The following is a 72,089-nucleotide window of genomic DNA, read 5'->3' on the forward strand; positions in this document are numbered from 1 at the left end:
AGGGGTTAAAGGGGAATTGTGAATAAGTCTGTCGTGACGCCACCTGTGGTGTTCGGTCAATAGGGGAACTGATGCTGCTTTAAAGGGGTCCTCTGGGAGATGTTGTTGCCTCAATGAAAAATCAAAAGTTTAGACACACCTTCTTATTTTAAGATTTTTCTGTATTTTCATGACTATGAAAATTGTACATTCACACTGAAGGTATCAAAACTATGGATTAACACATGTGGAATTATATACTTAACAAAAAAGTGTGAAACAACTGAAAATATGTCTTATATTTGACATTGACATACAAAGCCATCCACAACCTTTCTCCTCCATACATCTGTGACATGGTCTCCCGGTACCTACCTACACGCAACCTCCGATCCTCTCAAGACCTCCTTCTCTACTCCCCTCTCATCTCTTCTTCCCACAACCGCATCCAAGACTTCTCCCGTGCTTGCCCCATACTCTGGAACTCTCTACCCCAACACATCAGACTCTCGCCTACCATAGAAACCTTCAAAAAGAACCTGAAGACCCACCTCTTCCGATAAGCCTACAACCTGCAGCGATCCTGAAGTTACTGAACCGCCGCGCAACCTGCCCTACCCTCTCCTAGTGTTTCATCACCCATCCCCTGCAGACTGTGAGCCCTCGCGGGCAGGGTCCTCCCTCCTTATGTACCCGTGTGCCTGTTATCTGCTCATGTTTAATGTATTTGTCTATATTTGCCTCGTATTCACATGTAAAGCGCCATGGAATAAATGGCGCTATAAAAATGTATAATAATAATAATAATAATAATAATATTCTAGGTTCTTCAAAGTAGCCACCTTTTGATTTGATGACTGCTTAGCACACTCTTGGCATTCTCTTGATGAGCTTCAAGAGGTAGTCACCGGGAATGGTCTTCCAACAATCTTGAAGGAGTTCCCAGAGATGCTTAGCAATTGTTGGCCCTTTTGCCTTCACTCTGCGGTCCAGCTCACCCCAAACAATCCTGATTGGGTTCAGGTCTGGTGACTGTGGAGGTCAGGTCATCTGGCGTAGCACCCCATCACTCTCCTTCTTGGTCAAATAGCCCTTACACAGCCTGGAGGTGTGTTTGGGGTCATTGTCCTGTGGAAAAATAAATGATGGTCCAACTAATCGCAAACCGGATGGAATAGCATGCTGCTGCAAGATGCTGTGGTAGCCATGCTGGTTCAGTATGCCATCAATTTTGAATAAATCCCCAACAGTGTCACCAGAAAAGCACCCCCACACCATCACACCTCCTCCTCCATGCTTCACGGTGGGAACCAGGCATGTAGAGGCCATCCGTTCACCTTTTCTGCGTCGCACAAAGACACGGTGGTTGGAACCAAAGATCTCAAATTTGGACTCATCAGACCAAAGCACAGATTTCCACTGGTTTAATGTCTATTCCTTGTGTTCTTTAGCCCAAACAAGTCTCTTCTGCTTGTTGCCTGTCCTTAGCAGTGGTTTCCTAGCAGCTATTTTACCATGAAGGCCTGCTGCACAAAGTCTCCTCTTAACAGTTGTTGTAGATGCAGCGCCCCAGAGTCCTGGTCGTTGCAGTAATGTTATTCTTCCACCAGGTGGATGTTACGTCTGAAGGCAATGAAGGAGATCATCTGTCCAGGTATCACAACCACAAAACACATTTCACACTCCAGGCCGCCAGGGGGAGCCATGCTTCTATCTACTAGCGCACTCCTCACACTTGGGTAAAACTGGTGGGTTGGTTAGGAAGTTAGTCAGTCAGTCCCGACCAAGTTTGGCAGAGGCTGGTTGGAGTGGGTTCCAGCCAGCTCCAAACTGCGGCCTGCGGAAGGCGAGGGTACACGGAGCTGCGCCTGCATCCCATGCGGCAGCATCCCAAGAAAGAGACATTGAAAAGAATTGTGTTGCAGTGAGTGAGAAACGAAGTCATAGCAAAAGGAGAGAAATATCAGAGGGAGACCAGCTAGAAGCAGGCTGCCTCCTTCTGAAGCGCAGTACCAGTAACCAGAACACCGAGGGAGTAAGGATCTCTATGCTTTACTTCAGAGACTGACAGGACAGTTGATTCCACGTTGGCTGCCCGACCATATACCCAGGAGGCACGGAGGCAACTTGTGGGGGCCGGGGCGTCTCTAGGGTCCCTATAAAAAGCCTCAGGCCACCAGTCATACGGGTTTGTCCTATCCGTCAGGGGGACAGAGAGGAAGAGATTTAACACCTGCAATAGTTCTGAGGACCTCACCGAGTTGCTCACCAGGGAGGAACTACAACACTCAGGCGCTAGAGGAAGGCTACTGATTTCCACCTGGATAAGAGGACTCTGGAATTGCCTTCAGACCGGCCGGACTCTGCCTACCCTGTGGTCCCTACCCTGGACTGTGGATGCTGAAGCCTTCAGTAAAGGTAAAGAGACTGCAACCTTGTGTCCTCGTTATTCACTGCGCCTTACATCATTCACCATCTCCACTCTGGGAAGCCCTGGGGACATACTTCACCTGTGGGAAGGTATACCATCTAGCTGCCATAACATCACCCCAGCGGACCCCTAAGCAGCGTCGGTCACCCTGACCGAATACCACAGGTGGCGTCACGAACATTATCCCTTTAAAGACCTTTCCCCAATTTATCAACGGACGTCCCTTAGGGCCACGGACCGGGTCAGCCACTGTGACATCCCTGACGAGAACCGAAGGGCCCGGATCCGAGTAACCCCTAGCCCTTGGGGGCGATCCATAGAGATGTGTCTGCTGCTAGAACTGTGTGTGGCATTGACCTGGTCTCTAATGTGAGCTGCTGCTAACCTGCGATTTCTGAGGCTGGTGACTCGGATAAACTTATCCTCAGAAGCAGAGGTGACTCTTGGTCTTCCTTTCCTGGGGCGGTCCTCATGTGAGCCAGTTTCTTTGTAGCGCTTGATGGTTTTTGCCACTGCACTTGGGGACACTTTCAAAGTTTTCCCAATTTTTCAGACTGACTGACCTTCATTTCTTAAAGTAATGATGGCCACTCATTTTTCTTTACTTAGCTGTTTTTTTCTTGCCATAATACAAATTCTAACAGTCTATTCAGTAGGACTATCAGCTGTGTATCCACCAGACTTCTGAACAACACAACTGATGGTCCCAACCCCATTTATAAGGCAAGAAATCCCACTTATTAAACCTGACAGGGCACACCTGTGAAGTGAAAACCATTCCCGGTGGCTACCTCTTGAAGCTCATCAAGAGAATGCCAAGAGTGTGCAAAGCAGTCATCAAAGCAAAACGTGGCTACTTTGAAGAACCTAGAATATAAGACATACTTTCAGTTGTTTCACACTTTTTTGTTAAGTATATAATTCCACATGTGTTAATTCATAGTTTTGATGCCTTCAGTGTCAATGTACAATTTTCATAGTCATGAAAATACAGAAAAATCTTTAAATAAGAAGGTGTGTCCAAACTTTTGGTCTGTACTGTATATATATACATCAGTTCTCCTATTGATATATATATATTGATTTGGCTAATTGTATTGTGTACCGAAAAGTGGAACATCTTTGCAGCCCTATGTAAAATCATACATAATGCGACTCATGTGCCAAGTTATAATCTCGGCTCTGCTACATCTGTATATATTGGTATGCTCTCGCCTTCTCAGAATGCCATGCTTGATGATGGAGCTCCCGCTGTCTGTTTCACATTGAAGCAAAATAGATGATTGTCTTTTCCAGGTCACCTATCTGTGCCAGAATGTCATCTTAATATCATGAGTGAACATAATCTCCAACCTCTCGCCTTTATCCCCCTGATAATATAATATATCCTGTCACTATGACAACATCTGAAGTCCATATAAGTCATACTATAAGGCCATGCCTGTCCTGCAGAGCTTACAGTCATCGCTGTAATTAGTAATTAAAGGACTTTAGAAAGCCTTCGTTAACAGAGGGGTTCCTTCATTTATGACCCAGAAAAGAGCTACAAAAATTATTTTTGATCTGGATGACCCAGAATGTCCATATATTACACAGAGAGTACATTGATTTCAAGGGACCTATGTAATGCTTCATTTTCCCTGTGGGGGCGTTGCAGGGAAACTGAACACTTGCCATTTGTCTTGTGACTAGATACCCCTTTTATGATTTTTATCAATATGAAGCAACCAATTGTAATTACTTGTACTTGCTAATTTGCCATTACTCCCAGCACCATCAAAGGCATCTGTAATAAGGGACAAACTCCCCCACTCCGGGGACAGTTGGCAGATCACCATGGTACTGCCAAAACCTTGCGTAAAGTAGTGTTTTTATCAGTAGGATCCTCAGTATCCAAATGCACATTTAGGAGGAAGTTAAGGTCTGTGAATGGTTTGTGTATGGGAATGACCTTGAAAAGGGGGAATGGTAAAAAGGAATTGTTCACTGATGTCCTAAAAACTTGACAAGTATGGATACTCTTAGGCAGGGATGGGCATATAATTAGTGTAACAGCCGCACACGGGCCCGAGAGGAAAGGGGGCTGACTTCTGCTTCCTACAGAACTCCTTGACTATAAAGGGCCCATATACTGTTCTTGACCAGGGACCCATTTCTGTCTGTGTCCGCCACTGCTCCTAGGGCAGTCCACCAAGGCAGTCATGTATAATACAACCTCAGCTATTAGGTTATCATCTGTATGTGATTATACATACTGTACAGTATGTGCGGCTGTTCTCACACAATATGACCAATAACCCCAGCCGCTAATAATAACAGTTACTAAAGGCATAATGTACATGATGCACAAAGAGGGACAATACATTTTTCCTCCAGATGGCAAATTCACTGTATAGGATACTAGAAGCATTGTAAATGAGAAAATCTGCAGAAAAAAAATCCAAGAACTGACCATCGTGGATACAAAATGCAAATTTATACTTCTGATTCCAATGTGTTTCTTACAGTTCACCATGAAAATATATATAAAATGAGTGAATGAGTGGCATGCCTGCCGCTCTTCAGCAACTCTTATGTGACATTCAAAAACAGTATCAGAATATATATATATATATATGTGACGCCCAGGAGACCGGGATACCCAGCACCGGACCAATGGAGTCTGTCTCTTGAGGGGGATGTCACGGGTGGCTTGACCCGGTGCTGTGGCCTCAGGCAATGCACAATGTAAGGGGTATCGTGAGGGGACAGGCACTTACTTGATCAGCAGCAGGTTCTCCCAGCGGTGACGATCCCGATCCTGGATAGATGGCTATTGTCCAAATGAAAGACTGAAGCACTGAAACGTTTAACCAGTTTACTTTAACAAAGGGATTTACAACCAGTCCTGTCACCGGAGTCTGTATGGGAACTCTGAGTTACTTTGACCCTGCCGGGGTCTTCGCCCCTTATTGTGCGCAATTTCTGTGTGGCCCTGCTGCTGTATGTGAACTGGCTGCCGGCCCAATCTGTCCCCTCCGGGTCCTGGTTCGACGGGCAACCCGAGTCCTTTTATCGGCTTACCCCCTCTGGGAGTACCGCTGAACTCTGTATCTGTTGCTGCGTCCGGCCCTAGTGAAGCTGATATCACCTCACGTTTTTCCGGTTGCTGTATTATATATAATGAATACAGCCACGGATCCGGTATCCGTCTTTGCGCCTGTTCTGGGTAGTGATTAATGCTACCCGGTTCTCACAATGTCCTTTTTCTCTAACCCTCTTCTCCTCAGGCCGGTGATTTAGGCCTGGTAACAGTCACAGGGCTGTTAGATATTCAACTGTATGACCTCTCACTTTCAGCTCCTTGGCCCAACTGCCAGTTCTTCTCTCAGACCAGAATGGATCAAGGGGAGTCTCTGGAGCTCCCCCTTCTGGCCGGAGGTGGTAGTGCAGTTTTGCTATCCTAATATTTGTGTTTAGTGTCAGTAACTATTTTTGTGGCAAATACCCCTAGGGGTGCCACATATATATATATATATATATATATATATATATATATATATATCCAGACCAGAAAAAGAAAAAAAGTAAGCGGCACAGTTTGACTTTGCAGAGATTATAAACTCAATGTGGAGAGTTTCCCAACAAAAGGTAGTCCGATCAGGTGAAAGGCGGTGCTTGCGTGAAACAAAGTGTCCATGTAAATAAAAAAATAGAAAAAACGCAATAGCACTCACCAATCAGTGGCAATTCAAACGTCCTTTATTAGAACATGCAGCAAATCATCTTCACGGTTCAAGGGAGGGAGTGAAAATAGGAGTGCGACAGGCAAGACGACGACGATCGTTTCGCGCTAATACCAAGCGCTTCCAAGCGCTTGGTATTAGCGCGAAACGATCGTCGTCGTCTTGCCTGTCGCACTCCTACTTTCACTCCCTCCCTTGAACCGTGAAGATGATTTGCTGCATGTTCTAATAAAGGACGTTTGAATTGCCACTGATTGGTGAGTGCTATTGCGTTTTTTCTATTTTTTATATATATATATATATATATATATATATATATATATATATATATATAATGAGCATATATATATAAATATATATATATATATAATAAAAGTATAAAACAGCATATGTAGGTAGTAGTTTACTCACAGAGCATGAGCTTTATATGTATGTCCTCTCTCTATAAATATAGATATACGTGTGTGTTATAATTACACTCATGTGAATATATATATATATATATATATAGTGTGTGTGTGTATATATATACGTATATATATTTATATATATATATATTGCATCTCTTTTATGTTTTTATGTATATATTAAAAAAGGCAGTATACATAAAAAATACATGTGTGTGTGTATATATATATATATATATATATATATACAGTATATATACTGTATACATATATATGTACCCACATATATTTGTGCATGTGTAAACGTATGTGTATCTACTTACATACAACTATGCTTGTGCGCCTTCAACTATTCATTATCTTTCTTTAGTCATTTAATACATTTTGACAGATGGATCACTCTTTTTTTCTGTAATCCCTTCCTCCCTTTCTGTTTTTGTTCAGATCTAGTAATCCTCCTCTCTATAGGACCCTGCAGGAACCCCTTCAGATTGCAGAAGGCAGGAAAAAAGGGAGAGCGCAAGAGAGGGGGAGTGATACACAGAGAGGAGGGGGGGTTACAGAGAGAAAGGAGGAAGGAGGATGTTGCTTTTCGTGATGCTAGTTTAGGCCAGGATGCATCATCTACAGTGATATGGTGGGTGACTGTGTTTTTCATAGCTCCGCTTCATAGCTACGCTGCATAATCCCACTGCTCCGCTGTATAGAAGAGAAGATGCTTTACTCAGCTTGATGTGACAGACACAAAACGGAGGAGGTTGGAGGAGGAGGAGAGAAGAGAAGAGGACTATGAGATCTGGGTACCCACGTCCTACATCCCAAAAATGATGAAGACGGAGGGTAAGACCCCAGGTGGGGGGCCCAGGAGTTCTTCTCCACATAGAAATGCATATGAGGTTGGGGTGCAAACGCTACGGGGAAATAAAGATGGGGCACCCGAGGCAGAGTCTGAGGAAGCGCGCAAATCAAGGTGCAAATATGGTTCCAATGTTCACCGTATCAAGAACATGTTTCTGCAGATGGGTACAGGTCCAGCAGGTAGCGAGAATGACACTGGTAAGGCCAAGGAGAAGCCATCTCGACTGACTTTGCCGCGGGCCGGCAGCCTGAATGAAAATGTCAACCATAGCGCCCTACTAAAGCTGGGCACCAGCGTATCGGAGCGGGTAAGCCATTTCGATACAAATGTGGATAGACCACCTTCCAAACTACAGGAAGCTCGCCGAGTGTTCGAGAGAAACCTCCAAGAAAAGGAGACTACCAACAGAATCTTCCTCCGTAAGGAAAGAGGTGGGTTTCAAGACAGGAAACTGGATGTTGTAGTGAGGTTCGGTGGGAGCACAGAATCACTTGACAAACTAGACACTGATGCCGTCTCGCCCACTGTTAGCCAATTGAGTGCAGTTTTTGAGAATGCAGATCTCCGCAATAACATTCACAAGGTTCCCGTTAAAGGTTCAACTGGCCGGCGAACAAGACTTTTTCAACCAGAAGCAGCTAAGGCCACAGAAGACAAAAAATGTGTTGGAAAGGTTACGGATGCTGTTCCGAAGCCAAACTCAATCCAGGAGATATGTAAAATCAAACCAGTGGAAGTAGAAGAAAGTGGAGAATCAGAAACGGATGTGGTTAAGGAGACAGAGGCATCAAAGGACGAGGGTACGACCAATGTTGCAACCGAAAATGGAGGCTCAGAAGCAAAAGGAGTAACAGCTCGGGAATCAGAACTTGAGGAAGAGGTGGAGGTGGCAGAAGAAGACTACAAAAGGGAAGACTGGTCCGAGGTAGAGGTTATAGAACTCAGTGCCTATAGTGGACTAGGGGAGGACTCGGGGGGAAGTGGTTTGGATGAAGACGAGGATGGATTTTATGAAGCAGTCAACAGTTGTCAAGAAATAGAGGGTCTCTCTGAAGAAGAAGAACAAGCTCCTACACGAAAAATCCGCTTCAGCACAGCACCCATCAAGGTAAGACCAATAGGGTTTTAAGCCCTACACACTTATTTTTGTAATTTGAATATATAGTCCATTAACATGATGGACACCATTGCATATTCCCCATTGCCCAAAGAAGGCCATGCATTCCCACAGTCCTTTGCAAAAGATTTCAGGAGTGGTGCTATGTATGTTAAGGCATGTAGAGTTTCCATGCCACCAGTAAGGATATAATACCACGGTCAACAGAGACCAGCTCGTATCTGCTCTTCATCTGCACTATGTACATTGCTATTGGCTTAGCTAGTCTGTCTATATGCATTTGTGTCTACAGAATCATATTCTCAGAGGGTAGGGGTTTCTCTCCTGTACTACACATTCAGCTGTTTGAATGGAGGAAGTGTGTGTGCTGTATGACACTTCCTGCTGCGGGGACAGTGGCAGGCTGGCAGGGTGTGTGGGGGGAAGGGAGTCCCCACGCTTCCTGTTATTGGGGCTATTGAGATATGTAGAGGTTCCTGAACGCTGACCCAGCTGAACTATCACAGCAGCTTAGATGGAGTCTAACATTTCTTATTATATCCAACATGTAAAGTGGCTGGTGTCAAGTTTCTATCCTGATGGGTTGCAATCATACAGAGAAGATGTTGTCATACTAGAGAACATGGTGGCCACTCTAGTTTTACTAAGCACGAGTAATATCATGATCGAGGGGTTAACTATGGCAACTCTAGTTCCACCAACCATGGTAAATGCCATGATCCATGAGCTGACTATGGCACCTCTAGTTCTAACAAGCATGGTTAAAGCCATGATCTAGGGGTTAACTAAGGCACCTATAGTTCCACCAAGCATGGCTAATTCTATGATCCGAGTGTTAACTATGGCACCCCTAGTTCTGCCATGCATGGTCCAGGAGTTAACTATTGTACTACTAGTTTCAATAAGTATGGTTAATGCCATGACCTAGAGATTAACTATGGCATCTTTAGCTCCACCTAGCATGGGTAATTCCATGATCCAGGGATTAATCATAGCACCAGGTACGGACTGGGGCTGAAATTCAGCCCTGGCATTTGAAATCACACATGCCCATGTTGTCCTCGTCCCCATGAACCAGATGGGATGTATTACTAATATTACCCTGGATGGAGATTTTTTACAAGACAAATATGTCTAATGATACCCATGGCCCACGGGGTAAGTGACAGAGTCAGCAACTTTGTGCTCCATCACAGCTCTTAACAGTATGGGTATCTTGAGAACACCAATTCTGTTAACAACGTAACAGACAAGGCAGCCCATGATCAGACAGGCCCTTCTGGCATTTGCCAGAATTGCCAGATGGCCAGTCCGGCCCTGCATAGCACCTATAGATCCACCAAACATGGGTAATGCAATGATCCAGGGGTCAACTGTGGCCCCTCTAGTTCCACCAGTTATGGTTAATTCCATCATCCATGGGTTATCTATGGTTATCTATGGCACTTCCAGTTCTACCAGCACTTTTAATTCCATGATCCAAAGGATAACTGCAGACCTATATGTAGATGTCTGCAGTCATTGTGTCTGAGTTTTCTGCTATTAAACAATCCTCCATGTAGGACAAAGAAGTATATTTTTTAAATGCCAGCGGCACCAATTCTGCAGTGCTTACATGTTAACAGCAATGACCAGATCACATGCAAAAAGCTATTTGATTATGCAAAAAAGTGTGCTCCACTGAGAATTGCAGACTGACAGATGTAGCCAAGCTGCATTTCATTCTTCATGGTAGCACTGAATGTGATATTTCAGTCCAATGTAAAACCACAGCAAACACAATAAGATTTCACTATGCGATATAACAAACACACCTCTGCTACACCTCTGTAGCATATTACCTCCCTCCTGGTAACACCAGGTTTATAAAATAAAGGCATACTAATATCCATATTACCGTATATTTTGGTATCAAGGGAGCATTTTTACGCTATATATTTTGGTAATCAACAGGTTGTCTGAAAAGTTCTTTTAGTGCTCAGAGGAATCTCCTGTAGGGTTCATGTCTAGAAAGAATTCCTCCGCTGTGGTTGGGTTAATGTTGATTCTGATGTCGCTGAGTAAGCAGAAGACCTACACAAACCTATACAGCAAATTAACCCAAGGCTGGTCAGCGGCACCTTCTTTTGGTCTTTAGGAAGCTCTCAAAATGTTGTCTAGTCACAATGCAATCTAATGAATTTCTGCAAGAATGAAGGGAGAAACCATAGATTTATGGTAAAGGCCATGTACATTGTAGGAGGTGTGTAAGTGTAGAAAAGAAGCGTAAGATCATATACTTGAAATTTCTGCAGAGATATAGTGAAACTCAACCAGGAACAGCTTTCTGTAGGATAACATCCAAAAAAAAACCTAAAGGAGTTTAGGTTGTTAAAAATAATATATGGTTATTCTGGCCTTTTAGTGATTTGCTTTCAAATTCCCAATGCCCCTTCTTTTCTACCTTTTCATCATCCCTGAGTTGAGAATGACTATCTTGACCGATGACCCTCATAAGAATTAAGTTGGTGCTAAGTTCAAGAGCTCTTCTCCTTTTGCAGCCATGAGAAGTCACAAAAGACAATTGGCCAATAGATTAGCCGAGACTGATGGCAGTGGCTCTCTGATGTGCCTTGATATAATATTGGAGCACCAGATAAAAACTATTCTGATGGTTCGTTCTCAAGTAAGCTCATCATAACCTCTAGTTTATTGTACACAGAGGGCATATTATCAATAAAGTCTAAAAAGACAAGAAAGTCAACAAATAATCAAAAACTGTGTAGTCCTCTGTTCATCTATTCAGATCTGGTTGAGCCTCATTGTTCCTTCAGAATCTTGTGATCCTTACTTTGTCCAGACCAACCCTAATTACACGCTCAATATCACATAATGGCTGAATATAATTATGATTCAATTGTATTATGCTATACTACTGCCAACACTGACCGACAACTATAAATGATCAAGAGACAATTCTTTTATTCTCTATGTATACCCAATTCACTCTTTAACAGGAAAATATATTGTGATAGGGCATTTCTCTGAACATTATGTTGTGCCATAGAAATAAAAAATACCCCATTGTTTAAGAAGGAATATCCTTGGGAATAAAAACGTATTGTCTGCATATTCATTTATTAAAGCTGGTCATACACAGCAGATAGTGGTCAACTAAATTCTGATTAAATATGGAAGTTTCTGCTATTACAAATTTTGGAAATTATTCTCTAGGCCTATTCAAAGTTTGTGAAAACCCCTGAGAAAATATGGGGCCCTGTCACTATATATGGTAATTTCAGGGCTCTCTTAAGGAGAAGATTAGTGATGAGAGAGTGCGCTCGTTACTCGAGATTTCCGAGCATGCTCGGGTGTTCTCCGAGTATTTTCGGCGTGCTCGTAGATTATGTTTGTGTCCCCGCAGCTGCATGATTTATGGCTGCTAGACAAACTGAACACATGAAGGGATTGCCTGTTTGTTAGGGAATTCCCACATGTATTCAGGTTGTCTAGCAGCTGTTAATCATGCAACTGCGGGGATTCAAACATAATCTACGAGCATGCCCAAGATACTTGGAGATCACCTGAGCATGCTCAGAAAACTCGAGTAACAAGCACACTCACTCATCACTAGAGAAGATCACATAACTCCTTATTTGTTCCATGGGAAAAGCATGCAAATTAATGCTCGGTAGGAAGGGAAGAAAATTATCATGCAGTAAAAGTAGCTACTCTGTAAGTCAATGTGCGACCCTTTAAAGAACCTTGCAACATGATTAGTGATATTAGCCATGCAAGACACTGATCTTTAGATGCTTCTAACGGCCATGAACATTGACTTACAGGGTTGCAACCTCACCTAAGTGTCACTAACAATATAGATTTTTTTTTCATCCACAAGATGCTAATTTGCACACATGTTTTTAATATAAGCATTGATAGTGAGATCCCGTACTCAGCTGGACTCCTTAAAGGGCATCTGTCAGTAAGATCAACCCTCCTTAGCTGTCTATATTGGTACACTGGTCATAGAAAGCGGAAAAAATTCATTCCTTGATATCTGCGATCCAATGTCTAATTCCAGAGATATCCACATTTTTCTTATGTGTAAATGTGCTGTTCAGGACTATGGGCTATTACTACGGTATCCACATCCTCGGAAAGCAGATACTGGTGAAGATAATGATGGAACAAAGAGCCATCAACTAGTTTTTCTACCATTGAGACTGTGCGATTGATAGTGCAGCAGGCGCAATGTCATTACTACATTGCGCAAACTGTGTTGAGCCTCAATATACTGCATAGACTGGAGCAGTGAGAGAAAGGGGTTAAGTGAGTAATTTTATTTTTAAATTGTCAATACTTGTGGGAAATAGTGGGGACTCATACTGTGTGGGAACACCATACTGCATGAGCTGCTGAGTGATAACATCACACTGCGTGGAGGGATGTGTGGGTGTGGGAACATCATACTGCATGAGAGGGTGTGTGGGGACAACATCTGTATGGGGGTCTGTGTGGCAACATCATGCTGCACGAGGGGCTGAATGACAATATCATACTACATGGGGAATGTGTAAGTGTAAAATTGGGGTATGTGTAGAAACATTGTACTGTATAGGGGGCTGTGTGAGGACATCATACTGTGTGAGGAGCTGTACATGGGTATTATATTGCATGGGGGGGCTGTTTGGGGAAGTATGTGGTGAGATATGCTGTGTAATGGTGTATGTGTGGTCATCATATGAGGTGGGCTGAGCGGAGACATCATACTGTGTGGGCAGCTTTGTGAGGATATACTGCTTGAGGAGTTGTGTGGGGACATCATACTGTTTGAGGGGCTGTATTGGGACATCATACAGTAGGGGACTATGTGAAGACATCATATTTAATTTTTTTTATGTATGGCGCACTATACAGGGCCATTATTCTGTATGGAATATTACATGGGGCCCATTATGCTGTATGGAGCTTTATGTGGGGCCCATTTTACTGTAGGGAGCATTATATGGGGCCCATTATACTGTATGGAGCATTATATGGGGCCATTATATACTATATGGAGCAATATATTGGGCCATTATATACTATATGGAGCAATATATGGGGCCCATTATACTATTTGGAGCATTATATGGTGCCCATTATTCTATGTGGAGCATTATACGGGGCCCATTATACGGTATGGAGCAAAAAACGGGGCGCATTATTCTGTATGGAGCACTATATTAGGCCAATATACTGTATGGAGCATTATATGGGGCCCATTATACTGTAGGGAGCAATATATGGGGCCCATAATAATGTGAGGGGTTTTGTGGGGACATCATGCTATGTGGAGAGCTTAGTGCAGACATTATATTGTGTGTCAATGGACATCATACTGAGTGAAGGGCTTTGTGACGACATTTTACTGAATTCGATGATATCATACCTTGTGGGGGCTTTGTATGGACTGTAACACCACTGCCCGCATCTTCCCATCCTCCATCATGCAGGATCACAAACATACTCACCCCCCCAGGCCGTGCAGTGAGCGCCTTGTCCTCTGCTTGCTGTGTGCAGTGAGCTCTGGTCCTCTGCTTGCTGCATGCTTAAGGCGCATGCGCCGGAACTTCCTGATTGTTATATAGACAGTGCGCTCATTCCTAATGTGTCCCCAACTTCTTGCGGAGAGGCACTTGATACTTAAGGCACCTCCATATGTTTGTACAACTGCTGAGTTGCCAGGTCCTTTTTTGTTCCTGCCACCCTGGGGGCTGCATACCGAGGCCTGAACCCTGAAGCTGTACCTGTATCTGATCTTCCCTGTTTTTGTCACCCTGGGGGTTGAATACCCAGGACTCATCCCTGAACCTGTATATGTGTGTCTATACTTGTATGACTTAGGACCAATCCTTGAACCCGTTTGTATTTAACCCTGGATCTTTTCCTAAATTCCCTGTCTCTGAATCTGTACCTGTCCCTAAAACCTGCAGTGTCTGCACCTGTCCCTATCTCTTAAACTTGCAGTGTCTGAACCAGAACCTATCGCTAATCTGTTGCCACTGTGCAACTTTATTGTTTGCGTGTACTCTTGATGCTTCATTGTAAGTACCTTGTGTGAGTCTGGCTCTGACTGTCCTGTGTGTACCTGTCCAAGTATTGGGTCTTGTGTGAACTTGCTCCTGTCTGTCCTGTGGGAAAATATGGTTCCCTGCTTGTCTGCATCTGCGGATCCCTGTCTGTCTGCACTTGCGGTCCAGTACCCCCTTACCAGAGGACCAGTTATTCCTGAAGCTGTTCCTGCCTGTTTAGTCTGAACATGGTCCTACATCGGCCTGCCTGTAAAGAGTCGTGTACACCAGCACCTTCATATCTCGTTGAGGGCTCAACTGCAGTGTGACCGAGGTCAGTCCTGGTGTAGCATCTGGTCACGCTTTCCCGGGCTCTCCTCGGATGGAAGCACCATTAATTGCCGTGTATCCGGGGTCAGTCTTGGGGAGGTACTTAGTCATGCCACTACAGACTCTCCTCAGTCCACAGCACAGTAGGACCACGATCTATGCTTACGCCAAACAGTCCGGGAGTGAGCGTAGCATAGACATTATATTGGGTGAAGGGTTTTGTGCGAACATTATAGTTTGTTTGGGGGTCTAGAAAACAGGAAAAAGCAAAGATACTTAGCGCATAAATATGCCAATTCATATTTGCCTAGCAGCCACGACAAGGCAATTTTCTTTGCTGGGAACCTAACCTAATGTGTTTTCTCTCTTGGGCTTCTAGCGTTCATTTATATGTGTATAGTGCCTTGCAAAAGTATTCGGCCACCTGGAACTTTTCAACCTTTTCCCACATATCATGCTTCAAACATAAAGATACCAAATGTAAATTTTTGTTGAAGAATCAACAACAAGTGGAACACAATTGTGAAGTTGAACAAAATTTATTGGTTATTTTAAATTTTTGTGGAAATTCAAAAACTGAAAAGTGGGGCGTGCAATATTATTCGGCCCCTTTACTTTCAGTGCAGCAAACTTACTCCAGAAGTTCATTGTGGATCTCTACATGATCCAATGTTGTCCTAAATGCCTAATGATGATAAATATAATCCACCTGTGTGTAATCAAGTCTCCGTATAAATGCACCTGCTCTGTGATAGTGTCAGAGTTTTGTTTGAAGCACTGAGAGCATCATGAAGACCAAGGAACACAACAGGCAGGTCCTTGATGCTGTTGTGAAGAAGTTTAACCCCTTTACCCCCAAGGGTGGTTTGCACATTAATGACCAGGCCATTTTTTACAATTCTGACCACTGTCCCTTTATGAGGTTATAACTCTGGAACGCTTCAACGGATCTTGGCACTTCTGACATTGTTTTCTCTTGACATATTGTACTTCATGATAGTGGTAAAATTTATTTGATATTACCTGCGTTTATTTGTGAAAAAAATGGAAATTTGGCAAAAATTTTGAAAATTTAGCAATTTTCCAACTTTGAATTTTTATGCAATTAAATCACAGAGATATGTCACAAAAAAACCTTAATAAGTAACATTTCCCACATGCCTACTTTACATCAGCACAATTTTGGAACCAAATTTTTTTTAGTTGGGGAGTTATAAGGGTTAAAAGTTGACCAGCAATTTCTCATTTTTACAACACCATTTTTTTTAAGGACCACATCTCATTTGAAGTCATTTTGAGGGGTCTATTTGATAGAAAATATCCAAGTGTGACACCATTCTTAAAACTACACCACTCAAGGTGCTCAAAACCAAATTCAAGAAGTTTAAAAACCCTTCAAGTATTTCACAGGAATTTTTTGAATGTTTAAATAAAAATGAACATTCAACTTTTTTTCACAAAAAATTTACTTCAGCTCCAATTTGTTTTATTTTACCAAGGGTAACAAAACAAAAGTTGTTGTACAATTTGTCCTGAGTACACCAATACCCCATATGTGGGGGTAAACCACTGTTTGGGCGCATGGCAGAGCTCGGAAGCGAAGGAGCGCTGTCTGACTTTTCAATGCAAATTTGACAGGAATTGAGATGGGACGCCATGTTGCGTTTGGAGAGCCACTGATGTGCCTAAACATTGAAACCCCCCACAAGTGACACCATTTTGGAAAGTAGACCCCCCTAAGGAACTTATCTAGATGTGTGGTGAGCACTTTGACCCACCTAGGGCTTCACAGAAGTTTATAATGCAGAGCCATAAAAATAAAAAATAAAAATTTTCCCACAAAAATAATTTTTTAGCCCCCAGTTTTGTATTTTCCCAAGGGTAACAGGAGAAATTGGACCCCAAAAGTTGTTGTCCAATTTGTCCTGAGTACGCTGATATCCCATATGTGGGGGGAAACCACCGTTTGGGCGCATGGGAGGACTCAGAAGGGAAGGAGCACCATTTGGAATGCAGACTTAGATGGAATGGTCTGCAGGCGTCACATTGCGTTTGCAGAGCCCCTAATGTACCTAAACAGTGGAAACCCCCCACAAGTGACACCATTTTGGAAAGTAGACCCCCTAAGGAACTCAACTAGACGTGTTGTGAGAGCTTTGAACCCCCAAGTGTTTCACTACAGTTTATAACGCAGAGCCGTGCAAATAAAAAATATTTTTTTTTCCACAAAAATAATTTTTTAGCCCCCAGTTTTGCATTTTTCCAAAGGTAACAGGAGAAATTGGACCTCAAAAGTTGTTGTCCAATTTGTCCTGAGTACGCTGATACCCCAAATGTTGGGGTAAACCCCTGTTTGGGCATACGGGGGAGCTCGGAAGGAGCACTGTTTTACTTTTTCAACGCAGAATTGGCTGGAATTGAGATCGGACGCCATGTCGCATTTGGAGAGCCCCTGATGTGCCTAAACAGTGGAAACCCCACAATCATAACTGAAACCCTAATCCAAACACACCCCTAAACCTAATCCCAATGGTAACCCTAACCACACCTCAAACCCTGACACACCCCTAACCCTAATCCCAACCCTATTCCCAACCGTAAATGTAGCCCCAACCCTAACCCTAACTTTAGCCCCAACCCTAACCCTAACTTTGGCCCCAACCCTAACTGTAGCCTTAACCTTAGCCCCAACCCTAACCCTAGCCCTAACCCTAGCCCTATCCCTAACCCTAGCCCTAATCCTAGCCCTAACCCAACCCTAGCCCTAACCTTAACCCTAACCCTAATGGGAAGATGGAAATAAATACATTTTTTTAATTTTTTAATTTTTCCCTAACTAAGGGGGTGATGAAGGGGGGTTTGATTTACTATTTATAGCAAATTTTTTTGCGGATTTTTATGATTGGCAGCCGTCACACACTGAAAGACGCTTTTTATTGCAAAACATATTTTTTGTGTTACCACATTTTGAGAGCTATAATTTTTCCATATTTGGGTCCACAGAGTCATGTGAGGTCTTGTTTTTTGCTGGACGAGTTGACGTTGTTATTGGTAACATTTTCGGGCACGTGACATTTTTTGATCGCTTTTTATTCCGATTTTTGTGAGGCAGAATGACCAAAAACCAGCTATTCATGAATTTCTTTTGGGGGAGGCGTTTATACCGTTCCGCGTTTGGTAAAATGGATCAAGCAGTTTTATTCTTCGGGTCAGTACGATTACAGCGATACCTCATTTATATCTTTTTTTATGTTTGGCGCTTTTATACGATAAAATCTATTTTATAGAAAAAATAATTATTTTTGCATCGCTTTATTCTGAGGACTATAATTTTTTTATTTTATCGCTGATGATGCTGTATCACAGCTCGTTTTTTGCGGGACAAGATGACGTTTTCAGTGGTACCATGGTTATTTATATCAGTCTTTTTGATCGCGTGTTATTCCACTTTTTGTTTGGCGGTATGAGAATAAAGCGTTGTCTTTTGCCTCGTTTTTTTTTTTTTTTACAGTGTTCACTGAAGGGGTTAACAAGTGATATAGTTTTATTGGTGGGGTCATTACGGACGCGGCGATACTAAATATGTGTACTTTTATTTTTTTTATTATTTAGATAAATAAATGTATTTATAGGAAGAATTTTTTTGGGGGGGATTTCTCTTTGGAATTTTTAAAAAAATTTTTTTACACAAGTGAATATTTTTTTTTTACACTATAACATTGCCCCGGGGGGGGGGGAGAGGGCATCATGTTATAGTGTAAGATCGCTGATCTGACACTTTGCTGCGCACTGTGTCAGATCAGCGATCTGACGTGCACTTCTCCTGGCTTCCCGGCGCCTGCTCTGAGCAGGCGCAGTGAAACCAACTCCCTGCAGGACCCGGATGCCGCGGCCATCTTGCATCCGGGCCTGCAAGGAGGAGGAGGAGGTAAGAGATCCTCGCAGCAACGCGATCACATTGCATTGCTCCGGGGTCTAAGGGAAGCCCGCAGGGAGCCCCCTCCCTGCGCGATGCTTCCCTATACCGCCAGCACACCGCGATCATGTTTGATCGCGGTGTGCCGGGGGTTAATGTGCCGGGGGTGGTCCGTGACCGGATAGTCAGCTGACACCCGGCCCCGATGACGTACTATCCCATCGGTGGTCATACGGGCCCACCCCACCTCGACGGGATAGTACGTCATATGTAAAAAAGGGGTTAAAGCCAGATTTGGATACAAAATGATTTCCAAAACTTTAAACATCCCAAGGAGCACTGTGCAAGCGATCATATTGAAATGGAAGGAGTATCATACCACTGCAAATTTCCAAAGACCCGGCCGTCACTCTAAACTTTCATCTCAAACAAGCAGAAGACTGATCAGAGATGCAGCCAAGAGGCCCATGATCACTCTGGATGAACTGTAGAGATCTGCAGCTGAGGTGGGACATTCTGTCCATATAACAACAATCAGTTGTACACTGCACAAATCTGGCCTTTATGGAAGAGTGGCAAGAAGAAAGCCATTTCTCAAAGATATCCATAAAAAGTGTCGTTTAAAATTTGCAACAAGCCATCTGGAAGACACACCAAAGATGTGGAAGAAGGTGGCCTGGTCGAATGAAACCAAAATCGAACTTTTTGGCAACAATGCCAAACGATATGTTTGGCATAAAGGCAACACATCTTATCACCCTGAACACACCATCCCCACTGTCAAACATGGTGGTGGCAGCATCATGCTTTGGGCCTGCTCTTTTTCAGCAGGGACAGGGAAGATGGTTAAAATTGATGGGAGAATGGATGGAGCCAAATACAGGACCATTCTTAAAGAAAACCTGTTGGAGTCTGCAAAAGACCTGAGACTGGGACGCAGATTTGTCTTCCAACAAGACAATGATCCCAAACATAAAGCAAAATCTACAATGGAATGGTTCATAAATTAACGTATTCAGGTGTTAGAATGACCAAGTCAAAGTCCAGACCTCAATCCAATTGAGAATCTGTGGAAAGAGCTGAAAACTGCTGTTCACAAACGATCTCCATCAAACCTCACTGAGCTCAAGCTGTTTGCCAAGGAAGAATGGGCAAGAAATTCAGTCTCTCCATGTACAAAACTGATAGAGACATACCCCAAGCGACTGGCAGCTGTAATCGCAGCAAAAGGAGGTGCAACAAAGTATTAAGTTAAAGGGGCCGAATAATATTGCACGCCCCACTTTTCAGTTTTTGTATTTCCACAAAAATTTAAAATATCCAATAAATTTTGTTCAATTTCACAATTGTGTTCCACTTGTTGTTGATTCATCAACAAAAATTTACATTTGGTATCTTTATGTTTGAAGCATGATATGTGGGAATAGGTTGAAAAATTCCAAGGGGCCGAATACTTTCGCAAGGCACTGTATGTAGAATCCTGCTGTAATTAAAACCACCATAGACTGATGGGTAGAGTGCTCGTTCAGAGAGCAAAATTGAATGTTACTTCCAAAAAGGTTGTTTTGAAGTGACGTTCAGTCTTTTGGCATTTGTATATATGGTCACTCATGTGGCACCTTGGGAAAATTAATTGCCCACCCATGACTTAGTGGGCAGGTACCTATTGCATTTATGGGAAAATTATTTGCCTGAAGTAGAGAACTTGTCAGCATGAATATGTTTTCTAAGCTGCAGGCAGCATGTTATAGAGAAGGAGGAGCTGAGCAAATTTATCTATAGCATCTGGCTATCAGTGTTTGACAGCTTTCTTTGCATAAGTGTATATACAAAAATAGCTGTCAGTCATTGGTAGGACCACCCACTGGACCAAAAATCCCAGAAGGGCAGAAGATTAAATGCTGAAAAAATAAGTAACGGTATACTGAATCTTTTCTCACAAAACTATGTGTTAATCAACTCAGCTCCCTCTACTCTATAACATACTACATACATATTGGACTGCATTTTCATGGTGACTGGTTACCGTTAAATATGGCAGATTTTACTGCTATACAGTGAATACATAATAGTGCGATAATAAATGGTGCAGTTCTGTGCCCAAACACAGTAAAAACTAGGTATAGTTCCTAAATAAGGTAATACATATAACCTTTATATTACTAATAGTAAAATATAACAATATCAGGATGTAGAAATGAAGACCTACAAAATTCAGAGGCCCCAATTCTTTAGACTAGGCCCCAATTGATTCCTTTTTGGCCAAACTTAGGAGAGGTCACCACAGATACACATGGGCCTCTCTGCTTAGAACTTCAGGACAGAGAGGCCGCGCCCAATAGACTTCTGTGCCCACTGGCCAGCGGCACCCTCGTTCCATACACTTGTATGAAGTGAGGCCGTGGCCACTAGACGGCTTCTGCCCCTGAGTATGCCTATCACATACATCACCGACGTTCACCCGCTCATGAATTCAGCCAGGACTCGTCTCTGCAGGAAATAACACAGTTATCTCGAACTCCGCTTGTAGAACACATTACTTAAGTTTTCCCAACTTCTACATTATACCACTTGAAGAAAAAGAGGCGACACAGTAACAGGACTGCTCCCCCCCCCCATTTAAAACAGTGTCCTCAAAAAAATAAAATAAATGCAACACTGCAATAATAATATCCTTTAATTAGCCCCTATGGTAATAATAATATCCGCCATCCTGGCCCCGTGTATCTCATTCCTGGCTCCAGCCATATGTTCTCCCATCCTGCCCTCATGAGTATCCATCCTGTCCCATATGATCTCCCCATCCTGCCCATCTGTCTCCATTGTATCCATCCTGCCCCATGATCCTGCATGATCTGTCTCCAATCCTACCCTATGTCTTTCATTCTGCCCTGTGTCTCCAATCATGCCCCGTATCTAATTCTGCCCATGTCTCCAGTCCTGTCCCCAGTGTTTCCAGCATCTCTGCCCCCAGCGTCCAGCATCTCTGCCCCCAGCATCCAGCATCTTTGCCCCAAATGTCCAGCATCTCTGCCCCAATGTCCAGCATCCTGCCCCAGTGTGTCCAGCATATTGCCCCCAGTGTGTCCAGCATATTGCCCCAGTGTGTCCAGCAATCTGCCCCAGTGTCTCCAGCATATTGCCACCAATGTGTCCAGCAATCTGCCCCAGTGTCTCCAGCATATTTCCCCCAGTGTGTCCAGCATTCTGCCCCAGTGTTTCCAGCATATTGCCCCCAGTTTGTCCAGCATCCTTCCCCCAGTGTCTCCAGCATATTGACCCCAGTGTGTCCAGCAATCTGCCCCAGTGTCCCCAGCATATTGCCCCCAGTGTGTCCAGCAATCTGCTCCAGTGTCTCCAGGATATTGCCCCCAGTGTGTCCAGCAATCTGCCCCAGTGTCTCCAGCATATTGCCCCCAGTGTGTCCAGAATTCTGCCATAGTGTGTCCAGCAATCTTCCCCAGTGTCTCCAGCATATTGCCCCCAGTGTCTCCAGCATCCTGCCCCCAGTGTGTCCAGCATATTGCCCCCAGTGTGTCCAGCATTCTGCCACAGTGTGTCCAGCAATCTTCCCCAGTGTCTCCAGCATATTGCCCCCAGTATCTCCAGCATCCTGCCCCAGTGTGTCCAGCATATTACCCCCAGTGTGTCCAGCATATTGGCCCCAGTTTGTACAGCATACTGCCCCCAGTTCATCCAGCATATTTCCCCCAGTGTGTCCAGCAATCTGCTCCAGTGTCTCCAGCATATTGCCCCCAGTATGTCCAGCACCCTGCCCCAGTGTGTCCAGCATATCGCCCCGTTTGTCCAGCATATTGCCTCCAGTGTGTCCAGCATATTACCCCCAGAGTGTCCAGCATATTGCCCCCAGTGTGTCCAGCATTCTGCCCCAGTGTGTCCAGCATATTGCCCCCAGTTTGTCCAGCATTCTGCCCCAGTGTCTCCAGCATATTGCCCCCAGTGTGTCCAGCAATCTGCCCCAGTGTGTCCAGCATAGCATATTGCCCCTAGTGTGTCCAGCATATTGCCCCCAGTGTGTCCAGCATTCTGGCCCGGGCCCCTCGGATTGCCGTTCGCAATAAAAAAAAAAAGTTCTCCTCACCTGTCCGGGCTCCTTCGGCGAAGCTCTCTCCTCGCAGCTGAAGCGCGCACTTGCCGGTGACTGACAATGCCATCAGACGCCGGCGACGTGCACGCTGCGGCTGATGTCAGCTGCCAGCCTCCGATTGGCTTGTGGCTGTTAACTATTGACGTGTGGGCGCGCGCCCGCACATCAATAGCGTTTAACTGCTGCAGCGCCGGTAGGGGCCCGGTGAGCAGATGAGACGATGCGGGCCCCCCCTGCCCACACACCAGTCAGGACAGTAATGCCCTGATGGCGGCGGGCAATCTGAGCGGTAGCCCAGGGCCCCCCACACCACTGGGCCCTGGGCTACCGCCCAGATTGACCCTATTATAATCCACCCATGGCTGGGGGGACTCAAGAGCCTGTCATTACACAGTGCCAGCAGACTTTTCATTTTAGACCGGACAACCCCTTTAAGCCTAGCTCAAAGGCTGCCGTCACACTATCAGTATTTGGTCAGTGTTTTACATCAGTATTTGTAAGCCAAAACCAGGAGTGGGTGATAAATGCAGAAGTGGTGCATATGTTTCTATTATACTTTTCCTCTAATTGGTCCACTCCTGGTTTTGGCTTACAGATACTGATGTAAAATACTGACCAAATAATGCTAATGTGACGGCAGCCTAACAGTTCACATTTTCAGGAGTCCTGAAATGTAACCTTTATGGGTGCATAGTTCAGGTGATTTCTAATAAGGGGTATTTTGCTATTTAATTCTAAGAAATTTTACATTTCAGGTATGTTCCAACAAATGTGTGTTCTCAGATTTATCTCACAAGAGCAGATTTATATTTGAGCAATTTAAGCCAAGTGGCAATTTTCATAGTGTACGATCAGGTGGTTGCTAAGCATTTATAAAACCAAAGGGGATGGTAGACAATTAGGGAAGTCTGAAAATATCTACATTACCAGATACTCAAATAACACACGACATAATGCAATATGGACATAACCAGTCCATTGTGCGAGCAGCCAGAATTTACGTCTTCTTTAAGTGAGAATAAACGGTATTTTTCAATAAATATTCCAATAAAATAGTAAATGATCATGTAAGCTGAACCTCCAGGAAACTAACATTTCTTACCTTCCATAGGTGTTTAGCACATACTCTAATGAAGAATACGATCGTCGTAACGATGATGTGGATCCTATGGCTGCCTCAGCGGAATATGAGCTTGAGAAAAGGGTGGAGAGGCTGGACCTCTTCCCTGTGGAACTGGAAAAAGGTATGGAAAATAATACACCTGTTGAAATACGTAGAAAGATTCTATATTCCCTTTAAGGCCGGTTGTTGTTACCCCAATCTCACACCTTATAAAGGGAATCTATCAGTAACGATCACGCACCCCATACCACATATACAGTATGGGCATGCAGCTCTTTAAAAGCTAAATCAATCTGAATCTTTATATCTTTTATTTGTTGCTGCATTCCCAATAAATCAGTATTATATTTCCAATGCAAATGAGGAGATAAGTGCTCTGTGGGTGACAGAGCAATTTCACAGCCTCTGCCTCCTGAGGTTACTTCCCCACCTAGCACCAGCAGCTTTTTTTTTAGCTTGATTTGTAGCTCAAACAACCAATAGAGAAAAAAAAAAGATCCTCCAAAAAAATAAAATAAATATAAATTAATTGTTTTTATTTTAATTGCAAAGTACGCATTAAAAGCATGGTAGCGACATAAAAACGAAGGCGATGGCAGCACATGCTGTACAGAATACGAAAGGCACTGTGCATGGGAATAGATGATCTATACACGCAGATACTGTTGAATATAAAGTGCATAGATGAATAGGTAAATACCTGTTACAAGCAAATTCTCATAAGGCAGCAGTTGTTATAGATGAGCAGACAATTATCATAAAAATGCATAGGGTACAAGACAGTATTAGTAGAGCGTGTTTCTAAACCCAATGTGAAAGCACCCTTGTCCTTGGATTGGCATACTAGTGAAGGGCTTTATGGAGCGCCATGAAAGAAGTGATATACAGCTCAGACCTAGTTGTCCCTCTTGTCTGTATCCGCCAGACTCTGATCTCTTATCATGAGCCACGCGGGGGGAAGTCAGCTGCTGATTAGGGACCACTGTAGTAGCTGGAGTATTACTCTTCGTTCTTGGTCATAATCGAGAACGGGCTTCCTGAATATTTCAATAATTGGCGTTGAGTGCAGGTACATAGCTTTAAGCATCAGTGCCTAGCAAGTCCAAGGCTCCTCTGCAGCATAAGACGACACCAGTATTAATAATAACATATGGTAGATGGGAGCACCCTGTAACAAATGTTGCATGGAGACCCAGGAGCCTATGGGTACCCTACTTACTTGTATTAGCGGCACAGTGATTTCTTGGTTGTCTTTGCTGCATTATGGCATAAGGGGTTGTCTCAACTTCTTAAAGGGGTGACATTTTAGAGTGCTTTTAAAATCAAGCAACTTGGCTATTGGTCTCTTATAAAATATTCCTTTTCTCAAAAACGGAGGGAATATCAATTCTAATGTGTGCTGCTCTTTGCCTTGGTTACTGGCCACGGCTGCACCCTATCAGCGGTGTCTGGTATCCTAGGCAAGGAGACAAGGAACACAGCGCTTACAAGATTTTTGCGATAGAGCTGCTCTGAAGCTGCCAGATGGCGAGATCCAGCCAGCTTCAGCATCCTTGCGCTAATCGGATGCTACAGAGGAAAAGCTGCCTCTATTTGTAGCATCGGAGATTATTATGCTTTGCCTATATATCACCATTATACTCCATAGTGCTTTACAGACATTGTCATCGCTGTCCCATTGGGGCTCACAATCTGAATTCCCTATCAGTATGTCTTTGGAGTGTGGTAAGAAACCCACACAAACACGGGAAGAACATACAAACTCCTTGCAGATGTTGTTCTTGTTGGGTTTTGACTCTATGACCCCAGCACTGCAAAACAACAGTCCTAACCACTGAGCCAACATGCTGCCTTCAAAGCACAGTTCAGGCCAACAAGAAGCCTTGCCAGGGTTCGGTAAGACTCATTGCCTAGTTCTAGCTAACTAGCCAGCTCCTAAGTCTATCAGCGGTGGACGATCTCCTAGGTTGGGAGCAAAGTTCTTACAAGACTTTTGCTATAGTTGGCCATATCGGTAGATAGGCCCAGAATTAGTGGCACTCTGCTCTTTCAATGCTGTAGAGAAAAAGCTACTTGTGCTTTCAGCATTGGAGAGCGCACAGTTCTGGACCAAATGCACAATAATGCCGCTGGTGAGAATTATCAGGAGCATTCCACCCCCAGGCAAGCAGGAAACCAACAGGCAGGGGAGCAGTGCACTCCTGAAGGTGGCACAAACCCTTTAAGTCCATCAAGGTGACCAAGTTTTTCCGTGTTTCCCTATGCCCCTTCTAAATCTCAAAAACCTAGGTCATGCATACAGAATACCAGCATTTACATCACCAGCCCACAAAGAGCTATGTTAATTAATATGTTACTTATATAAAAATGTATAGAAATGATCATTCTTTTATTCATTTGTGCAGTTTTAGAGACTTTTCTGTGCGCTGTTTCTTCTGAGATAAAACCACTTTACTTGCCTCTCGCTTTAAAAAGCTTTTCTACATTATAGGCGCCCTAATGTACACACATTTGTAGAAATTTCAATATTTAATGAAGACTAAGGCTCACGCTGATCTGCATCCATAAGTTACTTGTCTTTTAATGGAAAACCCACAGACTCTTCTTCCTCTTAGTCCATCTAAGAAAAAAGGAATGAAATAAGATGCCCAGTGTTCATAGGTCAATGATAAGTATATTGTTAACAAAAGTAATCATCGCTGCTATGAGTAACTGAGAATGGAGGAAGTCATTTCATAAACTCATAGCTGTGTGTAATGAGCGATGAGAAATCTTATAGATAGAAACAAAAGAATCGCTCTGTAAGCGCTTAGATGTACGCAAACAGTGAATATATAAAATTGAGACTGTATTACTGCTTACTGTTTCTTAGCAAATAAATTGGCCACTTCATGAGAACCCACCAGCCATAACAAGGCATAGCTATCTTTGATGGGACCGTAAATCTAATATTAAAGGAGTTTTCCCACCAACAAAGTTAATGTTAAAGTTGATTTTAATCTTTAAATCTCGTAATAATATTTTTTATTAACATATCCAATTGTGGAAATTATTATTTTTCCAAGATTTATTCATTTAAATTAACTTTGTTCATGGGACAACCCCTTTAAAGAAATCTACGCCTTGTTGAGGCTGGTGGCTCTGATGAATTGGCCAAATTGTTAACTATGAACCTTAATTTTATAAGTATATTCTATATAGCAGTAATGCAGTCTACATTTCATATATTCAATGTTTGCATACATCTTAATGCTTGCAGCATGCTGCTGTGTGCTAGATAGATAGATAGATAGATAGATAGATAGATAGATAGATAGATAGATAGTGTGAGATAGCGCTCACTAACGGGTTGGGGAACATTCGCTTGGCAACGGGATAAATGCACACAGGACCATTTTTTGCACATATAACAGTCTATCCGGTTTATTCAGATATCATAAACCACAACCACGAACAGTTCATTACATCACTTCTCATACGGCTTCATCTCACAGACACTAAACATGCCGGACTTCTCACTTCGTCCAGTTATCATGGGTGACCATACACCGAACAGTTCATTATATCCTCCGGAGAAGCTGCCTTACGGGGATCACCAACTTGCCTGACAGACATATAACAGTCGGTTCCAGACCCACCGAAGGATGATAGCTTCCCCAACACAGTAGCCATCACTGGCTCTGCAGATCCGTGGCCTCACCTCGTGCTCTTCAGGGATCCGGACCACACACAGGACCTCCCAACACAGAGGCCACAGCCTCACCTCGTGCTCTTCAGGGATCCGGTCCTACTCCCAGGACCTCCCAACACAGAGGCCATTCAGGATAATGGCCTCACCAGGTGCTCTTCAGGGATCCGGTCCACACACTGGACCTCCCAACACCCAGGCCTTTCCTCTCACAGGATCTTACAGCCAAGAACTATTCAGGTTCATACACTCAGAACCATGTGACTCACACCCTGGTCACATTATGAAGCTGTAACCATTCCCATAGGTGGGAGGTGTGTGTGTGGTTAGCCAGACCCACCCAGCTCTCCGACTAACCCTGCAAGTCTCCCTTTAAAACTACACCAATACTTGTGGAACTACAGGTCCCAGAACAACCTTACTTCAGGCTTACAGCGCAGAGTATCTTCCTCTGTGACACATACCGGCCATTTACAATAATGCCGGACTTTGTCTCATCACCACAGTTATGCCTGCGACTGCCATGCATTCCTATGGCCTCAATACGCCTCCGTGCGTATTCTGAGGAGACCATGCAGCTCCCCTACCTGTAGCAGGGGTCACTGCATCACAATAGATAGATGAAAGATTTTGTGATGGAACCAAAACATTACCACATAGGCTAATAAAGAGTCCATTTTTTTTGCACAAGATAATTTATTGGTGTTTTGCCTATTTTTCCTTTTTACATTACAAAACTTTTGAAGTTTATGTTTTAGAGCAGTGATGCACAACCTGCGGCCTACAATGCCATTCTATGTGGCCCCCGAACCATATGGACAGAAAAATGCTTGACTGACAGGTTAGCTATATGTGAGAAGCCACACACAGAAGAGTAGTAGCAAGCAGCTGAGGAGCAGGGACTGGCAAGTATTTGATGCCCTATGTAGACATCTCTAGATGCCTCATACATCAGGAGAATGGGGTCTCTTAACCCGTTTGGCACTCCGGAAAATTAGTATGTGAATTAGACAGGTGGTCTTCCATGTTTGGGTCTTGCTCTGCTGTAGTTTATGTGTAATGTGGCATGTGGAAGTAGCCTTGGGTGTGTAGACTAGTGCTGTGTGGGCATTACACCTGTGCAGGCCGATGTTAATAATACCCAGCTTTCCAGACTCTTAATGTAACTAAATCACAGGTACCATTGTCAGTACATGAATATTACACCATATGCATTATTATTACATGAATACATCACTATAACTCCCAACAGTACATGAATACAGCACCAGAACCATCATCAGTACATTAATATAGTGCCAGAACCATCATTAGTACATGAATACACCACTACTTTAAGTACATTAATATAATAAGAGAACCACCATCAGAATAATAATACAGCACCACAACTATTATCACTACATGAATACAATACCAGAACCATCATTAGTACTGAAATAAATCGCCAGAAACATCATCAGTACATGAATACAGCACTAGAACCGTCAGCAGTACATGTACACATCACCAAAACCACCATCAGTACTTGAATACAGTGCCACAACTATCATTAGTACATGGCTAGAAGCACAACATTTAGTTCAGTGATCAATTGCAATGGCAGGTCAACCCCTGCCATATACAGTTGAATCAAATGAATCTACAACTCTTGGTATGTCCTTAACAAGTGTAAGGAGATGTTGGGAGTTGTTGCTACCAGGGATCATCACACTATGGACCATAAAGGAACTACAGTACTGATTAGACACAGTAAGTATCGCAATCAAATATTCACATTCAGGTACCTTATAAGTGACATCTTTTCTGATTGGAGTCATTCTCATCCAGTTCTTTTCCATGTAGTCTTGACGCCATGATGAGATTTCACACCCACAACTTGTCTCTGTAGACCTCTGTTTCTCCGGCCTTTAAAATACACCAAACAACTCGTACTTGATTATTAGGGTGAGCAGGGTGAGCCGTCGAGGAGCGGGGGCGCCACTGCGCAGGTTTTTAGGGTGCCAACCTCCGCAAATAGGTAAGGTCAGCTAGGCCAGCGTAGGGGCAGGCACGCCCCTGGTTGTTTTCTTTCTTGTGGTGTTTGGTGTGTTGTTTATAATTATATTTATTAAGATACCTTTGAAATACACCTCGACATGATGCTCTTAAACATAAGACAGTTATTATAGTGCCCCCTGTATAAAAATATCCACCCATTCTGTTCCTCTGAATAAGTAATTGCCCTTCACTGTGCTTCCTACACAAAATATGAACCTCACACTGTCCCTCTTATATTGGCTGCACATCATCCTCTCTTATAAGTAATAATCGCCATACTGTCTGCTATTATGAGTTATAACCAACACACTGTTATCCCTTGTGAACTATAACCACCACACCGTCCTCTCTTATGAACTATGGATTATACACTTTCTCCTTCTCACTATTTCCCCCCACGCTGTCAATATTTCTAAACTCTGTTTCCCCCACAATGTCACAGTCTTCACAGTGTCCCTCCGCCATGTTGCCCCCTCTCCATACTGTTCACCCACTTCATACTGTACCCTCTCCATATCCATACTGTGCTCCCTACTTACACTATGTTATTGTCCACTCCAAAGTGCCCTCTCCACATTGTGCTCTCATACTTTTTCCACCTCTGCATACTGTCCCCCCATACTGTACCCTCACACGCTCCATCTCTCTATATAGTATGTACTTCCTTCCCCAGTAAAATTTCCTTGAATCTTTGACTGCACTATGAACACTTACCTTCCCCGCAATCTTTGCCGCTTTAACGGCTCTGCAGTGACATCATGGGGTGACTTAATCACACCGTTGCACATTGGGGTAGGGAGCTTATTAGTGCTCCTATGTCCATACATCACCAGCGTTCATATCTTCAATTGCACTCACATCTGAAAGACATAAATACAATTGAATGCAGGGAATAATAACAGCTGTGGTGCAGGCACGACACCAGTGGGATGTGTTAGTGACTCACTGAGTGCCTGTGCTACAGCCATCACTATGCTATATGCTGAAGAGAGGTGTTAGGCAGCCAAAAGCATAGTTAATACTGATAATTTATATTTTTATTGTTTCACGTCGATCCCCCCTAGTGAGGTATGAGGTAGCAACCTAGTGGTCACCTACCTCTGCATACCCTTCATCCAGGGTAATAATACTTATATCTTGTATATTAGTAAATGTCCGCAAAATATTTGTGAAAATAAAATGGCCAAAAACCTGGAGCATGTTGGTCATGATACCCCAATTCCATCTGTATAAAGGACACTTATATTTTGTCTGCTCTTTCATATTTTCCAGAGATGAATGGTGCTGAAAGTGTATCAGGCTGGACACCCTTACATTACCTTGCATATCATCCAGAGTATTGGCATGAGAAATACTTTTTACAGGGGCATAACTACAGCGGGTGCAGGGGTTGCACCCAGTTTCTGTAGTCTTGGGGAGACGTTAAAGGTCCCTTTGGACCATATGTATATATACACTAGCTGAAGAGCCCGGCGTTGCCTGGGCATAGTAACTAACTGTGGTTTATAACAAATTAAACACAGCCTCATACTGCAGCAGCACCTCACTTCTCTCATTTTCCCATCACGCCTCTCATTTTCCCCCTCACATCTGTAATTTTCCCTCTCACATCTCTCATTTTCCCCCTCACACTTCTCATTTTGATCTCACATCTGTCATTTTCCGATCACTCCACTATTTTCCCCTCACTCCTCTCGTTTTCCACTCACACTTCTTCACTTTCACCTCACACCTCTCATTTTCACCTCACACCTCTCATTTTCCCCTCACTCCCCTATTTTCCCATAATTCAAGTATTTTCCACTCACTCCTCTCATTTTCCCCTCACTCCTCTCATTTTCCCCTCCCCTCATTTTCACCTCACTCCTCTCTTCCCCTCACGTGCACAGCAACTACCTGTTATGAGCACAGTGGTGTAATCCATGAGGCTCCTCCCTTTCCCTTGACATCATGCCTCACAGGAGCAACTCCATTTTAGACACGACGGAGCTAGATGTGGCCTGTGTCTGCCGCGCACTGATACTCTGAAGGCGGCGGCCCTGATTGTAGTTCGCAGCAGCTGGGACACCGCAGCTGGTGAGTTTTGCAGGGTGGCTTTCGAGGCGAATGTGTCTCCACCCTTATGCGTGGACGGGGCTTTGCGTGTGGAGTGAGTGTGGCTATGCGGAGTGGGTGGGGCTATGTAGAGTGGGTGGGGCTATGTAGAGTGGGTGGGGCTTGATACACACACGTATACATACAAGCTTTGTTATACCGAGAATGTCCTTTGTTGCCTATATTAACCAATCAGAGCTCAGATTAATTAACTGTAGCAAATTAGAAGCTGAGCTGTGATTGTTTGCTATTGGCAGCCTGATAAATCCCCAGCCAACAAGAAGCCCTCCCCCTGGCAGTATATATTAGCTCACACATACACATAATAGACAGGTCATGTGACTGACAGCTGCCGTATTTCCTATATGGTACATTTGTTGCTCTTGTAGTTTGTCTGCTTATTAATCAGATTTTTATTTTTGAAGGATAATACCAGACTTGTGTGTGTTTTAGGGCAAGTTTCATGTGTCAAGTTGTGTGTGTTGAGTTGCGTGTGGCGACATGCATGTAGCGACTTTTGTGAGATGAGTTTTGTGTGGCGTCATGCGTGTAGCAACTTTTTGTGTGTCGAGTTGCATGTGACAGGTTAGTGTAGCAAGTTGTGTGCAGCAAGTTTTGCGCGTGGCGAGTTTTATGTGTGGTGCGTTTTGAGTATGTGCAAGTTTTGGGTGAGGCAACTTTTGCATGTGTTGCAACTTTTGTACATGTGGCAATTTTTCCGCATGTGCAAGTTTTGCGTGTGGCGAGTGTTCCATGAGGTGAGTTTTGCATGTGTGGCGAGTTTTGCATGAGCCTAGTTTTGCATGTGGCCGGTTTTGCATTTGCCGAATTTTGCGTGTGGCGAGTTTTAAGTGGCGACTTTTGTGTTTCGACTTTTATGTGGCGAGGTTGGTGTATGTGTGGTGAAATGTGTGCTGAAGGTGGTATATGTGTTCAAGCACGTGGTAGTATGTGGTGCATTCTGTGTATGTGTTCATATCCCCGTGTGTGGTGAGTATCCCATGTCGAGGCCCCACCTTAGCAACTGTACGGTATATACTCTTTGGCGCCATCCCTCTCATTCTTTAAGTCCCCCTTGTTCACATGTATAGAAAAATAGGAGACAAAAAAAACGCAAATAGGGTCTTATCCCCAGGATTGTTTCTAATCAATAGTGAGAGAACTGCTCACCTGGAGGTACACAGTACAAGCATGTAGTTTGTCAGCTGCTGCAAATCCACAGGTCGGCGCTGCGACCTCTCAGAACCGTTATAATAAATGAAATGTGGATTACATCCGCGCTGCTGCGACAAATAATAGATCCAGATATACTTGTAAGATGTTCGGGTGGTTTATTCAACGCGTTTCGAAGCTCATGGCTTCTTCTTCAGGAAGTTTCCACACAAAGATCTTACATACACACCTACATACACACATTCAGCTTTATATATTAGATCTATATATATATATATATATATATATATATATATATATATATAGATAGATAGATAGATAGATATATACCCTCCATTCTGGTATATATGTCCCTCATCCTGGTATATATTTTCCCCATCCTCATATATGTATCCCCCATCCTGATATGTGTCCCTTATCCTTGGCCTCATCCGATATAGGTCACCTGTTCTGTCGATGTTCTTTAATGTATAGAAAAGAATAAACCAATATGCTCACCAGAGGCGCACATAGAAGTCATGGTACCCCGTAGCAGAAGTATAATGCAGTCCCTATTGTCCTCCATATAGTATAACACATAGCACATAGTCCTCCCTATATCATAGTGCATCCCCATAGCTCTCCATATAGTATAATGCACCCTCCATAGTCCTACTTATAGTATAATGCACCCCATAGTCCTCCACATAATATAATGCATCCTCCATAGTCCTCAATAAATAATGCACAGCCCATAGTCCTCCATATCAGTATAATACACATCCCATATCCTTCATATAATATAATGCACAGCCCATAGTCCTTCTTATAGTATAATGCACAGCCAATAGTCCTCCATATAGTGTAATACACAGTCCATAGTCTTCCATATAATATAATGCACAGTCCATAGTCCTCCATATGGTATACTGCACAGCCCATAGTCCTCCATATAGTATACTGCACAGCCCATAGTCCCACATATTGTATAATGCATCCCATAGTTCTCCAGATAATATACTGCACAGCCCATAGTCCTCCATAAAGTATAATGCACCTCCATATTAGTATAACACACAGCCCATATCCTTCATATAATATAATCCACAGCCCATAGTCGTCCATATAATATAATGCACAGCCCATAATCATCCATGTAGTAGTATGACCACAGTGTATTCACTTATTTAAAAAAAAAAAAAAAAATAGTTACCTTCCTCTACTCCCCCTTCCCCCACCTAACCACATCCTCTTCTGAAGCCGGCAGCTGACTTCAGCGTGCAACGACGGGAGCGCATGACATCACTGCCATTCGGCCCCAGTCACATGCACACCAACGTCAGCTGTTGGCTTCTGATTTGCCGGCAGTGTGTATTTCCGCTCACGGACCCAATGGGTCCAAGGACACACATTCAGTAGAAGTTTCTGCTGATGTTGGCGAGTCTCCACCCACGTGGGCCCTGTTGCAGTTGCGCCATCTGCAACCATGGTCATTTTGCCCATGAATACTAGTAAAAACCGATGATAATCGATGGCGCCATTGGAGATTTTACATTGGGATCCACAAGCTTTAAATTACCCCATTGAGTTGACAACCATCTTATATGCATGGCCACCTTAAACCTAAAATCTCTAAAATCATGCCATGCAGCTGAGTACAATCTATTTCTCCTTGATACCAGCCTTCTAAAGCATAGTCTGAATGTAATATTTTTCAATGTCAGTCAAGAAAAATTGATGCCTCCAAGATCAATATGTCATCTCCCATATCTCCGGTGTGAGAACCTCCTAAATTATTGACACAAGACCTTCGATCCAGCTTGTAAGATTAGTCACTCTCTTCTATATGCACCATCCCTTCTGCTAAAAGTAAATGAATCGGAGCTCTAATGAATGGGAGCAAACCTCCATTATGTGTAAGCGATGAGACAAAGAATAGCATCTGCTGACGGTGACACGATGCTCCCACCGTGGGACCGTGGACACCTCTCCCTAACCTATGGCATTAACCTACACATACTAATTAGATATTAAAAAAAACATCAGGACAGAAATAGAAACATTTAAAGGGGATCTCTGGAGATATATGGTGTATATACGTCATAATTCATTCACATATCAAATGCAGATTTAGGGGGCGCTGATTGCTCACTTATGTTTTTGGTTCATAGATAACTATAGGGATTTATAGATATATGAACAAGACAATCAGTAACTAAATGAAATCAATATTCAATTACTTCACCCACAGTCAATTTAATTATAACTTTTGGTCCTAATTTTTTCTTCTTCGAACCTTCTGAAATTGGGCCCGTAAATTATGGGGTACATGCCTAACTACCACCTCAATGTGAGTGAGGTGCAAAATCTGTACAGGAGAGTATTAATCTAACATTTTTACCTACTGTACCAATCTTTATTGGCTTGAACCAGTTGTGTAGTATGGGGGGAGAGGGAACCACAAGGATAGTTGCCCCAGATGCCAAATACTATGGTGGCAGATAATTTTGAAATGACAAAGTTCAATATAATGAAGTAAGCTTTGTCATCTCAGTTGCTGCCTATGCAGAGCACAGCAGCCGATGACAAACTCAGCTCAACTGCTGCACTCTGCATAGTCATTAATCGAGATGACAGAAGATGAGCTGCTAATGAATGAACTAACTATAACAACAAGTAACTATGTTATGTCTGATTTAAAGAGGTGTTCCCAAGTTTAAAAGTTATCCTATATCCGTGGGATAGGGGATAACTTTCCGATCGCTTTGGGTCTGACCACCATGGCCACGTCAAGCCTGGTCTGAATGTACCTGAGCTCGATCATTTGCACTACCATACATGGGAGCACCAGAGATTGCCAAGTGCAGTGCTCGCCTGATCTTCGGTGATCCTACTGGAATGAATGTAAAATCCATTATGTAATCTGACGTCACCAAACTATGCAAGCTCCACTCAGATCTGCTCAAACATTTGAAAGGGATAGAAATGCTCAATTTTAGGTAAGATGGTCCTGCTGATGTAGCTGCATTGAACTTATTCCTCGTATCTTCTTTAACAGACTCTGAGGGTCTTGGAATCAGTATTATTGGGATGGGGGCTGGAGCAGACATGGGTCTCGAAAAGCTTGGAATATTTGTCAAGACTGTGACTGAAGGCGGAGCGGCCCACCGAGATGGAAGGTATTGTCTTGGATGTCTTTACCATAGTCCCGTTGTCTAGAAAGTAATGTGCCCATTTTTCTGGTTGATATGAGACATTTTGCATGACAAAGACCCCAAATTTTCATCAACAGGATCCAGGTGAATGACCTTTTAGTAGAAGTTGATGGGACAAGTTTAGTTGGAGTTACACAGTCCTTTGCAGCTTCTGTTCTGAGGAATACCAAGGGACGTGTGAGGTGAGATGCGCTCTGTGTCAGTGTTAAACTTTGCATCTCAGGCCTCATCTACCAACCCCAATGCCCTTAATAACAATAAAAAACGGCTGCAAAGTAAGAATGTTGTCAAAAATAGAAGTGTTGATGGTTATTTTTTAGCAATTGACAAAATGCAAAGTGAATGAATAAAAGAGAAATCTAAATCAAATCAATATTTGGTGTTACCGTTCTTTGCCTTCAAAATAGTATCAAACCATTAATTCTCCTATGTATGCTTGCACACAAGTTTTTAAAGGAGGTTTTTCCAAACATCTTGGAGAACTTACCGCAGATCTTCTGTGTATATAGACTTGTGCAAATCCTTCTGTCTGTCATATAATCTCAGATAGACATGATGATATTGACATCAGGGCTCTGTGGGGAATATATCATCACTTCCAGGAATCCTTGTTCTTCCTTATTCTGAAGATAGTTCTTAATGACATTGGCTGTATGTTGGGGTCATTGTCATACTGCAGAATAAGTTTGGAGCCAATCAGACACCTCTCTCTGATTATATTGTACTAGATGGTGGCCCGATTCTAACGCATCGGGTATTCTAGAATATGTATGTAGTTTATTTCTGAAAATTTAAGTACAATGCAATGAATACACAGGATTTTCCGGGTAAAATAAATACATTATCATGAACTTTTATTGCTCATAGAACTTAATACAACTGAACGAAATTATTAAACAGATCATCAAAATATATAAACCATTACATGAATATCTAACTGTATTTAAATAAATCATCAGACAAAAGAAGTACACCGACACTAAAATATATTTTAACAATATCAACCCAAAATATTTTTCTACACCACACTGACTGACTGAACGTGTTCAGTAAACGTCAGTGACCTATGTCGCACTGTGACTGACAGAACGTGTTCAGTAAACGTGAGTGAACTACGTCACGCTGTGACTGACAGAACTTATTCAGTAAGCGTGAGTGAACTATGTGGTGGCACTGTGACTGATAGAACTTGTTCAGTAAACATGACTGAACTACGTGGCACTGTGACTGACAGAACTTGTTCAGTAAACGTGAGTGAACTACGTGGCATTGTGACTGACTGAACTTGTTCTGTAAACATGACTGAACTACGTGGCACTGTGACTGACAGAACTTGTTCAGTAAAGGTGACTGAACTACGTGGCACTGTGACTAACAGAGCTTGTCCAGTAAATGTGACTGACAGAACCTGTTCACTAAACGTGATTGAACTACGTGGCACTGTGACTGACAGAACTTGTTCAGTAAACGTGACTGAACTACATCACACTGTGACTGACAGAACTTGTTCAGTAAAGGTGACTGAACTACGTGGCACTGTGACTAACAGAACTTGTCCAGTAAACGTAACTGAACTACATCACACTGTGACTGACAGAACCTGTTCACTAAACGTGATTGAACTACGTGGCACTGTGACTGACAGAACTTGTTCAGTAAACGTGACTGAACTACATCACACTGTGACTGACAGAAGTTGTTCAGTAAACGTGACTGAACTGCATGGCACTGTGACTGACAGAAGTTGTTCAGTAAACGTGAGTGAACTATGTGGCGACCAATCAGCGACGCGGGATTTCCATTACAGACAAACAGACAGAATTAGACGATTATATAGTAGACTAGATGGTGGCCCGATTCTAACGCATTGGGTATTCTAGAATATGTATGTATGTACATCACGCTTAGCACAGCCACGTAGTATATAGCACAGCCACGTAGTATATAACACAACCACATAGTATGTAACACAGACAGCTACATAGTATATAACACAACCACATAGTATATAACACAGACAGCCACGTAGTATATAACACAGACAGCCATGTAGTATATAACACAGACAGCCACGTAGTATATAGCCCAGCCACGTAGTATATAGTACAGCCACATAGTATATAGCACAGCCACATAGTATATAGCAGCCACATAGTACATAGCAGCCACATAGTATATAGCAGCCACATACCATATAGCACAGCCCACGTAACACAGACAGCCACGTAGTATATAGCACAGCCATGTAGTATATAGCAGCCGCATAGTATATAGCAGCCACACAGTATATAGCACATCCCACGTAATATATAGCACAGCCCACGCAGTATTTAACACAGGCCACGTAGTATATAACACAGCCCACGCAGTATATAACACTGCCTACGTAGTGTATGGCAGCCAGGCAGTATATAACACAGCCCATGTAATATATAGCACAGCCCACGTAGTATATAACACAGCCCATGCAGTATATAACACAGTCCACGTAGTATAAAACACAGGCCACGCAGTATGTAACACAGCCCACGTAGTATATAACACAGCCCATGCAGTATATAACACAGCCCACGTAGTATATAGCAGTGTGGGCACCATATCCCTGTAAAAAAAGAATTAATATAAGAAATAGTTATATACTCACCCTCAGTCGTCCACCGAAGCTGTCCCGATGCACGCGATGCGGCCGCCAGCTTCCGTTCCCAGGGGGCAACACACTGGCGCTGACTGGAGGGAAGTAGGGAGGGGCCAATTCGCAGTCGGACTAAGCCGGTCGCGGCCTGCCGGCCGCGACCAATCAGCGACACGGGATTTACGTTACAGACAGACAAACAGACGGAAGTACCCATTAGACGATTATATAGAAAGATGATGAATAAGTTTCTGCTGTATTTCCCTGCATTGAGGACAACATTAATCCTGACCATATCACCACCTCCATTTGTTCAATTACAGCCCCAAACTTGCAAGGAAGCTAAATCATTCTTTACTGTTGCCTGCAGACACTCATTGTACCGCTCTCCAGTCCTTCGGCAAACTGCCTTCTGTTACAGCCAAATATTTCACATTTTTGTCTTGTCAGTCCAGAGCAGCTGCTGCCAGTTTTCTGCACCCCAGTTCCTATGTTTTCGTGCATAGTTGAGTTGCTTGGCCTTATTTTCATATTGAAGGAATGGTTTTGACTGCAATTCTAACATGAAGGTCACTTCTGGCCAGACATCATCAAAAAGTAAATGGTTGTAGCTGAATCACACTGGTTGCTGACAGTTGTGAACTGATGGCTCTGTTGGATATCTTCCAATTTCAAGGGGAAGTAAGCATGATATGTCTTTTATCTGTTCGTCTATGTTTCCTTGGCCAACCACTGCATCTACAGTCCTCAATGCTGAGAAATACGGGTAGATATTTATCCATCATGCAATATCATCAGTGAGATGTCTACTTGGTTCCAAATTTATTCTGCAGCAGGACAATAACCCCGAACATACAATGAATATTATTACGAGCTATCTTCAGCATAAAGAAGAACAAAGAGTCTTGGAAGTGATATAGTCCCCTATAGCTCTGACCTCAACATCATCCAGTCTGTGTGCGATTACAGAAAGATGCAGAAGGATTTACGTAGGCCTACATCCACAGAAGAGCTGGGGTTAGTTCTAATAGATGTTTCGAAAATCCCCCTGCTGTGTTCCTAAAAATATTTAGTGAAAGTACCTAGAAAAATTAATGTGGTTTTGAAGGCAAAGGGTGGTCACACCAAATATTGATTTGCATCAGATTTGTATTTTGTTCATTCACGTTGCATTTTACTAATTAAATAAAGAATAAACTATTAACCCTACTTGGTTATTCTGGTTATTCATCATTACTATTCCCATGTGTCTCATGGACTTGGTCTTCCTCAGGTTTTTAATTGGTCGGGAAAAACCTGGGGAGCAGAGTGAGGTTGCCCAACTCATTCAACAGACGCTGGAACAAGAGAGGTGGCAAAGGGAGAACATGGAACAACGTTACAATCAGTGTAATGAGGATGATGAGGAAGTGAGTGAAGCTCTCAGATCATATCTCTATCTATTGCCAATACGTGGTTGCTACCACCTAGACTGATACGCCTTCCTTCTTCTTTAGACAGGAGAATATGCTACAGATGAGGAAGATGAAGAAATGAGTCCAATGTTTCCAGGAGGTGATCTCGCAATCGAAGTTTTTGAACTACCTGAAGGAGAAGATGCCTTGTCCCCAGTAGAGATGGATCCTGAGAAACTAGTGCACAAATTCAAAGAGGTAGAATCACATAGGCCATACCTATATGTCCATTATTTCTACTGCGCTTGTTCTCCTAGTGATTTATGTCTTTGGCTTTTTTGTATTCAGTTGCAGATAAAGCATGCTGTAACAGAAGCCGAGATCCAACAGCTCAAGAGGAAGGTGAGATAGAAGTGTTACTAAGTTGGTCACCAACTCATTGGTTAAGGTGATGAAGTCCAAGACCCCCTCATTAATACTAACATTAGTATCCACCAGTGAACCTGCAGGGGACATATCATTCTTCAGTGTACTCCAAGGACCATTTAAGAACAAAGGCATTCACAGCATCCAATTCTTCACCTTGTTGACTAATATTATCATCCCTCCCATACTGAGGTGGAGAGCCCTCTCACTGGATAGCTGCAAAGGCCCTTGTCAAAATTGTCTCATAAAAGCACTACATCTTTGGCATTGACACTTTTAAATGGTCTAATGCCTCAAACAGATTGAGAACCTGGACCATTTACTCTAAGATAGACTAGTTCTTTAAAATAGAGTTGTCTTAGGCCAGGACACATGAAAGCTTGCATCATTTCTTACATATTTGTTTTCCTATCGGTAGTTGGCAGGACTGGAACAAGAACGTTCTCGTTGGCGGATGGAGAAAGTTCAGCTACAACAGAGTGTCCAGGAGAACAGGGATCGTGTAGAGAAGCTGCAGGGTTACTGGATGGAGGCTCAGAGCTTGTGTCAGGCGGTGGATGAGCATCTTAAGGAGACCCAAGCCCAACATCAGGGACTAGAGCGCAAGTACAGTAAAGCCAAAAGGTTAATCAAGGAGTACCAGCAAAAGTAAGCAAAGTCTTCACAGATAATTTAGGTTGAGCTAATCTTAGACTGAACTTTTAGTATGCTGAGTCTAAATTATCTTTGAGATGAACCTCAAGTTTTATCTTTGAATGAAACGTGACTCTTCATATGAGCAAGGACATGAGTATCGCCATAAAATATTTCTCCAATTTTCTCTTAAGGGAACTGGACTTCTTAAAGAAAGAGGAGATGCAGAAGCAAACAGTGGAAGAAGTGGAGACTACACATGCGGCAGAGATCCAGAATCTACAGGAAAAGGTTCTTCTTGACATATTTATATCTATTGTAAAGGCTGCTCGTATTCACTAGAAAGCTAGCAGGGTTGGCTTTCTGCTGGAAGTCACTACATTCATTACCAATATATAGTAAAGCCACTAATGCAATCTTATATTGTGCGACGACAAGTCACTGTGTAACCCTGGCCAGAGCATAACATTTACAGAACATTTACAAGCTATGACCTGACCAACAAACAGCAACATGTTTTAGGTATATTTCTGCATTACAGTAATAGGCAAGGAAGGGGCCTCCCCAAAATCAAGCATAATTATACTGCGTAGAAGTCATATTCCACGTAATAGTTAGTTACCTTCCTGCATCTCTACCAAAGCAACCAGACATATGGATTCCTTCAAATTGAATGTAGACCTGTAGGAAATGTCCTACAACATTTTTTTATTTTCTTAGGGTGCTTTCATACTGAATTCAGGCACCCGTTCAGTGGCTCTGTCGGGGCTTACGTCCGAACCCTCCTCATATATGCATATGCCGACAGAGCGAAAGTGCTCGCTGTTGTGCTTCATTTTCAGATGTGTATGCCTACTGGAGACAGACACCTAGACGCAGTTCATTATGTCTGAGTATCCGCTTCCAGTATGCTACACACCCAAAAACGATGCACGTTAGAGCGCACATTCACTCTGTTGCCACCATTATAGTATATGGCCCCTTTGGCACTTATGCCCGAACCCCATTTTGAGGGGGGTTCAAACATAAGCCCCGACTGAGCCACTGAACGAGTGCCTGAACGCATCCTTATTGATTAGGGGGCACAGGCCTGCAGCACTTTAAGTGATAAGAGGCTCTTTTACTCACTTAAGGTACCGTCACACTAAGCGACGCTGCAGCGATACCGACAACGATCTGGATCGCTGCAGCGTCGCTGTTTGGTCGCTGGAGAGCTGTCACACAGACAGCTCTCCAGCGACCAACGATCCCGAGGTCCCCGGTAACCAGGGTAAACATCGGGTTACTAAGCGCAGGGCCGCGCTTAGTAACCCGATGTTTACCCTGGTTACCATCGTTAAAGTAAAAAAAAACAACCACTACATACTTACCTACCGCTGTCTGTCCCCGGCGCTGGGCTTCCCTGCTCTGGCTGTGAGCACAGCAGCCGGAAAGCACAGCGGTGACGTCACCGCTCTGCTTTCCGGCTGCCCGGCGCTCACAGCCAGTGCAGAGAAGCAGAGCGCCGGGGACAGACAGCGGTAGGTAAGTATGTAGTGGTTGTTTTTTTTTACTTTAACGATGGTAACCAGGGTAAACATCGGGTTACTAAGCGCGGCCCGATTCAGCGATGTCAGCGGGACGTCCAGCGACGAAACAAAGTTCTGGACTTCCTGCCCCGACCAGCGACATCACAGCAGGGGCCTGATCGCTGCTGCCTGTCACACTGGACGATATCGCTAGCCAGGACGCTGCAACGTCACGGATCGCTAGCGATACGTTCAGTGTGACGGTACCTTTAGAAACCAGCTTAAGTAATCTGATGGTTATCATGGTAGGAAAGGTGGAAGCAATCAGGATAAAGTTACATGATTAGAAAAAAGCTTCTTCGAAATCTCAGCCTCGGAATCCTTCCGATTGTCACATAACCCTATCCTTCACTATTTTTAACTATATAGTTAGAGTATGGGACCATTGATGACAACACCTTGGACCGATAATCCTTTTACGCGCTTCTACATTACATAACCTTAAAGGGGTTGTCTCAAGTTCTCTAATCAAGAGCTCCTTTGCTCATGGCTTCTTGCTTGCCAGGGGCAGTGTGCTCCTCATTAATTGATAGTTTGGACAAATGGCATGGTTGGTTCAAACTATTTTCCTCAGCAGCATGAGAGTAAAGGTACCTTCACACTAAACGACGCTGCAGCGATCCAGACAACGATCCGGATCGCTGCAGCGTCGCTGTTTGGTCGCTGGAGAGCTGTCACAGAGACCGCTCTCCAGCGACCAATGATGCCGGTAACCAGGGTAAACATCGGGTTACTAAGCGCAGGGCCGCGCTTAGTAACCCGATGTTTACCCTGGTTACCAGCGAAGACATCGCTGAATCGGCGTCACAGACGCCGATTCAGCGATGTCAGCGGGAGAGCCAGCGACCAAATAAAGTTCTGGCCTTCTAGCCCCGACCAACTACATCACAGCAAGATTCTGATCGCTGCTGCGTGTCAAACTGAACGATATCGCTAGCCAGGACGCTGCAACGTCATGGATCGCTAGCGATATCGTTTAGTGTGAAGGTACCTTAAGATCTATAACAAACAGCATGTAAGGACTATGCTCTTCTGCTAAGAGACTGGGCACCACTGATAGACTGCAGCAGTGGTCGGTAACTTAGGTAAACAGCAATAAACAATAAAATGTAACATTTCTACATTTTTGAGAACAGAGAGAAATTTTAATAAGTTAATTGCAAAAGTTCCTGTTTTTGCAAGCACTTTTTAACCATTAAAGAGCTTGAGAATAACCCTTTAATGCCTCAAGTAATTTCTCTCTTTTATTCTCAACTCAGGTCTCCGAATTAGAGAAGAAGCTTTCCACCCTCCAGTGTCCCACTCCTACTTAGTTTGGGTATTACGAAGGATGAGCAATGTTGGGCAGGAGGTGGGCACCCCTTGTCCACTTCTGCAAAGTTTCTGCCCCCAGTGATGGAACTGCAGCCAATTGCCCCCTTCCCATATCTCTTCTACAACCCCAACTGGGGTGATTGGAGTACTCTTCACTGGGATGTTGACAACTGATTGTCGTTGTTTCTTGATATATAACTGGGCAACAATGGATACCAGCCGGATGTGTTGTGACTACAGCGCCATGGCCTGTGTCTTCATATCGACCATGTATTTATGTGGACACCAGGCCTCAAGTGACAGAATGTGGGTTGTGCAACTTCTCAAGCTATTTTATTTGGTTGCCCCCAATGGCTATATCTTAATGTGAACATTGCAGTGACTGGGGTCTTTGGCCCCCTAGTGGCCTAAGCAGTGACTGCAGCCTCTCTACCTGGATTTTGCGTGTCTCTGTGCTGTGTTAGTGCTGGTGGTCTCTGTCTATTACCTGCCCTTGGTATCTGAAGAACAGTGTGTACCACGCGCCATTACCCACCCTCCAACTTTTATTTACAATCTGTGATCTCCTGACCGCTCTTTCCAGGCGTGACTAAGGCAAGTGTGTGTAAGCGTGACTCCTATCCTCTTTGGATGATGTCATATTTGTGTTAGAACCAACTTACCTACTAATGTCGTGGAGGCATGAGATATAAGGGGTCTCATACTGCTGCAATGTGATTCATTCTTATTAGGTTGGTTCAGCCCATCAAATGGACGAATCTTTCACTTTGCAGATATTAGCTACTTATAGATGAAGGTATGTTGGATAGCGGAGTAACCGTCCAAGAGGTAGAGCATGCACGCAATTCCAGTGTGCAAGGGGTAAGGTCGGTATGCCAGGATGAATACATTAGTTCTGTTTTGCCATATGGTCGTACTTCTTAGATATGTGCATATTACAATGTATACATGTATTTCCCAAGAAGTACCCACAAATTCTTATTTTTGGATGGCACCTAATTCCCATGCCAGGAGGTGTGTGCACGACTGGATTGTGCATTGCACAGAGCAGTAACAGTGAGAGGTGTGTATGCGTGTTGTGTGTATACAGATGTGTATGCAGTGTACATGTGTATACACGGGCGTGCCAGCTTGTCACATCCCAGCTGTATATAGCTTTCTATAACTGTGAGTCAATCTGTGCCGGGTCTTGGAATCTCCGAATCTGTAACGGCACATGCAGATAACATGCAGTTCCAATAACGAAAAGCCAGTATTTCTGGCAAGGAAGCTGCCGGCAGCCATGTTTGTAACTGGTTAACCCTTCCTGTTACAGTCAATGAGAACGTTCCAAAAGGAAGAGTCTGATGGCATCGGGTTGGCATTCGCCATTAAGACTGGCAATGTCCTTGTAGAGAAGGGGATATTTGTATATTTTGAATAATGGATGCATGGGGTGAGAAGGACTGCCACTAGGGGGAGTCAGTGAGTAAGGAGGTTGAGTGATACCGTGCCAAATTACTATCTGTCTATTTATTGGTCTGTACCTGATGCAAGAAGAGAAGGATGTGTATATACAACAGTGAAATCATTGTGGGGAGAAGGAAATGGAAGTGTTTGGGGGATTATGGATCGGATTAAAAAAAAGGAAATTTGACATTAAACAGACTCAAATAATTCTCATTTTGTTGTTATTTATAAAGGTTTGGAGAAAAAAAAACTAAACCTCACCCTGCCCTTACTCTGTACAGCTATATTATACCTTCATATATTTAGGATGGCTGCTTCGATGTTGGGCTAAAAAAAATCTGGATTGTCTTTTGCCGCCACTTTTGCGTTTGGTGTCATGCAATATAAACAGTAGACCATGGTTGTTGTAGGGGGTACAGACGTAGCAGTTGCATCTGGGCCCTGGTAATCAAAGTGGCCCCTCTGCCATGTATAATGAGAATGATATTTTAGATCACACGTGGTAGGTGGGGACAGGAGACAGATTTTGATTTGATCCCAGAAACGTAAAATAACTCTCTGGCATAAAGAAAAGGAATAGAGGGTATCATAGGAAAATTCAAACACACCTACAGTAAGAGGGTTAGTTTTGGGAGTGTGACATATGACCCTTAAGATGGTACTCCATAGCTTTAGCAGATTTCAGCTGGAACAGGTATTTACTCCTTATAAAGTAACTAACATAGTAGTTACCATCTCACTGAGGTTTCAAGCTTGGAGGTTACACAAAGTATTATGGCAAGGAGCTTGGTGGTTACACACCGAGCTGAGGCACAGAGCTTGACAGTTACACACAATATTGTGTCATAGATCTAGATCTTAGAGGTTACACACAGTAATGTAGCATAGAGCTTGGCAGTTGCACATAATATTGTGGCACAGACCTTAGTGGTTGCAGACAGTATTGTGACACAGATCTAGGTGGTTACACACAATATTATGGCACAGAGCTTATGCACACTATTGTGGCATAGCGCTTGGCGGTTACTTACACTATAGTGGCATACAGCGTGGAGGTTCCACACAGTATTGTGCCTCAGAGCTTTGCTATTACACACAGTATTGTGCCTCAGAGCTTTGCTATTACACACAATATTGTGCCTCAGAGCTTTGCTATTACACACAGTATTGTGCCTCAGAGCTTTGCTTATTACACATAGTATTGTGCCTCAGAGCTTTGCTGTTACATACAGTATTGTGCCTCAGAGCTTTGCTGTTACACACAGTATTGTGCCTCAGAGCTGGGAGGTTCCACAGAGTATTGTGCCTCAGAGCTTTGCTATTGCACACAGTATTGTGCCTCAGACCTTTGCTATTACACAGCATTGTGCCTCAGAGCTTTGCTATTACACAGTATTGTGCCTCAGAGCTTTGCTATTGCACACAGTATTGTGCCTCAGAGCTTTGCTATTACACACAGTATTGTGCCTCAGAGCGTTGCTATTGCACACAGTATTGTGCCTCAGAGCTTTGCTATTGCACACAGTATTGTGCCTCAGAGCTTTGCTATTACACACAGTATTGTGCCTCAGAGCTTTGCTATTACACACAGTATTGTGCCTCAGAGCTTTGCTATTACACACAATATTGTGCCTCAGAGCTTTGCTATTACACACAGTATTGTGCCTCAGAGCTTTGCTGTTACATACAGTATTGTGCCTCAGAGCTTTGCTGTTACACACAGTATTGTGCCTCAGAGCTTTGCTATTACACACAATATTGTGCCTCAGAGCTTTGCTATTACACACAGTATTGTGCGTCAGAGCTTTGCTATTGCACACAGTATTGTGCGTCAGAGCTTTGCTATTACACAGTATTGTGCTTCAGAGCTTTGCTATTGCACACAGTATTGTGCCTCAGAGCTTTGCTATTACACACAGCATTGTGCCTCAGCTCTGCTATTACACAGTATTGTGTGTCAGAGCTTTGCCATTACACACAGTATTGTGCCTCAGAGCTTTGCTATTACACACAGTATTGTGCCTCAGAGCTTTGCTATTACACACAGTATTGTGCCTCAGAGCTTTGCTATTGCACACAGTATTGTGCCTCAGAGCTTTGCTATTACACACAGTATTGTGCCTCAGAGCTTTGCTATTGCACACAGTATTGTGCCTCAGAGCTTTGCTATTACACACAGCATTGTGCCTCAGCTCTGCTATTACACAGTATTGTGTGTCAGAGCTTTGCCATTACACACAGCATTGTGCCTCAGAGCTTTGCTATTACACACAGTATTGTGCCTCAGAGCTTTGCTATTACACACAGTATTGTGCCTCAGAGCTTTGCTATTGCACACAGTTTTGTGCCTCAGAGCTTTGATATTACACACAGTATTGTGCCTCAGAGCTTTCCTGTTACACACAGTATTGTGGCATAGAGCTTAGAGGTTCAAGTATTGCGGCACAAAGCTTGGAGGTTACACACAGTATTTTGGCACAGAGCTTTGTGGTTACACATAGGATTGTGGCACAGAGCTGTGTGGTTATACTCAGGATTGTGGCCCAGACTTTTGCAGTTACACACAGTATTGTGGCACAGAGCTTGGCAGTTACACAACAGTAACAGAAAAAGTCACCAGTGTAATACAGTAGGCAGTTGTAGATTACAATCTGAATTTGCCCTATTGGATCTCAAGGTCACTCTTCCACTCATTGGTCTAAAGGTACCGTCACACTAAGCGACGCTGCAGCGATACCGACAACTATCCGGATCGCTGCAGCGTCGCTGTTTGGTCGCTGGAGAGCTGTCACACAGACAGCTCTCCAGCGACCAACGATCCCGAGGTCCCCGGGTAACCAGGGTAAACATCGGGTTACTAAGCGCAGGGCCGCGCTTAGTAACCCGATGTTTACCCTGGTTACCATCGTTAAAGTAAAAAAACCAACCACTACATACTTACCTACCGCTGTCTGTCCCCGGCGCTGTGCTTCTCTGCCCTGTGTAAGCACAGCGGCCGGAAAACAGAGCGATGACGTCACCGCTCTGCTTTCCGGCTGCCTGGCGCTCACAGCCAGAGCAGAGAAGCAGTGCGCCGGGGACAGACAGCGGTAGGTAAGTATGTAGTGGTTGTTTTTTTTACTTTAACGATGGTAACCAGGGTAAACATCGGGTTACTAAGCGCGGCCCTGCGCTTAGTAACCCGATGTTTACCCTGGTTACCAGCGAAGACATCGCTGAATCGGCGTCACACACGCCGATTCAGCGATGTCAGCGGGAGATCCAGCGACGAAATAAAGTCCTGGCCTTTCTGCCCCGACCAGCGATATCACAGCAGGGGCCTGATCGCTGCTGCGTTTCACACTGGACGATATCGCTATCCAGGACGCTGCAACCAGAGGCGGGCTGGGCAGGGCTGCAGAAATGCATATGCCCCCCGGGCCGGTGTCTAAGCAGCTGCACAGGGCCCCTGGAGGACTGGCAGTGACTAATACATAGCACACCTGTAGTGCGCGGTGGTGTCATCCCGCCAGCAGCCCTGACATGCAGGCTGCAGGGGTATGTGATGAGCAAGCTCCTATGCACCACTGCCACTCTGAGGGAAGAGAGCCAGCAGCCAAGATGAAAGGTCAGCATACCGGCATACCGGCCTGTGTGTGCACGGAGCTCCGGCTTCTCCTGCTCTTATCTGCTATCCCGGCAGGCGGCAGAGAAGGAGAGACGGGGGAGGTGCCGGGGCCCGGGACAGTGCAGAGCTGTGAGCAGGAGAAACTGAAGAGCTGCACATGGACATCAGCCGCCCCTGCACCACAGAGGAGAGTGTGTGTATGAGTGAGGAGAGTGTGTGATGTGTGTATGATGTAACTGGTGTGTGTGATGTGTGTGTGTGAGAGCTGCGTGCGTGTGTGTGTGTGTGAGAGCTGCGTGCGTGTGTGTGTGTGAGAGCTGCGTGCGTGTGTGTGTGAGAGCTGCGTGCGTGTGTGTGAGAGCTGCGTGCGTGTGTGTGTGATAGCTGCGTGCGTGTGTGTGAGAGCTGCGTGCGTGTGTGTGTGTGAGAGCTGCGTGCGTGTGTGTGAGCTGCGTGTGTGTGAGCTGCGTGCGTGTGTGTGTGTGAGAGCTGCGTGTGTGTGTGTGTGTGAGAGCTGCGTGTGTGTGTGTGAGAGCTGCGTGCGTTTGTGTGTGTGAGAGCTGCGTGCGTGTGTGTGTGAGCTGCATGTGTGTGTCATTATACAGTGGGCTTGTGCGTGTGCCTGTCATTATACAGTGGGGCTGTGTGGGTATGCCATTATACAGTGGGGCTGTGCATGTGTGTGTGTGAGCTGCGTGCGTGTGTGTGTGAGGTGCGTGTGTGTGAGAGCTGCGTGCGTGTGTGTGAGAGCTGCGTGTGTGTGAGCTGCATGTGTGTGTCATTATACAGTGGGCTTGTGCGTGTGCCTGTCATTATACAGTGGGGCTGTGTGGGTATGTCATTATACAGTGGGGCTGTGCATGTGTGTGTGTGAGCTGCGTGCGTGTGTGTGTGAGCTGCGTGCGTGTGTGTGTGAGGTGCGTGCGTGTGTGTGAGGTGCGTGTGTGAGCTGCGTGCGTGTGTGTGTGAGCTGCATGTGTGTGTCATTATACAGTGGGGTTGTGCGTGTGCCTGTCATTATACAGTGGGGCTGTGCGTGTGTGTGTGTGTGTGAGCTGCATGCGTGTGTGTGTGAGCTACGTGCGTGTGTGTCTGAGAGCTGCGTGCGTGTGTGTCTGAGAGCTGCGAGCGTGTGTGTGAGAGCTGCGTGCGTGTGTGTGTGAGAGCTGCGTGCGTGTGTCATTATACAGTGAGCTTGGGCGTGTGCCTGTCATTATACAGTGGGGCTGTGTGGGTATGTCATTATACAGTGGGGCTGTGCATGTGTGTGTGTGAGCTGCGTGCGTGTGTGTGTGAGCTGCGTGCGTGTGTGTGTGAGCTACGTGTGTGAGCTGCGTGCGTGTGTGTGTGAGCTGCGTGCATGTGTGTGTGAGCTGCGTGCGTGTGTGAGCAGCATGTGTGTGTCATTGTACAGTGGGGTTGTGCGTGTGCCTGTCATTATACAGTGGGGCTGTGCGTGTGTGAGCTGCGTGCGTGTGTGTGTGAGCTGCGTGCGTGTGTGTGTGAGGTGCGTGCGTGTGTGTGAGGTGCGTGTGTGAGCTGCGTGCGTGTGTGTGTGAGCTGCGTGCGTGTGTGTATGAGCTGCATGTGTGTGTCATTATACAATGGGGTTGTGCGTGTGCCTGTCATTATACAGTGGGGCTGTGCGTGTGTGTGTGTGAGCTGCATGCGTGTGTGTGTGAGCTACGTGCGTGTGTCTGAGAGCTGCGTGCGTGTGTGTCTGAGAGCTGCGAGCGTGTGTGTGAGAGCTGCGTGCGTGTGTGTGTGAGAGCTGCGTGCGTGTGTCATTATACAGTGAGCTTGGGCGTGTGCCTGTCATTATACAGTGGGGCTGTGTGGGTATGTCATTATACAGTGGGGCTGTGCATGTGTGTGTGTGAGCTGCGTGCGTGTGTGTGTGAGCTGCGTGTGAGCTGCGTGCGTGTGTGTGTGAGCTGCGTGCGTGTGTGTGTGAGCTGCGTGCATGTGTGTGTGAGCTGCGTGCGTGTGTGTGTGAGCTGCGTGCGTGTGTGTGTGAGCAGCATGTGTGTGTCATTGTACAGTGGGGTTGTGCGTGTGCCTGTCATTATACAGTGGGGCTGTGCGTGTGCGTGTGTGAGCTGCGTGCGTGTGTGTGTGAGCTGCGTGCGTGTGTGTGAGAGCTGCGTGCGTGTGTGTGTGAGAGCTGCGTGCGTGTGTGTGTGAGAGCTGCGTGCGTGTGTCATTATACAGTGGGCTTGTGCGTGTGCCTGTCATTATACAGTGGGGCTGTGTGGGTATGTCATTATACAGTGGGGCTGTGCATGTGTGTGTGTGTGAGCTGCGTGCGTGTGTGTGTGAGAGCTGCGTGCGTGTGTGTGTGAGCTGCGTGCGTGTGTGTGGGAGCTGCGTGCGTGTGTGTGGGAGCTGCGTGCGTGTGTGTGGGAGCTGCGTGCGTGTGTGTGGGAGCTGCGTGCGTGTGTGTGGGAGCTGCGTGCGTGTGTGTGTGAGCTGCGTGCGTGTGTGTGTGAGCTGCGTGCGTGTGTGTGTGAGCTGCGTGCGTGTGTGTGTGAGAGCTGCGTGCGTGTGTGTGTGAGAGCTGCATGCGTGTGTGTGTGAGCTGCATGTGTGTGTCATTATACAGTGGGCTTGTGAGTGTGCCTGTCATTATACAGTGGGGCTGTGTGGGTATGTCATTATACAGTGGGGCTGTGCATGTGTGTGTGTGTGAGCTGCGTGCGTGTGTGTGTGAGGTGCGTGTGTGTGTGAGCTGCGTGCATGTGTGTGAGCTGCATGTGTGTGTCATTATACAGTAGGGCTGTGTGGGTATGTCATTATACAGTGGGGCTGTGCATGTGTGTGTGTGAGCTGCGTGCGTGTGTGTGTGAGCTGCGTGCGTGTGTGTGTGAGCTGCGTGCGTGTGTGTGAGCTGCGTGCGTGTGTGTGAGCTGCGTGCGTGTGTGTGTGAGCTGCGTGCGTGTGTGTGTGAGCTGCGTGCGTGTGTGAGCTGCGTGTGTGTGAGAGCTGCGTGCGTGTGTGTGTGAGAGCTGCGTGCGTGTGTGTGTGAGCTGCATGTGTGTCATTATACAGTGGGGTTGTGCGTGTGCCTGTCATTATACAGTGGGGTTGTGCGTGTGCCTGTCATTATACAGTGGGGCTGTGTGGGTATGTCAATATACAGTGGGTCTGTGCATATGTGTGTGTGAGCTGCGTGTGTGTGAGCTGCGTGCGTGTGCGTGTCATACAGTGGGGCCGTGCATGTGTGTGTGTCATACAGTGGGGCTGTACGTGTGTGTCACTATACAGTGGGGCTGTGTGGCTATGTCATTATACAGTGGGGCTGTGCGTGTGTGTGTGTCATTATACAGTGGGGCTGTGGGTGTGTGTGTGTGTGTCATTATACAGTGGGGCTTTGTGTGTGTGTCATTATACAGTGGGGCTGTGTGTGTTTGTCATTATACAGTGGGGCTGTGTGTGTTTGTCATTATACAGTGGGACTGTGCATGTGCCTGTCATACAGTGGGGCTGTGCGTGTGTGTGTCATTATACAGTGGGGCTGTGCATGTGTGTCATTATACAGTGGGGCTGTGCGTGTGTGTCATTATACAGTGGGGCTTTGCGTGTGTGTGTCATCATACAGCGGGGCTGTGCGTGTCTGTGTCATTATACAGTAGGGCTGTGCGTGTGTCATTATACAGTGGGGCTGTGCATGTGTGTCATTATACAGTGGGGCTGTGCGTGTTTGTCATTATACAGTGGGGCTGTGCGTGTGTCTCATTATACAGTGGGGCTGTGCTTGTGTGTAATTATGCAGTGGGGCTGTGCGTGTGTCTGTCATTATACAGTGGGGCTGTGCTTGTGTGTAATTATGCAGTGGGGCTGTGCGTGTGTGTGTCATCATACAGCGGGGCTGTGCGTGTCTGTGTCATTATACAGTGGGGCTGTGTGTGTGTCATTATACAGTGGGGCTGTGCATGTGTGTCATTATACAGTGGGGCTGTGCGTGTGTGTCATTATACAGTGAGGCTGTGCGTGTGTGTCATCATACAGCGGGGCTGTGCGTGTCTGTGTCATTATACAGTGGGGCTGTGCGTGTCTGTGTCATTATACAGTAGGGCTGTGCGTGTGTGTGTCATTATACAGTAGGGCTGTGTGTGTGTGTGTCATTATACAGTGGGGCTGTGTGTGTGTGTCATACAGTGGGGCTGTGTGTGTGTGTGTGTGTCATACAGTGGGGCCGTGCGTGTGTGTCATTATACAGTGGGGCTGTGTGTGTCATTATACAGTGGGGCTGTGCATGTGTCTGTCATTATACAGTGGGGCTGTGCGTGTGTGTCATTATACAGTGGGGCTGTGTGTGTCATTATACAGTGGGGCTGTGTGTGTCATTATACAGTGGGGCTGTGCATGTGTCTGTCATTATACAGTGGGGCTGTGCATGTGTCTGTCATTATACAGTGGGGCTGTGCGTGTGTGTCATTATACAGTGGGGTTGTGTGTGTCATTATACAGTGGGGCTGTGTGTGTCATTATACAGTGGGGCTGTGCGTGTGTCTGTCATTATACAGTGGGGCTGTGCGTGTGTGTCATTATACAGTGGGGCTGTGTGTGTCATACAGTGGGGCTGTGTGTGTGTCATTATACAGTGGGGCTGTGCGTGTGTGTGTCATTATACAGTGGGGCTGTGCGTGTGTCAGTCATTGGTGCATTCACTCTGTCATTCTATGTGGCTGCAGACTTGGGCTTCTCACATTGCTGGCAGTGCTGTGGTCATTTGGCGGGTGTGTGGCTGTAAGTTTGTGATTTGCATACATGCGGTCACATGCTGACTAGACTTGCATGGCCTAATGCAACTGTATTGAACAAGGCCCAAAACAGTCTAGTCGAAATGTGGCTGGGAATATATATATCGCATGCTTGCAGTCACAAGACCACCTGTTGCCGGCACCAGAGAATCTTCACAGCGCACGATATGAGGATTCCCACATAGTGTCTGTAGACATGTAGCATAAGATCCGACAACCCCTTTAAGGATGAGCCGCTACTCATGGGCCACTGCTGTGTGCTTGCCCCCCAGGCCAAAATTTGCCAGTCAGCCCCTGGCTGCAACGTCACGGATCGCTAGCGATATCGTCCAGTGTGACGGGGCCTTAACTCAGGAAAGATGGCACCATTGTTGTGCATCACTTTACTCTATACTCACAAGTTCTGGCTATATCAAAGTCTGAATCAAAGTAGCTAATAAAATTAATAAATAATAAATAAGTAGAATTAAACCCATGTGGCACAATGCTAAGTATCCTAACATGTTACATTTGACCTTACGGTATGTTTTTTATACTGTTCCTTAAGTAGTCAGCCCAGGTCTATTATTTGCCATAAAGGATCATATTACAGACAGTGTGAACATGCTGGGCTGATTGGTAAACTATTTTCCAATATAAACGTTACTTTACTAGCAGTCAAGGATACATTGTGGTAAAGGGCTGGCTTAGTCCCTTGCAAGTTTCCTTTATACTCTCATCCAGAACAAAAACACTTTTTGATTACTTGTCTTCCAAAGGATTTTATGACCCTTAGGTTAGTTTTCTATCACTTTGTGTGCTAACAAAGCAGTTTGGCAGAGGAGAGTCCTTCAAAGTAGCAAAGGGGATGAGACCAACCAAGAATGGGCCCACTGTCTCCCAGGTCCACACAGTAGGAACATCTGCTGCCTCTTGGTACATATTGCCTTGAATGGCTACTTTTTCCCTTATTTTGTAATGGTCAGCAAGTGTTTAGTTCTCCTACAGCGCCACCACAGGAAAAACAAAGTATTACGCAATGCTCTTACTGTCCATGTAATACAGATATGTTTGAATGTTCTCTATAAGCACACTCCTTGCTAGTTTATAGGGGTTCCTAATTAGTGATAGCTATCTATTAACTAAAAATGTGCTAATAGAATATTTGAAAATTGGGTTTCAAAATGAGAAACCCTTTTAAGACTTAGGTAAGGATATGTCACTAAACTTCCAGTCAACACACAAATAAATGTGAGTGATAAGGTTGAAATGGCAAATCAAAGAAATACTGATATGTGACATTAAAGAGGATTCCAACTTCTTGTAGGTTGCGCATCACTTTTAAATCTAAAAAGTGATCCTCATCTTCTAATGAGATGGCTGATTGGCATGGTTTATACTAATGCCAAGTTCTAGTAATGCTATAATCATTTATGAAATTAATAAAATTGCCGTATATCCATGTGACCACTACAGACAATACCTTGACTCAGTAGTGATGTCTGCACGTACAGATGAGATCTGTGAGGCCAGTGATTGGCCAAAGTGGTCACAAGGATGTGGGTGCCATCATACATATAGTATATCAAAAAGTGACAGAGAGAACCGAAGCAGTAGAGCTTGAGCTGCAGGGAGCAGATGAGTAATGGTTATTTTATCATTTTCTGCCCTTAGCCCAGATACTTTAAAAATCTTGAATAAATCATTTAAAGGGGTTGTTCCCTACTTGGACAAGCCCTTCTCAATCCATATGTTTGGCCCTAGTAAGATAATAACACCTATTCTCGCCTCCGGTGCCGATGCCGATCTAGCGGTGTCAGGTACTGTCTCTCCTGGAGCTCACGTGACATTATGTCAAGCGAGCCCTGCGGCCAATCAGCTGTGGCTTCACTTTGCCTGCCTCCGGCCAAATCGCATAAATCTGAAGGAAGTGAGAACTGCCGCTCTCTCATTTCATGTACATTAGGGCAACACGGTGGCTTAGTGGTTAGCACAGCAGCCTTGAAGCGCTGGAGTCCTGGGTTCAAACCCCACCAAGGACAACATCTGCAAAGAGTTTGTATGTTCTCTCTGTGTTTGCATGGGTTTCCTCTGGGTTCTTTCCGGTTTTCTCCCACATTCCAAAGACATACTGATAGGGAATTTAGATTGTGAGCCCCATCGGGAACAGTAATGATAATGTGTGCAACCTGTAAAGCGCTGTGGAATATGTTAGCGCTATATAAAAATAAAGATTATTATTATTTAGGTACAGTACATACCAAAAGTTTGGACACACCTTCTCATTTAAAGATTTTTCTGTATTTTCGTATTTTCATTACTATGAAAATTGTACATTCACAGTGAAGGCATCTAAACTATGAATTAACACATGTAGAATTATATACTTAACAAAAAAGTGTGAAACAACTGAAAATATATCTTATATTCTACGTTCTTCAAAGTTGCTTTGATGACTGCTTTGCACACTCTTGGCATTCTCTTGATGAGCTTCAAGAGGTAGTCACCGAGAATCAAGCGAGAAACAATCTTGAAGGAGTTCCCAGAGATGCTCAGCACTTGTTGGCCCTTTTGCCTTCACTCTGCGGTCCAGCTCACCCCAAACCATCTCGACTGGGTTCAGGTATGGTGACTGTGGAGGCCAGGTCATCTGGCATAGCACCCCATCACTCTCCTTCTGGGTCAAATAGCTGTTACACAGCCTGGGGTGTGTTTGGGGTCATTGTCCTGTTGAAAAATAAATGATGGTCCAGCTAAACGCAAACTGGATGGAACAGCATGCCGCTGCAAGATGCTGTGGTAGCCATGCTGGTTCAGTATGCCTTCAATTTTGAATAAATCCCCAACAGTGTCACCAGCAAAGCACCCCCACACCATCACACCTCCTCCTCCATGCTTCACGGTGGGAACCAGGCATGTAGAATCCATTCGTTCACCTTTTCTGTGTCACACAAAGACACAGTGGTTGGAACCAAAGATCTCAAAATTGGACTCATCAGACCAAAGCACCGATTTCCACTGGTCTAATATCCATTCCTTGTGTTCTTTAGCCCAAACAACTCTCTTCTGCAAGTTGCCTGTCCTTAGCAGTGGTTTCCTAGCAGCTGTTTTACCATGAAGGCCTGTTGCACAAAGTCTCCTCTTAACAGTTGTTGTAGAGATGTGTCTGCTGCTAGAACTCTGTGTGGCATTGACCTGGTCTCTAATCTGAGCTGCTGTTAACCTGCGATTTCTGAGGCTGGTGACTCGGATAAACTTATCCTCAGAAGCAGAGGTGACTCTTGGTCTTCCTTTCCTGGGGCGGTCCTCATGTTAGCCAGTTTCTTTGTAGCGCTTGATGGTTTTTGCCACTGCACTTGGGAACTTCTTTCAAAGTTTTCCCAATTTTTCAGACTGACTGACCTTCATTTCTTAAAGTAATGATGGCCACTCCTTTTTCTTTACTTAGCTGCTTTTTTCCTGCCATAATACAAATTCTAACAGTCCATTCAGTAGGACTATCAGCTGTGTATCCATCAGACTTCTGCACAACACAACTGATGGTCCCAACCCCATTTATAAGGCAAGAAATCCCACTTATTAAACCTGACAGGGCACACCTGTGAAGTGAAAACCATTCCCAGTGACTACTTGTTGAAGCTCATCAAGAGAATGCCAAGAATGTGCAAAGCAGTCATCAAAGCAAAAGGTGGCTAATTTGAACAACCTAGAATATAAGACATAATTTCAGTTGTTTCACACTTTTTGTTAAGTATATAATTCCACATGTGTTAATTCATAGTTTTGATGTCTTCAGTGTGAATGTACAATTTTCTTAGTCATGAAAATACAGAAAAATCTTCAAATGAGAAGGTGTGTCCAAACTTTTGGTCTGTACTGTATGTCACACAAAATACTTAATAAGTAACATTTCCCACATGTCTACTTTACATCAGCACAATTTTGGAACCAAAAATATTTTTGTTAGGGAGTTATAAGGGTTAAAAGTTGACCAGCAATTTCTCATTTTTACAACACCATTTTTTTTTTAGGGACCACATCACATTTGAAGTCATTTTGAGGGGTCTATATAATAGAAAATAACCAAGTGTGACACCATTCTAAAAACTGCACCCCTCAAGGTGCTTAAAACCACATTCAAGAAGTTTATTAACCTTTCAGGTGTCTCACAGGAATTTTTTGGAATGTTTAAAAAAAAATGAACATTTCACTTTTTTTCACAAAAAATTTAATTCGGCTCCAATTTCTTTTATTTAACCAAGGGTAACAGGAGAAAATGGACCCCAAAAGTTGTTGTGCAATTTGTCCTGAGTACGCTGATACCCCATATGTGGGGGTAAATCACTGTTTGGGCGCATGGCAGAGCTCAGAAGGAAAGGAGCGCCATTTGACTTTTCAATGCAAAATTTACTGGAATTGAGATGGGATGCCATGTTGCGTTTGGAGAGCCCCTGATGTGCCTAAACATTGAAACCCCCCACAAGTGACACCATTTTGGATAGTAGACCCCCTAAGGAACTTATCTAGATGTGTTGTGAGAGCTTTGAACCCCCAAATGTTTCACTACAGTTTATAAAGCAGAGCCGTGAAAATAAAAATTCTTTTTTTTCCACAAAAATTATTTTTTAGCCCCCAGTTTTGTATTTTCCCAAGGGTAACAGGAGAAATTGGACCCCAAAAGTTGTTGTCCAATTTGTCCTGAGTACGCTGATATCCTATATGGGGGGGAACCTCGGTTTGGGTGTATGGCAGAGCTCGGAAGGCAAAGAGCACCATTTGGAATGCAGACTTAGATGGATTGGTCTGCAGGTGTCACGTTGCATTTGCAAACCCCCTGATGTACCTAAACAGTAGAACCCCCCACAAGTGACCCCATAATGGAAACTAGACCCCCCAAGGGACTTATCTAGATGTGTTGTGAGAACTTAGAACCCCCAAGTGTTTCACTACAGTTTATAACGCAGAGCCGTGAAAATAAAAAATAATTTTTTTCCCACAAAATGGTTTTTTAGCCCCCCAAATTTTTATTTTCCCAAGGGTAACAAGATAAATTGGACCCCAAAAGTTGTTGTCTAATTTGTCTTGAGTATGCTGATACCCCATATATGGGGGTAAAACCCTGTTTGGGCGCACGGGAGAGCTCGGAAGGGAAGGAGCACTGTTTTACTTTTCAATGCAGATTTGGCTGGCATTGAGATCGGATGCCATGTCGCGTTTGGAGAGCCCCTGATGTGCCTAAACAGTGGAAACCCCCAATTGTAACTGAAACCCTAACCCAAACACTTGCCTAATCCTAACCACACCCCTAACCCCAACCACACCCCTAACTCCAACACACCCCTAACCCTAATCCCAACCCTAACCACACCCCTAACTCAAACACACCCCTAACCCTAATCCCAACCATAACCCTAACCACACCCCTGACCCTGACACACCCCTAAACCTAATCCCAACCATAAATGTAATCCTAACCCTAACTTTAGCCCCTACCCTAACTGTAGCCCTAACCCTATCTTTAGCCCCAACCTTAACTTCAGCCCCAACTCTAACCCTAACTTTAGCTCCAACCCTAACCATAACTTTAGCCCCAACCCTAACTGTAGCCCTAACCCTCACTTTAGCCCCAACCCTAACTTTAGCCCCAACCCTAACCCTAACTTTAGCCCCAGCCCTAACCCTAACTTTAGCTCCAACCCTAACTGTAGCCCTAACCTTAGCCCCAACCCTAACCTGTTGTGAATTCTGTGGCTGAGTTCACTTCTGTGGTCACAAGTGGTATTGCAGTCTCTGGGCTTCCTCCCTCAGGTGTTTTGGTGAGCTCTTTGGCTGCCTTGCTATTTAGCTCCACCTGAGTCTGTCTTCCTTGCTCCTTGTCAATGTTCCAGTGTTGGATCTGAGCTACTGCATCTTTCCTTGGGCCTGCTGCTCTGCTAGATAAGTGCTTCTAGTTTGTTTTCTGTTTTTCCTGTCCAGCTTGCTATTATCTTTTGCTGGAAGCTCTGAGAAGCAAAGGGTGCACCGCCGTGCTGTTAGTTCGGCGCGGTGGGTCTTTTTGCCCCTTTGCGTGGTTTTCGTTTTAGGGTTTTTTGTAGACTGCATAGTTCTCTTTGCTATCCTCGCTCTGTCTAGAATATCGGGCCTCACTTTGCTGAATCTATTTCATTCCTACGTTTGTCTTTTCATCTTGCTAACAGTCATTATATGTGGGGGGCTGCCTATTCCTTTGGGGTATTTCTCTGAGGTAAGTCAGGCTTGTATTTCTATCTTCAGGCTAGTCAGCTCCTCAGGCAGTGTCGAGTTGCATAGGTAGTGATAGGCGCAATCCACTGCTGCTTATAGTTGTGTGAGGATAGATCAGGTACTGCAGTCTACAGAGATTCCACGTCTCAGAGCTCGTCCTATTGTTTTTGGTTATTGCCAGATCTCTGTATGTGCGCTGATTACTGCACGCTGTGTTGCCTGATTGCCAGCCATAACAGTACAAGGAGCCAAACCAATGATTCCCAATAGAGGGAAAAAAGAAATCCTGACATCATTTTTTTTTCTTAGCTCTGTCTTCAGTCTTTTTTTTCCCCTAGACATTAGAGTGCTTCAGGACACAGCTGTGGACATGGATATTCAGGCTCTGTGCTCCTCAATGGATAATCTCGTTGTAAATGTACAAAAGATTCAAGATACTATTGATCAGAAATCGATGCTAGAACCAAGAATTCCGATTCCTGATTTGTTTTTTGGTGACAGAACTAAGTTCCTGAGCTTCAGAAATAATTGTAAGCTATTTTTGGCCTTGAAACCTCATTCTTCTGGTAATCCTATTCAACAGGTTTTGATTATTATTTCTTTTTTGCGCGGCGACCCACAGGACTGGGCGTTTTCTCTTGCACCAGGAGATTCTGCATTGAGTAATGTTGATGCATTTTTCCAGGCGCTGGGATTGCTTTACGATGAGCCTAATTCAGTGGATCAGGCTGAGAGAAATCTGCTGGCTTTATGCCAGGGTCAGGATGATGTAGAAGTATATTGTCAGAAATTTAGGAAGTGGTCAGTACTCACTCTGTGGAATGAATCTGCACTAGCGGCTTTGTTCAGAAAGGGTCTCTCTGAAGCTCTTAAGGATGTAATGGTGGGATTTCCTATGCCTGCTGGTTTGAATGAGTCTATGTCCTTGGCCATTCAGATCGGTCGTCGCTTGCGCGAGCGTAAATCTGTGCACCATCTGGCGGTATTGTCTGAGAGTAAACGGCAAGAACACAGACGTCTGAACAGACTGTGTTTCTATTGTGGTGATTCTACTCATGCTATTTCTAATTGTCCTAAACGCACTAGGCGGTTCGATAGCTCTGCCGTTATTGGTACTGTACAGTCCAAATTCCTTTTGTCCATTACCTTAATGTGCTCTTTGTCATCGTATTCTGTCATGGCGTTTGTGGATTCAGGCGCTGCCCTGAATCTGATGGATTTGGATTATGCTAAACGTTGTGGATTTTTCTTGGAGCCTTTGCGGTGTCCTATTCCGTTGAGAGGAATTGATGCTACACCTTTGGCCAAGAATAAGCCTCAGTACTTGGCCCAGCTGACCATGTGCATGGCTCCTGCACATCAGGAAGTTATTCGCTTTCTGGTACTGCATAATTTGCATGATGTGGTCGTGTTGGGGTTGCCATGGCTACAAACCCATAATCCAGTATTGGATTGGAACTCTATGTCGGTAACCAGCTGGGGTTGTCAGGGAGTACATGGTGATGTTCCATTTTTGTCTATTTCGTCATCTATTCCTTCTGACATCCCAGAGTTCTTGTCGGACTTTCAGGATGTATTTGAAGAGTCCAAGTCTGATGCCCTACCTCCGCATAGGAATTGTGATTGTGCTATCGATTTGATTCCTGGTAGTAAATTCCCTAAGGGTCGTTTATTTAATTTGTCCGTACCTGAACACACCGCTATGCGCAGTTATGTGAAGGAGTCCCTGGAGAAGGGACATATTCGCCCATCGTCGTCACCATTGGGAGCAGGGTTCTTTTTTGTAGCCAAGAAGGATGGTTCGCTAAGACCGTGTATTGATTACCGCCTTCTTAATAAGATCACTGTTAAGTTTCAGTATCCCTTGCCATTGATTTCTGACTTGTTTGCTCGGATTAAGGGGGCTAGTTGGTTTACTAAAATTGATCTTCGTGGTGCGTATAATCTGGTGAGAATCAGGCAGGGAGATGAATGGAAAACGGCATTTAATACGCCCGAGGGTCATTTTGAGTATCTGGTGATGCCGTTCGGACTTGCCAATGCTCCATCTGTTTTTCAGTCTTTTATGCATGACATTTTCCGTGAGTATCTGGATAAATTCTTGATTGTTTACTTGGATGACATTTTGATCTTCTCAGATGATTGGGAGTCTCATGTGAAGCAAGTCAGAATGGTTTTCCAGGTACTGCGTGCTAATTCCTTGTTCGTGAAGGGATCAAAGTGTCTCTTCGGTGTGCAGAAAGTTTCATTTTTGGGGTTCATCTTTTCCCCTTCTACTATCGAGATGGATCCGGTTAAGGTTCAGGCCATCCAGGATTGGACTCAGCCGACATCTCTAAAAAGTCTGCAGAAATTCCTGGGCTTTGCTAATTTTTATCGTCGCTTCATCTGTAATTTTTCTGGCATTGCCAGACCATTGACCGATTTGACCAAGAGGGGTGCTGATTTGGTTAATTGGTCTTCTGCTGCCGTGGAAGCTTTTCAGGAGTTGAAGCGTCGTTTTTGCTGTGCCCCTGTGTTGTGTCAACCTGATGTTTCTCTTCTGTTCCAGGTCGAGGTTGATGCTTCTGAGATTGGTGCAGGGGCGGTTTTGTCACAGAGAGGTTCTGGTTGCTCAGTGTTCAAACCATGTGCTTTCTTTTCCAGGAAATTTTCTGCTGCTGAGCGTAATTATGATGTGGGCAACCGAGAGTTGCTGGCCATGAAGTGGGCATTCGAGGAGTGGCATCATTGGCTTGAGGGTGCTAAGCATCGCGTGGTGGTTTTGACTGATCATAAGAACCTTACTTATCTTGAGTCTGCCAAGCGCTTGAATCCTAGACAGGCCCGTTGGTCGTTATTTTTTGCTCGTTTTGATTTTGTGATTTCATACCTTCCGGGCTCTAAAAATGTGAAGGCGGATGCTCTGTCTAGGAGTTTTGTGCCCGACTCTCCGGGGTTATCTGAGCCGGCGAGTATCCTCAAGGAAGGAGTCATTGTGTCTGCCATCTCCCCTGATTTGCGGAGAGTGTTGCAGAAATTTCAGGCTAATAAACCTGATCGTTGTCCGGCCGAGAAACTGTTCGTCCCTGATAGGTGGACTAGTAAAGTTATCTCTGAACTTCATTGTTCGGTGCTGGCCGGTCATCCAGGAATCTTTGGTACCAGGGAGTTGGTTGCTAGATCCTTCTGGTGGCCATCTCTGTCACGGGATGTGCGTGCTTTTGTGCAGTCCTGTGGAATTTGTGCTAGGGCTAAGCCCTGCTGTTCACGTGCCAGTGGGTTGCTTTTGCCCTTGCCGGTCCCGAAGAGGCCTTGGACACATATTTCGATGGATTTCATTTCTGACCTTCCCGTTTCTCAAAAAATGTCGGTCATTTGGGTGGTCTGTGATCGCTTTTCTAAAATGGTCCATCTGGTGCCCTTGGTTAAATTGCCTTCCTCCTCTGATTTGGTGCCTTTGTTCTTCCAGCATGTGGTTCGTTTACATGGCATTCCTGAGAATATTGTTTCTGACAGAGGTTCCCAGTTTGTCTCGAGGTTCTGGCGAGCCTTTTGTGGTAGGATGGGCATTGACCTATCTTTCTCCTCGGCCTTCCATCCTCAGACTAATGGCCAGACCGAACGAACCAATCAGACCTTGGAAACATATCTGAGATGTTTTGTTTCCGCTGACCAGGATGATTGGGTGTCATTTTTGCCGTTGGCTGAGTTCGCCCTTAATAATCGGGCCAGCTCGGCTACCTTGGTCTCTCCATTTTTCTGCAATTCTGGGTTCCATCCTCGTTTCTCTTCAGGACAGGTTGAGTCTTCGGACTGTCCTGGTGTGGATTCTGTGGTGGACAGGTTGCAGCAGATCTGGACTCAGGTAGTGGACAATTTGACCTTGTCCCAGGAGAAGGCTCAGCTTTTTGCTAATCGCAGACGCCGTGTGGGACCCCGACTTCGTGTTGGGGATCTGGTTTGGTTATCTTCTCGTCATATTCCTATGAAGGTTTCCTCTCCTAAATTTAAACCTCGTTTTATTGGTCCGTATAGGATTTCTGAGATTCTCAATCCGGTGTCTTTTCGTTTGACCCTCCCAGACTCCTTTTCCATACATAATGTATTCCATAGGTCGTTGTTGAGGAGATACGTGGCACCTATGGTTCCATCTGTGGAGCCTCCTGCCCCTGTTTTGGTGGAGGGGGAATTGGAGTATATTGTGGAGAAGATTTTGGATTCTCGTGTCTCTAGACGGAAACTCCAGTATCTGGTCAAATGGAAGGGTTATGCTCAGGAAGATAATTCCTGGGTTTTTGCCTCTGATGTCCATGCCCCAGATCTTGTTCGTGCCTTTCATGTGGCTCATCCTGGTCGGCCTGGGGGTTCTGGTGAGGGTTCGGTGACCCCTCCTCAAGGGGGGGGTACTGTTGTGAATTCTGTGGCTGAGTTCACTTCTGTGGTCACAAGTGGTATTGCAGTCTCTGGGCTTCCTCCCTCAGGTGTTTTGGTGAGCTCGTTGGCTGCCTTGCTATTTAGCTCCACCTGAGTCTGTCTTCCTTGCTCCTTGTCAATGTTCCAGTGTTGGATCTGAGCTACTGCATCTTTCCTTGGGCCTGCTGCTCTGCTAGATAAGTGCTTCTAGTTTGTTTTCTGTTTTTCCTGTCCAGCTTGCTATTATCTTTTGCTGGAAGCTCTGAGAAGCAAAGGGTGCACCGCCGTGCTGTTAGTTCGGCGCGGTGGGTCTTTTTGCCCCTTTGCGTGGTTTTCGTTTTAGGGTTTTTTGTAGACTGCATAGTTCTCTTTGCTATCCTCGCTCTGTCTAGAATATCGGGCCTCACTTTGCTGAATCTATTTCATTCCTACGTTTGTCTTTTCATCTTGCTAACAGTCATTATATGTGGGGGGCTGCCTATTCCTTTGGGGTATTTCTCTGAGGTAAGTCAGGCTTGTATTTCTATCTTCAGGCTAGTCAGCTCCTCAGGCAGTGTCGAGTTGCATAGGTAGTGATAGGCGCAATCCACTGCTGCTTATAGTTGTGTGAGGATAGATCAGGTACTGCAGTCTACAGAGATTCCACGTCTCAGAGCTCGTCCTATTGTTTTTGGTTATTGCCAGATCTCTGTATGTGCGCTGATTACTGCACGCTGTGTTGCCTGATTGCCAGCCATAACACTAACCCTAACCCTAACTCTAACAATAGCCCTAACGGGAAAATGGAAATAAATACATTTTTTTAATTTTATTATTTTTCCGTAACTAAGGGGGTTATGAAAGGGGGTTTGATTAACTTTTACAGTGGGTTTTTTAGCGGATTTTTATGAATGGCAGCTGTCACACACTAAAAGACGCTTTTTATTGCAAAAATGGTTTTTGTGTCTCCACATTTTGAGAGCAATAATTTTTCCATATTTTGGTACACAGAGTCATTTGAGGTCTTATTTTTTGCGGGACGAGTTGACGTTTTTATTGGTAACATTTTCAGGCATGTGACATTTTTTGATCGCTTTTTATTCCGATTTTTGTGAGGAAGAATGACCAAAAAACAGCTATTCATAAATTTCTTTTGTGGGGGCGTTTATACTGTTCCATGTTTGGTAAAATTGATAAAGCAGTTTTATTCTTCGGGTCAGTACGATTACAGAGATACCTTGTTTATATCTTTTTTTTTAATTTTTTTTGCGCTTTTCTACGACAAAAACTATTTTATAAAAAAAATAATTATTTTTGCATCGTTTTATTCTAAGGGCTATAACTTTTTTTTTTCCGCTGATGATGCTGTATGGCGACTCGTTACGGGACAAGATGATGTTTTTAGCGGTAACATGGTTATTTATATCCGTCTTTTTAATCGCGTGTTATTTCGCTATTTGTTCGGCGGTATGATAACAAAGCGTTGTTTTTTGCCTCGTTTTTTTTACAGTGTTTACTGAAGGGGTTAACTAGTGGGACAGTTTTATAGGTCGGGTCGTTACAGACGCGGCGATACTCAATATGTGTACTTTTATTGTTTGGTTTTTTTTTTATTTAGATAAAGAAATGTATTTATGGGAACAATATATTCTTTTTTTCTTTATTTAGGAATTTTTTTTTACACATCTAAATATATATTTATTTACATTATCACATTGTCCTGGGGGGACATCACTATATAGTGGCAGATCGCTGATCTGACACTTTGCAGAGCACTGTGTCAGATCAGCGATATGACGTGCACTGCTCTGAGCAGGCGCTTGTAAGCCACCTCCCTGCAGGATCCGGAAGCAGCCCCTGCGAATTCGGAGCCTGCAGGGAGGAGACGCTCGGTACAAGGTGAGCACATCGCCTTGTACCGAGGGTCTCAGGGAAGCCCGCAGGGAGCCGCCTCCCTGCGCGATGCTTCCTTATGCACCCGGAACGCTGCAATCATGTTTGATCGCAGTGTTCTGGGGGGGTTAATGTGCGAGGAGCGGTCCGTGACCGCTCCTGGCACATAGTGCCAGATGTCAGCTGCGATAGTCAGCTGACTCCCAACTGCGATCGGCCGCGCTCCCCCCGTGAGCGCGGCCGTTTGCATATGACGTACTATCCCGTCACTGGGAATTAAGTCCCAGGTCACCTCGATGGGATACTGTCGTTTTTAAACCAGGTATCGGTACTTTTGGTAGTGTGGAGAGGTGCCAAGTCCTGCTGAAGAATGAAATTTCCATATCCAAAAAACCATGTCCGCAGAGAGAAGCATTAAGTGCTCTAAAAATTTCTTTGTAGACGGCTGCGTCAGCAGATGACATGGCTCCCCAAACCATCACTGATTGTGGAAACTTCACACTAGACCTCTAGCAGCTTGGATTGTGTGCCTCTTGACTCTTCCTCCAGACTCTGGGACCTTGATATCTGAATGAAATGCAAAACTTACTTTCAACTGAAAACAATACTTTCGACCACTGAGCAACAGTCCAGTTCTTTTTCTCCTTGGCCCAGGTAAGACGCTTCTAGTGTTGTTTATTGGTCATGAGTGGCATGACACAAGCAGGGGTGGATTAAGGGTAGCCAGGGCCCCGGACTGTTCAGACACTGTGGGTCCCCCGGTCATGTGACGGGGTCATGTGGCGGGGTCATGCGACGGGGTCATCATATACCTGAACCAGATTATTCCAGAAAAATAGTTGCTGTGTGAAGCTATAACCTGTCAAACATCCATTGATCTAGTCAATTTACCCTTCAGTTCAGTATATAGTATACAGTGTATAGTGTCAGTTTATAGGTAACACTGACTCGCCAGTGACGTCTCTAGGTGAAGTCCTTCATCTTTCATCCAGTACAGACAGCCATCACTTCATTCAGCCAGGACTCGTCTCTGCAGGAAATAACACAGTTATCTCGAACTCCACTTGTAGAACACATTACTTAAGTTTTCCCAACTTCTACATTACACCACATGAAGAAAAAGAGCCGACATAGTGTCACTGTACACAGTAACAGGACTACCCCCCCATTTAAAACAGTGTCCTCAAAAAATAAAATAAATACAACACTGCAGTAATAACATCCCTTTATTAGCCCCTATGGTAATAATAATATCCCCCATCCTGGCCCCGTGTATCTCATTCCTGCCTCCAGACATATGTTCTCCCATCCTGCCCTCATGAGTATCCATCCTGCCCCATATGATCTCCCCATCCTGCCCCATCAGTCTCTATTGTATCCATCCTGCCCCATGATCCTGCACGATCTGTCTCCAATCCTACCCCATGTCTTTCATTCTGCCCTGTGTCTCCAATCATGCCCCGTATCTACATTCTGCCCATGTCTCCAGTCCTGCCCCCAGTGTTTCCAGCATCTCTGCCCCCAGTGTCCAGCATCTCTGCCCCCAGTGTCCAGCATCTCTGCCCCCAGTGTTCAGCATCTCTGCCCCCAATGTCCAGTATCTCTGTCCCAATTTCCAGCATCCTTCCCCCAGTGTGTCCAGCATCCTGCCCCAGTGTGTCCAGCATATTGCCCCCAGTGTGTCCAGCCTATTGCCCCAGTGTGTCCAGCATATTGTCACCAATGTGTCCAGCAATCTGCCCCAGTGTCTCCAGCATATTGCCCCCAGTGTGTCCATCATTCTTCCCCAGTGTGTCCAGAATATTGCCCCCAGTTTGTCCAGCATTCTGCCCCCAGTGTGTCCAGCATCTTTCCCCCAGTGTGTCCAGCATTCTGCCCCCAGTGTCTCCAGCATATTGCCCCCAGTGTGTCCAGCATTCTGCCCCAGTGTCCCCAGCATATTGCCCCCAGTGTCCAGCATCTCTGCCCCCAGTGTCCAGCATCTCTGCCCCCAATGTCCAGTATCTCTGTCCCAATTTCCAGCATATTGCCCCCAGTGTGTCCTGCCTATTGCCCCAGTGTGCCCAGCAATCTGCCCCAGTGTCTGCAGCATATTGTCACCAATGTGTCCAGCAATCTACCCCAGTGTCTCCAGCATATTGCCCCCAGTGTGTCCATCATTCTTCCCCAGTGTGTCCAGAATATTGCCCCCAGTTTGTCCAGCATTCTGCCCCCAGTGTGTCCAGCATCCTTCCCCCAGTGTGTCCAGCATTCTGCCCCCAGTGTCTCCAGCATATTGCCCCCAGTGTGTCCAGCATTCTGCCCCAGTGTCCCCAGCATATTGCCCCCAGTGTGTCCAGCAATCTGCCACAGTCTCTCCAGGATATTTCCCCCGGTGTGTCCAGCAATCTGCCATAGTGTCCCCAGCATATTGCTCCCAGTGTGTCCAGCATTCTGCCACAGTGTGTCCAGCAATCTGCCCAGTGTCTCCAGCATATTGCCCCCATTGTGTCCAGCATTCTGCCCCAGTGTCTCCAGCATTTTGCCCCCAGTGTGTCCAGCAATCTGTCCCAGTGTTTCCAGCATATTGCCCCCAGTGTGTCCAGCATCCTGCCCCCAGTGTGTCCAGCATCCTGCCCCCAGAGTGTCCAGCATCCTGCCCCAGTGTCTCCAGCATATCGCCCAGTGTCTCCAGCATATTGCCCACAGTGTGTCCAGCATATTGTCCACAGTGTCTCCAGCATATTGCCCCCAGTGTCTCCAGCATTCTGCCCCAGTGTGTCCAGCATATTGCCCTCAGTGTGTCCAGCATATTGTCCTCAGTGTGTCCAGCATTCTGCCCCAGTGTGTCCAACATATTGCCCCCAGTGTGTCCAGCATTCTGCCCCAGTGTCTCCAGCATATTTCCCCCAGTGTCTCCAGCATTCTGCCCCCAGTGTCTCCAGCATTCTGCCCCAGTGTGTCCAGCATCCTGCCCCCAGTGTGTCCAGCATATTGCCCCCAGTGTCTCCAGCATATTGCTCCCAGTGTCTCCAGCATATTGCCCCCAGTGTCTCCATCATATTGCCCCAGCGTGTCCAGCATATTGCCCCCAGTGTGTCCAGCATCCTGCCCCAATATCCAGCATCTCTGCCCCCAGTGAGTCCAAGATTCAGCCCCCAGTGTGTCCAGCATATTGCCCCCAGTTTGTCCAGGATTCAGCCCCCAGTGTCTCCAGCATATTGCCCCGTGTCTCCAGCATATTTCTCCCAGTGTCTCCAGCATTCTGCCCCTAGTGTGTCCAGCATTCTGCCCCAGTGTGTCCAGCATCCTGCCCCCAGTGTGTCCAGCATATTGCCCCCAGTGTCTCCAGCATATTGCCCCCAGTGTCTCCAGCATATTGCCCCAGCGTGTCCAGCATATTACCCCCAGTGTGTCCAGCATATTGCCCCCAGTGTGTCCAGCATATTGCCCCCAGTGTACCCAGCATCCTGCTCCCAATGCCCAGCATCTCTGCCCCCAGTGTGTCCAGCATCTCTGCCCCCAGTGTGTCCAGCATTCAGCCCCCAGTGTGTCCAGCATATTGCCCACAGTGTCTCCAGCATATTGCCTGCAGTGTGTCCAGCATAATGCCCCAGTGTGTCCAGCATATTGCCCCAGTGTGTCCAGCATGTTGCCACCAGATTGTCCAGCATTCTGCCCCAGTGTCTCCAGCATATTGCCCCCAGTGTGTCTAGCAATCTGCCCCAGTGTCTCCAGCATATTGCCCCCAGTGTGTCCAGCATATTGCCCCTAGTGTGTCCAGCATCCTGCCCCCAGTGTGTCCAGCATATTGCCCCCAGAGTGTTCAGCAATCTGCCCCAGTGTCTCTAGCATATTGCCCCCAGTGTGTCCAGCATATTGCCCCCAATTTGTCCAGCATTCTGCCCCAGTGTCTCATATGATCTCCCCATCCTGCCCCATCAGTCTCCATCGTATCCATCCTGCCCCATGATACTGCACGATCTGTCTCCAATCCTGCCCCATGTCTTTCCTTCTGCCCTGTGTCTCCAATCATGCCCCGAATCTACATTCTGCCCATGTCTCCAGTCCTGCCCCCAGTGTTTCCAACATCTCTGCCCCAGTGTGTCCAGCATCTCTGCTTCCAGTGTCCAGCATCTCTGTGCCCAGCATCTCTGCCCCAATGTCCAGCATCCTGCCTCCAGAGTGTCCAGCATATTGCCCCAGTGTGTCCAGCATATTGCTAGTAGTGTGTCTAGCATATTGCCCCCAGAGTGTCCAGCAATCTGCCCCAGTATCTCCAGCATATTGCCCCCAGTGTGTCCAGCATATTGCCCCAATGTGTGTCCAGCATTCTGCCCCAGTGTGTCCAGCATATTGCCTCTAGTTTGTCCTGCATCCTGCCCCCAGTGTGTCCAGCATATTGGCCACAGTGTCTCCAGCATATTGCCCCAGTGTCTCCAGCATATTGCCCACAGTTTGTCCAGCATATTTTCCACAGTGTCACCAGCATATTGCCCCAGTGTCTCCAGCATATTGCCCCCAGTGTGCCCAGCATCCTGCCCCCAATGTCCAGCATCTCTGCCCCAGTGTGTCCAGCATTCAGACCCCAGTGTGTCCAGCATATTGCCCAGTGTCTCCAGCATATTGTCCCTAGTGTGCCCAGCAATCTGTCCCAGTGTCTCCAGCATTCTGCCCCAGTGTGTCTATCATCCTGCCCCCAGTGTGTCCAGCATCCTGCCCCCAGTGTGTCCAGCATCCTGCCCCCAGTGTGTCCAGCATCCTGCCCCCAGTGTGTCCAGCATATTGCCCAGTGTGTCCAGCATATTGCCCACAGTGTGTCCAGCATATTGTCCACAGTGTCTCCAGCATATTGCCCAAGTGTCACCAGCATATTGCTGCCAGTGTCTCCAGCATTCTGCCCCAGTGTGTCCAGCATCCTGCCCCCAGAGTGTCCAGCATATTGCCCCCAGTGTCTCCAGCATATTGTCCCCAGTGTGTCCAGCAGTCTGCCCCAGCGTGTACAGCATATTGCCCCCAGTGTGTCCAGCATCCTGCCCCCAATGTCAAGCATCTCTGCCCCCAGTGTGTCCAGCATTCAGCCCCCAGCGTGTCCAGCATATTGCCCCCAGCGTGTCCAGCATATTGCCCCCAGTGTGTCCAGCATATTGCCCCCAGTTTGGCCAGCATTCTGCCTCAGTGTCTCCAGCATATTGCCCCCAGTGTGTCCAGCAATATGCCCCAGAGGCTCCAGCATATTGCCACCAATTTGTCCAGCATCTCTGCCCCAGTATGTCTAGCATATTGCCCCCATTGTGTCCAGCATCCTGCCCCCAGCATGTCCAGCATATTGCCCCCATTGTGTCCAGCATATTGCCCCCAGAGTGTCCAGCAATCTGCCCCAGTGTCTCCAGCATATTGCCCCTAGTTTGTCCAGCATTCTTCCCCAGTGTCTCCAGCATATTGCCCCCAGTGTTTCCAGCAATCTGCCCATCTCTCCATCATATTGCCCCAAGTGTGTCCAGCATACTGCCCCCAGTGTGTCCAGCATATTGCCCCCAGTGTGTCCAGCATATTGCCCCCAGTGTGTCCAGCATATTGCCCTCAGTGTGTCCAGCATCCTGCCCCCAGTGTGTC

The 72,089-nt window shown here is 45.2% G+C and overlaps 1 protein-coding gene across 1 annotated transcript; it reads left to right on the forward strand.

Annotated features, from left to right (window-relative positions):
• The first annotated feature begins 7,077 nt into the window (after nt 1-7,077).
• PPP1R9B (protein phosphatase 1 regulatory subunit 9B) lies at nt 7,078-45,843 on the forward strand. The gene is made up of 10 exons (XM_069751457.1): nt 7,078-8,509; nt 24,019-24,151; nt 36,063-36,183; nt 36,297-36,401; nt 40,125-40,260; nt 40,348-40,503; nt 40,594-40,647; nt 41,090-41,319; nt 41,499-41,595; nt 44,132-45,843. Exons 1-10 carry the CDS (start codon nt 7,367-7,369, stop codon nt 44,183-44,185), a joined length of 2,229 nt encoding a protein of 742 aa, XP_069607558.1. The 5' UTR covers nt 7,078-7,366; the 3' UTR covers nt 44,186-45,843.
• Nucleotides 45,844-72,089: the final 26,246 nt, after the last annotated feature.

Source organism: Ranitomeya imitator, chromosome 2, assembly GCF_032444005.1.
Source record: "Ranitomeya imitator isolate aRanImi1 chromosome 2, aRanImi1.pri, whole genome shotgun sequence".
Lineage (NCBI taxonomy): Eukaryota > Metazoa > Chordata > Amphibia > Anura > Dendrobatidae > Ranitomeya > Ranitomeya imitator.

Coding starts and splice junctions, on each gene's coding strand:
- PPP1R9B (XM_069751457.1), top strand. CDS start 7,367: ATGATGAAGACGGAGGGTAAGACCCCAGGTGGGGGGCCCAGGAGTTCT. Junction 24,152..36,062: donor CCCTGTGGAACTGGAAAAAG/GTATGGAAAATA, acceptor CTTCTTTAACAG/ACTCTGAGGGTCTTGGAATC. Junction 40,648..41,089: donor TCCAACAGCTCAAGAGGAAG/GTGAGATAGAAG, acceptor TCCTATCGGTAG/TTGGCAGGACTGGAACAAGA.